General features: G+C 37.9%; 3 protein-coding genes, 1 non-coding gene and 1 pseudogene across 5 annotated transcripts; all 5 read left to right on the forward strand.

Annotated features, from left to right (window-relative positions):
- Positions 1-6,689: 6,689 nt before the first annotated feature.
- On the forward strand, positions 6,690-18,862 carry LOC149839207 (small COPII coat GTPase SAR1A-like). Its single transcript, XM_090002379.1, has 3 exons — positions 6,690-7,040; positions 7,681-7,812; positions 18,256-18,862. Exons 1-3 carry the CDS (start codon positions 6,912-6,914, stop codon positions 18,574-18,576), a joined length of 582 nt encoding a protein of 193 aa, XP_089858505.1. The 5' UTR covers positions 6,690-6,911; the 3' UTR covers positions 18,577-18,862.
- A 4,408-nt stretch (positions 18,863-23,270) lies between these two features.
- Positions 23,271-27,601, forward strand: LOC149839208 (pentatricopeptide repeat-containing protein At4g02820, mitochondrial pseudogene; annotated as a pseudogene).
- Positions 27,602-37,566: 9,965 nt separating this feature from the next.
- LOC149839209 (peroxisomal adenine nucleotide carrier 1-like) lies at positions 37,567-43,712 on the forward strand. 2 transcript variants are annotated; one of them, XM_090004032.1, is made up of 6 exons: positions 37,567-37,817; positions 39,857-40,088; positions 40,276-40,422; positions 42,245-42,414; positions 42,500-42,736; positions 42,792-43,051. In XM_090004032.1, exons 1-6 carry the CDS (start codon positions 37,672-37,674, stop codon positions 42,832-42,834), a joined length of 975 nt encoding a protein of 324 aa, XP_089860158.1. In that variant the 5' UTR covers positions 37,567-37,671; the 3' UTR covers positions 42,835-43,051. The 2 variants fall into 2 exon arrangements, with proteins under 2 accessions (XP_089860158.1, XP_089860159.1); XM_090004033.1 differs by having other exon boundaries at positions 42,500-43,712.
- An 8,646-nt stretch (positions 43,713-52,358) lies between these two features.
- LOC149839210 (uncharacterized) lies at positions 52,359-55,519 on the forward strand. Its single transcript, XM_090004034.1, has 6 exons — positions 52,359-52,476; positions 52,644-52,683; positions 52,803-52,889; positions 53,140-53,359; positions 54,780-55,047; positions 55,128-55,519. The coding sequence occupies exons 1-6, from the start codon at positions 52,417-52,419 to the stop codon at positions 55,341-55,343; spliced, it is 891 nt and encodes a 296-aa protein (XP_089860160.1). The 5' UTR covers positions 52,359-52,416; the 3' UTR covers positions 55,344-55,519.
- A 14,986-nt stretch (positions 55,520-70,505) lies between these two features.
- Positions 70,506-70,702, forward strand: LOC149839211 (U2 spliceosomal RNA). The gene has a single exon (XR_016431697.1). It is a non-coding gene; the product is annotated as a U2 spliceosomal RNA (small nuclear RNA).
- The last annotated feature ends 1,387 nt before the right edge of the window (positions 70,703-72,089 follow it).

A 72,089-nucleotide genomic window follows, 5' to 3' on the forward strand; every position in this document is an offset into this window, starting at 1 on the left:
TCTTCTAGGATGGGACCCCCCCCCCCCCTTTGAGAGGGCTTTCATTAGTTTGGAAACTTTTAACTTAGTTCTCATCTTTTAGTTTTTGGAAAGTTTTAAATTTATTTGTTTTTAAAGTTTTAACAAGTTTCAATTTAACTTGAAGTGCCACATAGGATGGGCCCACATAAGGGAACACCCCACCTATGGATCTCTACTATTTTATAGAATTTGATTAAATTAAAATTTTTATTCTAGAATAATTTATTTACTAATTAACTTTATTTGGTATTTTGGATTTTAAAATACCTAAAACTAAAATTCACTTTTAGGTGGAATAACACTACAATAATGCCAAATTGTTTCAAATTAGTGTGAAATTATTTTAAATATTAATTTATTATAATTATCTAAATTCTCATCTAAAAAATGTTATTTCTACTTAAATTAGTTTTGAGTGCGATGTTCACTAGGATCGGCAGGACAACTCGGTCTTTTAAATTTTTTTATGAAATCTAATTTATTTATTTTATACCTCTTATTTTTTATTGTCAATTTTTTTGTGAAAATATTCATGAAAAATCATAGGTATTACATCCAAATTCAATTTAAATCTCATATTCAATTTCAACAAAGATTTAAATTTATTGTATAATTCAAACTTGAATTGACATTCAATTAAATTTTAATTTAAATTTGAATCAAACCCAAATTCAATTATAGTATTGGGGACATATTTATTAAATCTGAATTAAATCGAAATCTGATTTGAATTTAAATTAAATCTGATTAAAAACTAAAAACCCCGATTTAGAATAAATTTTCAACTTGAAATTTATTCTGAATCCAAATTAAAGCTCGAATTATTATTTAAATCTCATCTTAATTTTAAATAATATTTTAAAATTTACCTTTATTTCTTGTAAAAATATCAAAAAATCATGGGTTTTACGCCATAGATTGAAGAAGTGCCCAAATGCACCTTGCATGAGGCCCCACACTACGAATAAATCTAGTCTCCTTCACTTAAATGGAGTTGAGGCCAAGATGGGATTGGAAATGCCAAATGGTGAAATACTTTTGGAAATGGTGGACTTGAAGGTGTTAGTTAATCATAAGTTCCCTGAAGTCTTTGTTTTTAATTCAAAATGAGCTTATTCCTCACTTTTGTTATCTTTGGGTCTCATGGCTACCCAATTCAAGAGAGATGTCATTATCTATCAAACTTTTGCCTCAAAAAAGTCATATGATTATAGCTTGTCACTTCACCATAGGTTCATATATATGTATTGACTTTCTCCTAACACACACTTTTCTATTTCAACCTCTACCCTTAAGGTTGTCTTATTACCAGAGTTCACCACCACATCATAGACTTAGAGTAAGTGCTAGCTTAAGGAAATTGCCCATTTTGTATAATTTTTTCACTTTTTATTTTTTTTGCTCATTTTTTCAATGTTTTTCTATCGCGATTAGCATCAAAGGTATTCAATACTTAACTCTTTTCTTGGATAGTTGGTTACCTGGGTGGGTTTTCAAATGATCTATATTTATACATCAAGGATAATTTCGTGGCCCTATAATTCATCCTATTAGAATCAAGAGCTATAACTATTGGATTAAAGTACCTTGGCCTCATCGTATCATTACCTTATTTTTTCTTAAGAATTAGTTGTCCTATGTGATAGATTTTGTGTGCAGGGATATACTTAAGGGAAGAAAAAATTCGAAATGAGTTTCTTTTTAAGACTAGATCAAGGATAATATTTTTTTAAAAGTGATGCATTGACTGAATCTGATAGATCAACTCCATTGGCATTGATGAATCAATATGAGTTTTTTGAAAGAACCTTCTTGACCACATACGGAACGTCCCAGTTCGGGTAGCATTTCTCTAAAGGATGACTACCAGTACGTGGTGGATCCGTTTGTAGACAAGATCTTCGACCTTAAATAATTGTTAAATCGCATGCTTTACATAATCACATATTATCCTCATTGTATAACTGTTTGCATTCTCGACTGCGAGATGCATTCTCTCATCTAATGAGGAAGGTTTTTCCTACTTTTAAATTCATATAGCTCTGTGATATCTTCTCTCTTGGTTTCTATAACGCCTTGAGATTTTTAACCTTTGAAAAATATGTAAAAATTTAAAAAAAAATTTATTGAATAATCATCACTGAAAACCTTTTTAAACTTGAGTTCAAAACCTCAGGCAAGTTATATTTCATGAAAAAATGATTATACTGAATTCAAATGTTGATAACATGACTCATTTAAAGTATTTCAATTCCAAAAGGATAGGGTATTTCAAAAGCCAAAACAATAGTAACAAATATCTGAATTCAGTGCCCAGAAAAAAAAATGATTGGCTCATCGATGCCATCGCATCATTCGCTCCGTAGCTAAACCTATAATTACATGTATGCCCATAAAACAGATCAAACTCGTGAAGGTCTGATAAGTCTACACTAGAACACATGACGATTGCACAAAACCAATACTTATCACAACAATGATAACATAATTCATTTAAATCAGATATCCATGATACATATCAATCATGATACAAATATACGATATATTTCAATCAGATAAACTACAAGACATGATATGTTATTCACCTAATAAGTCAACATATTTGTTTGTAGGCGTGATGTGTCTTTCACTAATATATCAATGTATCTATCTCGGTCAGATATCCATGGTATGAATCAGATAAGTAATTATGCAATCATTTATAAGGTGTCTATGTAGGAGTGGTGTGTCATTCACCTAGTTCGTTATCACATTCATTCTAATCATAACTTCATATCATGATCTATAATCAATGAGGGTATGATTCTTATATTCGACTTCAGTATCAAATCATGCTACAATAATGGCAACAAAGCTAAATCCATAGTTTTCAAATTGGATATCAATCATAACCATTCCATGTAACTATTTCATATAACCTATCATTTTTACAAAGATTTATCGTATTGAAACAAGTCTCCCATCGAATGACATAGTATTAGAGATGTACCTCCTCACAAGGATTATTGCCTTCATGGGTTTCCTGATATTAGACCAGTACATTTGCACAAAATCATCCTAGTCAGACTACTGGTATTGAGCTTGTACATACTCACAAGCTCGTTCTGGCTAGACTATCCGATCTTGGATATGTAAAACCTCATAGAATCCTCCTCTTGAAAATAGTTCTTCAAAAGTTACTTAATTTTATCAAGTGACTTCTAGTGTTATAAATGCACAAACTTAATTCCCCACTCATTGGGTCAATGGCCACCAATTTGGGCAAAAACATGTATAAATTCAATTGACAAGTCACAAGATTATCTGCCACCACTTTGGGGCGCAAACACACTTAGGTTCAGACTCCTTTGACTCATCCCCACATGATTATGATAAAAAAAACATCATTTGATAGGTTAGAGAAAACAAAAATATGGGGTAGGTTCAGACTCCTTTGACTCATCTCCATATGTTTATGATAAAAAATATATCATTTGGTAGGTTAGAGAAGACAAAAAGATAGGGTTTGACAAAAGCTTACTTAGTCTTATCGATAGAAATAATATGCTCTTGCAACGAAAATGATAACTTGAAACCTAGGAGAGAAAAGTCTTTTGAATTTTTTTTTTAAAATCGTAAAATATTTTTACAACGAAAATGAAATTATTAACTCCGCCTGTGTATAACTGTTTAGTTATGCACTGCTGGTCCCAAGCCTGGATAAAGGAGGAGGGTTGCGGTAGGCCTGTGACAGCTAGCATAAAAACTTAGTCATACCCTATGAATATGAACCAATATGAGAATTTCGTTGGGGCATTCCCTACTGAGCGACGCGCTGTACTCTATAGGCCCAAAGGCAGTGATAAATGGGCAAAGGTTGCTAGGTCATCGCCCGGAAGTGACGCGTCACACCGGCGCCCGGGTGTGGTGTCAAATAGGCAAGGGTTCCCTCACTTTGTTGGATGGGTGGGGGTAAAGAAGTTAGTCCAAGACCATAAAATTAGGTTAGCCACTTGGAACATAGAGTCTTTAACTGGTAAGTTGGTAGAGTTAGTAGATGTTATGTGTATGAGAAAGATTGATATTTTATGTCTACAAGAGACCAAATGGGTAGGTGAGAAAGCAAAAGTGATAGAACCTTGGGGATATAAGATTTGGTATACAGGAATAAATAGGAATAGGAATGGAGTAGGGATTGTTATGAGTCGTGAGTTTATAGATAATGTAGTTGAGGTTCGTAGGAAGGGTGATATGATTTTACTTATTAAATTAGTATTAGGTACAAATATTATTAATATTATTAGTGTTTATGCACCTCAAGTAGGTTTAGATGATTCCATTAAGCGTCAATTTTGGGAAGATTTAGATAGAGTAGTACAAGGGATATCTTATGGAGAAAGGCTTTTCATCGGCGGTGACCTTAATGGGCATATAGGCATTAGTAGGGATGGATTTGAGAGTATCAATGGAGGCTATGGCATAGGAGAAAGAAACGAAAGTGGAGAAAGAATTTTAGATTTTGGTTTGTCCTATGATATGATCTTAGCAAACTCTTGGTTTAGAAAAATGGAGTCTCACCTAGTAACATTTAAAAGTGGGGTTAATGTGAGTCAGATAGATTTTTTCTTACTTAGAAAAAGAGATAGGGGTTGTTGCATCGATTGTAAGGTTATACCAGGAGAAAGTGTAGCTACACAACATAGAGTCTTAATTTTAGATCTTAGAATTAGATAATGCCGCAAAATGAATAGACATAGGATAGATCCTAGAAAGTATTGTGCTTTTATTTAGATATTATCATATTCTTCATACAATGCTTTTTATTTTTATTCTTCTTAATGTTTTTCATTATATAGATATTTTTATGTATTCTTAATATTTGACTACACTGATATTTTTTTAGAAAAAAATTTATTAATTTATTGTGAAGTTTTCCTTTGCTGAGAATTTCTGGATAGCAAAGTTTGTGACTGAGTAAATGACGAGTTTCAGCACTTTATAAGCATGCATTGGTAGGGCTGGTAAACAAGCCAAATGAGCCGAGCTTGAGCTGTTTGGGTTCCGCTCATTAAGGATAATACACCCATGCTCGGGTTTGGCTCGTGAACATGTCACGAGCCAATTATTTTTCTATTTTTTTTTTAAAACTTGATAATACAAACCATATATATATATAATATATAATGCACGTATAAAACATATATAATATGCATGTTCTATATAAAATATATAAATATGCATATAATATATACTACATGCAAATAGCCTATACCAGCCGAGCTGAGCCGAGCTTGTCTTGTGAACAAGCTGCTGCAGGTGTTTCCACTTTTCAGCCCTTGGTTAAAACTATTATGTTTTGGATTGGATCCAGCAGAGAGGTTTCTTTAGGGATGGCAATGGATTGTGGGGGCTCGTTCTGTTTGGACCAGGGATGGAGGACATGGAACGGAAAATGAACAAAGAACGGAGGTTAAAACCCATTCGGGGATGGACTTACTCTTCCTCCCGCCCTGCCCGGTTCCCGATCCCTGTTAAGAAAATTACTATTATACCTTTATATATATTATAAAATCATATATATATATATATATATATATATTAACCATAATATAAAACCCTTTCTCAAATCTGTTCTCTCTCCTTTCACAAGCGGTGTATGAGCTCCCATTTCTCTCCTCTCCTTGCTCTAACAACAAAAGGCAGTGCGGGTGAAAGGACAGAAAAGATGGGACCCTCACCCAGCCTTGCCCCGTTTGAACCAAGGATGGAGGACATAAAATGAGAAATGAACCAAGGGATGAAGGTTAAAATCAAAACCCATGCAAGAATGAAAGCGGGATAGAGGAAAAAATTTTGAGAAAGGAAGAGGGGTTGAAGACCTTGTCCCCATCCCATGCCCGGTCCACTTCCATCCCTAGGTATGTTTGACTCACCCCATATAGGTGAGGTTCATAATTAAGGGTGGCCATCGAGTCCATTGGGTGGTCGACAAGCTGCCGGGTACCTTGCCCCTATCAGGTTGGGCTCAAGCTGCACTTTGCAGCCCAGACCCGAATGAAGTTGTGCCCAGCCCAGCCCGATTAGGTCCATGTGCAAAATGCAGAGGGCCCGTCCAGCCCCATTCATTAACTGGATTTGAATCCGTTTAACCCACACCCGATCCGAATCCAATCCCCTTACATCCCCTGATTAGAGGTGTGCCAACACTGGGGAGAGTATGGTCATTTTCTTTTTATAAAACATGGGGACGCTGATTCAATAAGTGTCCCCTTTCTTAAATTGAAAACCATATGATTACATCCCAAACCACAATCCCACGTGGGCCAGCTGTAACCCAACATCTGCCGTTCATTTTTTCCATTTCTTCATTTCTGACCGTCCGATGATGCCCCTCCCCCGTCACCCACGCCTCCCTATTTGGATGGTTCCTGTGACTTTGTGAGTTCCCTCTCCGTTACCTTCTCTGTAAATAACCAATTTTGGAATGGTTTTATGTAAATATTTATATGCTATCTTTTGAATTAACAGAAAAAAAATCACTATTTTGTAAATAACTCTTATAGAAACAGCAACCAAATGTAATCATCTTCACCTGATGCTGCTTTTTGTAAATAATTGTTAAGTTAGGTAGTTTTTTGTATTTGTTGCTGTTTAGTAACATTATTTTTTTTTAAATTTTATAATTTTTTTCGATTGTCTCTGTATTTTCCGGTTCTGCGAGTGAAAAAATTAGGTCATCGTCTCTCTCTTTCTCTCTCATTCCGGTGACTCCGTTCCTCGACCGATCTCGCCGTCCGTTTGTCGGATCCGTTTTTTCCGGCCGAATTTGGGTGGTTCTTTCTCGGAGACCCGTGGATCTCGTGGATCTCCGGGGGGATTGAAGGGGATCGTCGCTAAATAAGGGATCGAAAATGTTTATCGTCGATTGGTTCTACGGTGTTCTTGCCTCGCTAGGGTTGTGGCATAAGGAGGCGAAGATTCTTTTCTTAGGGTTGGACAACGCCGGAAAGACGACGCTTCTCCATATGCTGAAGGATGAGGTTAGGGTTTCGATTCCTCTTCGTTTCTTGTTCAAATTTTATTTTTATTGTTGCTTTTTTTGTTGTGGTTTCGGTTTTGCTTTTCTGATCGTCTCTATGAGTGGAGTCGATCTGTGCTCTGTCGTTCCTCTTTTCCGTTTTGAATTGTATTGTTGTTTCCATGATTGAATTGATCACGAAATTTCTAAATTAGGGTTTTAGATCTTTGCTTTTCGGTAGTTTTAGCTATTGTATTATGCTTTAGATCTTTTGCTCTTTTCCCATTTGTTTAGTTTTTGGTTGGAGAGATGGTTTTTCCTAATCAGATATTGTTTATAAATTCTTCTTCTTACTTTTATTATTTTGTCTCTTTTCTGATTTTTACTGAACAAACATATTCAAGCAAAACCTTTGAAAAAAGAGTAGAAGTTCAGATATAATTTATTTTCGAATCTTCCAAGAATACATGTATTTTCTTTTTAATGTTTGGAAAATTCAATATAGATTTTTCAAAGGGCTTTCATGATCACCTTGTTTTGATTACTACATCATGGTGAAAGGATGAAAAGTATGATTCTCCGGTCTGTTGTTGTCTTTTCCCCATGTATTTCTATTTCTATTTTTTTTTTTGAGCTTATTTTTGGGGTTTCTGGTTTTGTAGAGGTTAGTACAACATCAACCTACACAGTATCCAACGTCAGAGGAGCTGAGCATTGGCAAGATCAATTTCAAGGCTTTTGACCTGGGAGGTCATCAAATTGCTCGCAGGGTCTGGAAAGATTATTATGCAAAGGTGAATTTTTTCATTTTTGTTGGCATATCGTATCATGTATTTGTTTTATCTAATTGTTTGAAGTGGGTAAAATTCATGTTTTTGGATAAAACTATATTTTGAAATGAATCATAGTAGTGTTCTATCTTTTGAAATGTAGTGACCAGTGGGTTGTCTGTCACATTTTTTGCTGGCTCTTATTATTGAATCATGAGCTCATGATTCTGAATTTGTCTTCATGTGGAGTATATAATGGTTCACTTCATGCAATTTCTAGAAATGTTTAATGATATCTTTTTAACCGCAGTTTCTGCAAGGTTTTGTGCATTCTACATTCTTGTTTGGAGAGAGGAAATATTTAATCTCTTGAGATTAACTATCTTGAAGGAGTCTACTTGTGCAGAGTATGCTACTTCAATACCCAAAAAATAAGTTAGAAATCTCAAATCAGACATTTCAAACCTGTGCTTCAAAATTGATTTTATGCTTTTAACCCCTTTAGAATCACTTTTGGTTATAAGCATATCATCTACATATAAGAGCAGAATGACAATGACAATCCCTGCATTGGTTTTTTTAACAAATAAGGCAGTGTCAGTGAAACAAGAAGAAAACCATTTTCTAACATTACGGAGTTAAATCTATCGTACCAAGCTTTGGGGGCTTGTTTTAAATCATAAAGTGCTTTTCGAAGGCGGAGCACTTTCCCTTTAGGAGTCTTCATTCCTGGTGGAGCATCCATATATACCTCTTCATTCAGATCACCATTTAAGGAGACATTTTTAACATCCATTTGATAGATGTTTCATTTGTTGATTGAGGCAATGATAACGAGACATCAGACAGTAACCATTCGGGCCACAGGGGCAAAAGTTTCTTCATAGTCAATCCCATATTCTTGACTATATCCCTTTGCAACTAATCGAGCCTTATATCTCTCAAGAGATCCATCGTTCTTAGTTTTTACCTTTAATACCCATCTACACCCTATTGTTTTCTTACCCTTAGGAAGATCTTGGAACTCCCAAGTCTTTGCCCTGTTGAGAGCAAAAAGCTCACATTCCATTGCTTTCAGCCATTCATCATTTTTTTTGGCTTCTTCGAAGTTTCTGGGTTCTATATAGGAATGAATGGCGCTAAGGCATGCTCTATGTTTAGGAGTAAATGAATCATATGAAATAAACCTACAAGGCATCTTTCTACTTCTCTCAGATCTTCGTAGGTTTTCATCATTTGTTGAATTGGACCCACTAGGTTCACTGAATTTTTCAATTGCACTCCTAAAACTGTTTCTATCTCTATGGGTATATGTTATAGGATCTCTCGATGCTCCTTCATTTCTATGTTGGGAGATAGGTGGATGAGAAGAGCCATTTTCTTTGTCATTGACGTCATTATGAATGAAATCGTCATCACTATGATCACTATCATCATCATGTTCTAACATTTCAAATAAAAAAATACATGTTTTCTTCAAAGGGTTCACTCCTTTCAAAACCATTAACATTTTCCAGAAAAATCACATTTCTGGAAACATATAGCTTGCCATTCTTAATATCATAACAACGAAACCCTTTTTGGGTTTCGGAATATCCAAGAAAAACGCAGGCAATGGCTTTTGGTGAAAGCTTGTCGTTCTTGTCAGTAAGAACGAAGCATTTACAATCGAAAATTCTCAACCGACTGTAGTCGGGTTCTTTTGTATACAATTTTTCAAAAGGCGAGATATTGTTCAAGTTTTTAGAAGGTAGCCGATTTATAAGATAGACAGATGCTAAAGCCGCTTCAGCCCAAAAACCTTTTGGGATGTTTTGAGAAACAACTAATGTTCGAGTTGTCTCTATTATATGTCTATGCTTCCTTTCGGCTAAGCCATTTTGTTGAGGGGTTTTCAGACAAGATCTTTGGTGAAGAATACCATGACTTCCAAGATAATTTTTGAATTCACTTGAAAGGTATTCTCCACCAGAGTCAGTTCTAAAAATTTTTAGATTCTCATTAAATTGATTTTTAATCATCATATGATAGGTTTTAAAATTTGAGAAAATTTCATATTTGTTTTTAAGAAAATAAATCCAACAATATCTCGTGTAGTCAATAAAAATGACATAATATGCAAAGCCTCCTTTTGATAAGGCGGGTGCCGGTCTCCATACATTTGAATGGATAATTTCAAAAGGTCTTGTTGTAAACATAGATTTTTGACAAAAAGACAATTTTTTCATTTTCTCAAGAATACAGTCGTTACAAGTGAAATCACTTTTACATAGACTTTTAACAAAAGGTAAATGAGAAATTTTTGCAATATTTGGATGTCCAAGTCTCTTGTGCCACACATTAATATCATTTTGTTGGACAACATTACAAAACAGGTTCTTTAAAATTTGAAGAGAATCAATATAGTATAGATCGCCCTTCCTAGAGCCTTCCCCAATCAATCTCTCGGACCGGCGATTCTGTATCCAACATTTGTTAGATGAAAACTTTATATCACACCCATGATCCGAGAGTTGAGAAACAGAAAGCTAATTTAAGTTTAATTTGGGTATAAATCTAATTTTTGGAATAAAGAACCCTTGTTTTTCAAAATTTCATATTCCTTTTACTTCAAGAGATGTTCCATCCACGGTTGAAACAAAAGATGGAAAGTGATTTTTTGAGTATTCGGAAAAAGAACTAAAACTTGGGATCATGTTAAAAGAAGCACCTGAATCTAAAAGCCAAGAAGTCTTATTGGGAGGGGAAGACGTTGACATGACGGCTCCGGAAATAGCGCCTTTTAGAAGAGGTTGAAGTGCATCCACGATTTGTTGCAATGAGAGAGCTCCATTTGAAGATGACGAGTACTCTTCCTTTTGAGGTTGGGATGTAGTAGCCATGACAAGTAACTTTTTCCACTTTGGGCAAATAGGCTTGATATGCCCCGGTTCCTTACAAAAATGGCATAAAAACTTGCTATAATCCTTCTTCCCTCCTTGACCACTTGAGTTTTGATTCTTGAAGTGAGGAGGCTTGTAAGTCCTTAAGTTGCTCTCCGGTCTTGAGACGACATTAACTCTTTCATTTTCTTCATTATTGGAAGGTATAGCTAGAACACTTGGTTGTTCTTGCTTATACCCATACGAGTCTCTTTCCCACTTAGTTTAGTAATTACATCTTCAAGAGAGGGGGAAGTGAAGGTGGATAAAAGAGAAGATCGGATTTGTTCGAATTCAGGCCTAAGCCCATTCAAAAAATTAAAAAATCTATCTTCTTTCAATTGTTTATGACGAAGCTCTATGGCTTCTCCACTCCACTTGGGTTCGAGCATAGAAAGCTCATCCCAAATAGAAGAGTGTTCGGCAAAATACTCTCTTATAGTCATTTCTCCTTGATGAAGAGTTAGCGCCCTCTTTTGGAGGTAATATTTATGGGACAAGTCCCTAGAGGTGTACTACATCTTCTCAAGGTACTCCCACGCTTGAGAAGCCTTCTTAAACTTGATAATATTGGCGTTAATTCTTGTTTCTACAGATGAGAAAATCCACGAGAGGATTTTAAAATTTCTCATCTCCCATTCTTCATGCTTTTTTGTGTAGTCTTCAAGAGCCTTGGCTCTTTCTTCGCCTTTAAGGATTTTTATTTCTCCTTTCTCCGTCAAGGTTATCTTTGGCTCCGGTTCGGGAATCGAGCCTTGGACATAGCCCCAAAGCCCTTTTCCTTTAATATGAGCATCCATGTTTCCGGCCCAAACGTGATAGTCAGACCCATTGGGTTTGAAGCCGAGAGAAAAATGAACAAGAGGATCCACTCCAATCACCAAAAAATTGAGGGCACGCTTTTCGAGGCACCCGAAAAATTGAGAATCCACACGATCTTTCTTTCTCCAACCTTGCTTTGATACCATGTGAAGAATCCTTGCAAACAATCAAGTTTTCAAATAACTTGATAATTCAAATACTTAGGACACAAAATAAATGCACGGTGTTTATAAGCTTTACACCACAAAAGAAGTGCAATAAATGCACAGTGTTTATAAGCTTAAGGAGACAATTCCTTACTGAAATTCACACTTTACAATGGGCTTACAGCCCTTATTTATAAGCTTTAGCAACTCATAAGAGCTGTTGGGCTGATTCCCAACCGCTCTAATTAGAGCCGTTGGGAGTCAGCCCAACTTCTCTTATTCTTACCTGTGACTGTTGTACACTGTACAGTCAGCCAGCTACTGTGACTGTGTACAGAAATAGTACATAAAAAAAGGATAAAATAAAAAGAAAAAGTTATAAAAATAAGAAAAATTAAAAGGAAGAATTACAATCATATTCAACGACATGAATATGCATAAAATGACTAAAATACCCCTACAGCTAATACAAGAAAGAAATATATATTATATATATAAGTAGATGGATACATGTACATATATATGAAATATATATGTATATGTATCTTCTTTTATACATATAAAATATATATTATAAAATACATTGTCTTATGGATTACAATTTAACAATGTGTACACCAACCTATAGAAGACAAAGAAAGTGTCACACGCCGACCACCACTCATCGTTAGTCATATTGTAATATTGAGTGTTATAAACTGATCATTCTCTGTATATCCTCAATCTGAGAATCACATCTGTATATCCTCACTGATCATGTTTTTATTCAAGATTTTGAAGCTGGAGATTCCCACCTTCTCCTCAGAGGAGGCACCTTTGGTGGAGAAGGTGGACATGGTGGAGGAGGATGGTGAAACAATAGAGGAATCAAACTGGTCATTATTGAGACGCAACTTGCCTGTGTCAACTGAGTAAAGGGTGCAACTTGTTTAGCATAAACTGAATTTTACTGTGTTTCCAATTTGGTAGTCACAGGTTGATTCACGGAGTTTTCCAGCAATGTTTGAGCACATGGTCCTCCACTCTTACCATGTATTTGCTTGCTAGCGTGCATGTTTCTTCTTTTAATCTTCCACTAACATGCATGCTTTCTCGTGAAATCTTCTGCTAACATACTTGTCAGTCTTTTCTGCCATATTTTTTGCACCAATGGAGTTTCACTTTGCTGTTGAAAACTTGAAATTTGATTATTCTTCATGGATAAGCTTTTGTTTGGGAACCTCCTTTGGATTCCATTTTTATCATTAGTGATGCATATATTTCATTTACGACTTTAAAAAAAGAAATTATGGGAACAATGTAGTGAGGGAGTAGCAGAATAGAGTTTCTGTGAAGTGCTTGGTGTGGCTTTATAAATGGGTCAGATGCCGACATTTATATATAAAGTTTGATTTTGTAAGGATTTCTACCACAAGAATTGCACTATGAAGATCTAGAATTTGGATTAATTGGGAACCTGTAATGGATTATTGGGGTTGCTCAGGAGTAGAATCACAAGTGTATTGATCGAAGGAATTTTACCATGGCTGCAAGTTGGTCAAATTTGACCTTGTTGACAGGGATAAATAATTTTAGTAGATTTGGGTAATTCTGAATGTGAGAGCAATTTATTATTGAATAAGAATCATTTTAAATCTACTTACTTTTTACTTGGAAATGGATGAAAAAATGGATAGTTTTGCTGATAAAGTCAATGCAAGTGTTTGAATTATTTTCATCTATAAGATTAATGATGATTTTTCATGAACTACATTATGGTTGCAATGCCCTCCAGATGCAAGAAAGTAATAGTGTAGTGCCTCATTGAAGAGAAGAAACAAAGATTTGATTTGATTTGGCAATTCCAAAGAGGGTTCTCCCATTCATTCATCACAGAATATATCTAGATCCCAATACATCCAATGCCAGATAGTTTGCCAAGAAGCACACGCTGGTTTAAGTTTTGTTTGTGATGCCTCTTCCTTTTCAACTGAAAGAGGCTAATCATAAGATAAAGCCAAGAAATAATTATTCTTACTGTTAAGATCATTAACAGCGGATTAGAAGTTCTTCGCGATCCAATTTATACTGTTGATTGTGTCCTTTGGCCAGGAGCCAGCTTTGAAACTCTCTATGCTGCCATCTGACTTGTATTTTATTTTTTCTTGTTAAAATGCATGGCTTCAATTTCTTATTCATAGCATCGATCCTGGTCTGCATTTTGTTAAGGTGTCTTGGCTTAGATCTAGATCTAGAATAAGTCTAGTTTGGTTCAAAATCAGAATAGATCTGAATTTCAGTCTCTCCGTATTTTGTGGACTTTGTGGTTTTAGTGGATCTGGCAACTACTCTGGATCCTAGTGATTCTAGGTCTCTGTATGTATCTTGGTGGTTTGGTTTTACATCCAAATTTGGACATGTAGCTTTTGGTCTCTGGTGGGATCATAGTGGTTTTGTATGAGGATCCTGATGGGTTTGTCTGCAGACTCAAGGCTTAGTGGGTTTGTGTCTGCTTTGTTCCTAAACTTCAGTTCCAGGAGGAACGGAGAATGCTCCTGTTTTTCTCTATTAACATGTACTTGAAATGTGGAAAGGGAACACATTCTTAACATTTTTGCAAGAAGCCTTCTTTTCCTCATTTCTATGGAACAGGAATGCATTTTCCGTGCATGTGTGCATTGTTGAACGGTGGAAAATGCCCAACAAAGGAATGTTGCTTTATACTTTTCTCTAATTACAGTTCTATGAAGCAATACACTGCTGGTTGTATTATAGAAAGATGTCAGCATGAACTAAATAACCCTTCAAATTTTTTCCCGCATTTAATGTTGTTTCAAATCTTGTGCTTTTCAAATATTCTTCACCATGCAATTTACTGCCTATTGCTGTGTATAATAAGAATGTCAAACAATAACTGCTTAAATCTTGGCATAGTAAGAAATCTACACACTTTCAAGTGTTCATATTATTGATCATTTGGAGCAATTTTGACATTTTTGACGATTCAGAGTTTCTTTTTGGCTCCTTTTGGATGCAACAGTAATAGCTGCTAGAAGTACAGGATGATGTATGATTTTCTTTTTTATTAACATGCATTCTTCAAATTATTCTGTTGCCATCTTGAAGATTCTTTTACCACCCACTTCATTGCTGATTCTTTTTGAGATAATATACAACCGTCATTTAGGGAGTTGACATGTTCCGCTGCTTATATAAAGGGTATTCATAATCCATGTTTCAAAGTATCTGACTGCTAATCTAGAAGCTGACCTCATTAATTATGAAAATGTGAATATATTCCAGTATGGTGGACTTTGATGTATGCCCCTTATTTCGGAAAGTGGACCACTTTTCTGCTTATCTATGCTACTGGATTCAAAATAAGATAAGTTTTGTCACTTCCATACAGCATCCATTTGAAAAATGTGGCGTAAGGACATTAGTGTTGTTCGTCTAAAATGTTGAAATTGAAAATAATATAGTTTCCTTTTTGTTTCAGCAAGCACAAAATCGTTGATCAAAATAATAAGTTGGACCTACATGAATCTGAAATTATAATGATTGACATGATCAGCAAACATGAAAAATGGCTTTAACTATTTTTGTTGATTATGTGAATCATTAATTGTTTTTGCATAAGGTAGTTCTAAGTTTTATTATGAACAGTTGCATAAGTACTACCCTTGGCAATTGGCATGTATGGTTCTTGATGGTTGTTTGGATGCTCTCGTATGGGTAGCAACTAGGGGTTTGCTTACAATGACCAGCGGTCATATATGATTTATTTGTTAAGACCAACTGCAAGTCTTAAGTTTCTTAACATGAACGATGGCCAGATCAAGGTTGTTAAATGCGATGAGGCGAAGCGAGGCGTAAGCCTCGAGGCGTTGAAGCGTAAGCTTCATGATCAAAATAATAAAATATATAATAATATAGTCTAAGCCCCTTGCACTAGAAGCCAAACACCATTGGCTTGGAATCAGTAATGGAAAAATATTGAAATGCTCCACTATCGTGTCTTCATGTGTATCTTTAGGAGAGCAGTTTGACAGAGCTAGGAACACGTCTCACACTATTATGCTTTTTTTTTTCATAGTTAAAGCAGGATATATAGAATCTCTTATGGATCTAAATCAGTGGGAGCATGGATTTGTGTATGACAGAGACCAAGAGAATTGACGCTCCAGAATTAATGTTGCTGCTAAGTTGCTCATTCCCTGGTAATCAGTTCAAGTCAACACAGTGGATAAAGACAGATATGATAACAACTCAAATTGAGTGAATCCACTTCATTAGGTTATAAAAGCACCTCATGTTTCTTCATTACAAGTGATTGTCTAACCTTTTAATGCTGATCCTCTTGGGCTAAACAACAATTTTTGTTTTTGTATTCATCCAAAAACAGATACGTGAACTTCAAAGAATTCAGTGACTTGAAAGACAAATATATTTGACACTTGTTTAGTAGCTAGTTTTTTTGTAGTGTCAAGAACTTTGATGGGAGCATGTAAGACACTCTATCGCTCAGGTACATTCACAATGCAGAATGGAATCTTCATAAAATCCTCAGGTGGTCTGCTCAACTCAATCATAAAACCTCTTCTTGCAAGAATACATCTTGTTAGGAAATTTTAATAAAGGTCAATCTCTAGAAGGTTCTAATCAACCAACCAGTCATTTATTAACCAAACAACATAAAACCAATGCCCATGCAGAAGTTTAAAACAGTAGCATGTTAATTCAGTAGCACAATTCAACACAACAAACAAATGTCAGTAATCTATCCAATCTACTCAACTCTAATACTAGTAATACCATGAAGAAAAGAAAGTAATAAAAAAAATATAGTGATTATAATCATATACATTGGTATCGACAAAATAAAATACTTCCAACGATATTAATGTGATGCTAAATTAGAATCTAACCCAATTGAAGCAAAATGGGAAGGCAGACAACCTTTAGTAACAAATCTAAATCACCAGTTCTAGTTTTCTTTTCATATCCTGGTGGTGGGAATGGAAAGCAGCGAGACATTGCACACGATCCTTGGATCAACAATGGACTCTCCTTCCACCGAGCAAACAAATGCAATTTACTCCAGATAATGCTGTTTCCAAATGAGGAACGAACCTGCACTTGTGATCTTGTTCATCCACCATGTCCCCGGTTTCATTTCCAGCTTCAGAGAAGCTCCATTTTCATCTCTTTTTGATACCCACCTCAGAGCTCAAACCTGATCCTCATCAAATGCCAACACTTCCAACCCAATTGCCCACACCGAATTGCAGCAACACCGTCTTCAATTGGAGAAACTAATTTAGAAACAACTTATACGAACCACCAAAATCAATCAAACACAAACACATGAGAACTACTACAATCAATCTACACTCTGTCGGAGATGATTTGTTTATGTAAACCCAAAAGGAATCCTGAAAACAGCAGCCCTCGAAAATCTGATCGTTTAACCATCAACCATTTATTTCTGACTAAGCCCACCTTCAGCAATCTCAGGTTAAGCATTTCCCAACACCAACACCACAAAGAAGATGATACCAAGCTCCAACCGCAGTATGAACCCCCAATAGGTTTTACTTTCTCTTAGAAAACAGCCGCTTTAGAATCCAATAAGCTCAAAGAATCGAATCACCATATTTCATCAGCAAAAACCAAAGCTTTCGGCAACGATCCTAATGTACAACCTTCTTCCATATCCCAATTCTGAATTTGTCGTTCCACTGCAAGGATTCACAGAACCGGGTCATCGAGCGATGGCATACAAAACCCTAATCCCAAAATTTCCCCCTCCACGGTGCCGGCTTCCACCAAGATCCCAAGCGAAGTTCACCATTGGAACAACCTCGATCTTCAAAAATCTCGAAACCTGAAACTATATGCAGAAACTAATAACCACAGACTGCAATCTGATACTTCTTCCCTGTCATCGCCGCAAGATTTCAATCCCAACCTCAACCTTTCAATGCCGTCTTCTTCCTCTTCCACCAATTCAAATCCCCAATTATCAGAAAGCCTAGAAACCTCCCAAATCAAGAAGTGGGCATAAGCTGAGTGCAGAAAAACAAAGAAGGCGACGATTGGATTATGGGGCGCTGGAGTAGCAGCAGCAAGAAAGGCCAAATGGGGAGGCAGATTTTGGGGAAGATGAATTAAAGACGAATCCCCAACAAGAAGAAACAGATGATCACTGGAATCAGAAGGTGAGAGAAACCGAAATATGTATCTAAAGCGTACGCCTTAGAAGCGAAGCGCGCCTCGACGCGAGGCGTACGCTTCGAGCCTGCAAACGCCTCACTTCAGCACCTCGGTTCCTTGAGCTTGCGCTTCGCCTCTGAGGCGTATGCTTCAGGTATTGAGGCGTTCGCCTCTCACAACACTGGGCCAGATATGAGGCCTTACTGGAAGGACCTCTGCCATAAATCTTCATGGAAAAGCTTCATCTGAAATAAAAAAAGGTCTTTTAACGTATGCATTATCTGTAAGGACTAAATAGCATGATCATCTTTTATATTGGCTATATTTTTATTTTTTTTGTTCTCTTTTTCCCCTGGTCTAAAATATCTAAATGTAACATTCAGGTGGATGCTGTCGTATACCTAGTAGATGCAGCAGATAAAGAGCGGTTTGCAGAGTCAAAGAAGGAGCTGGATGCACTTCTCTCAGATGACTCGTTGGCATCCGTTCCATTCCTTGTGCTGGGTAACAAGATTGACATCCCATACGCGGCATCAGAAGAGGAGCTTCGCTACCACCTTGGCCTGAGCAACTTCACCACGGGGAAGGGGAAAGTGAACCTGACTGACTCGAATGTTAGGCCCTTGGAGGTCTTCATGTGCAGCATAGTCCGTAAGATGGGCTACGGTGATGGATTCAAATGGATGTCACAATATATCAAGTAGTAGGTCACTGGTTGAAGAAGGAAAGTCTCTCTCTCTCTCTCTCTCCACACATTTACATCTTCAGACTTCCTTGAAGACAATCTTTTTTTTCTTTTCCCTTGATATCTTTATTCTCTTTTCTTAATTTCTAGGTTAGGTTGTGTGGCATTATGAATGAAGCAATTACAGTATTTAGTCCCATTGTTATGGGAAAGTGTATTTTTAATCTGGTTGCCATTTTGTTCCAGTTGCTGGATGTTTTTTTGCTGCTTTTTAATCATTGATCATTTCCATCTTTTCTATGCCATGCTGTTATTTCTCTCCTTAATGCTATTGCCACTCCATTTCTGATTTCGAGTTTGTTTCTTGTAGTATAGTTGAATCATTCTGGGTGTGCAAGTAATGACTAGTAATGAATTACTGTTTGGGATACTGCTATTTGTTTGGAGTTTACTTTTTCTCATATACTGATTTTGTCGACGTGTCTCTGAGAGAAGGAAAGTCTGTGTGTGTTTAATCTTGATTGCGCCTCTCTTGATCTTGTTTGTGTTCCCTTGCGCGTTCCTGTTGAAGAATGAAATGCAATTTTTTGCTCCAAGCGATTGCTGTGCGGCATAGTGGGGCACATCCTTCTAAGCTAAATTTTTGAGCTCTAGGGAGTTGAAACTCTTTCCTGATTCCAAGCGTAAGTTACAACTAGATAGCCCCAAGGGGTTTGGCATAGTAGGAGGGGGCTTTGGCTACTAGAAAGGGGGGGTGGGGGGTTTCAGGGTTTCAATCCTAGGGGCGTCTGCCCCTGCATAAAAAAAAGGGCAAGAGCATTATGCTCCTTGCTCGTCAAGGGGTGCGCCATGGGTTTACACTGTGGGGAGAGCAATCGGCATGTATAACTAGCATGACTAGGTATCCGTCCATTGGGGGTGGTTTCAACCTTGTGGAAAAGAGAAAAAAAGAAAGAAGCTTACACTATGTTATGTGTACACTAGAAGATGACGTACGGCAAAAATGATGTGTTTTTTTTTTAAATTCTATAATTTGTCAAAATTTGTTTGATGATCAATTTCGCAGGTTTTTTATTTTTTTAAAACCTTTTTACCTTTAACACAAGTGAAACTCTTGATTTTCATGTGTTACTTTGCAATGCTCTTTTGATCTTGCTAAATTTCACTAAAAGTGAAATTTGCACGAAACATATGCTAGTGTTTTCACAACCACCAACATGATATATATACTCATAAATTTGCATGTTAAAACGGAATTTTGCATCGTTATAAGGTGACAACGTGCAAAAGTTTGTGAATTTCAAACTTTTTATGAATTTTGCATTGAAAGATGTGAAACTTTTGAAGAAATTCGCAGTATTGCGATATTCGTACTATTCATGTGAAATTCATGATTTCTACAGAAATAGTGCAGATTTTGTTTTTAGTGAGATTTGGCGAGAAGAGTGTTATTAAATGCTCAAAAATCGAGACATTCACAAGGGTAAAAATGTCTTAAAAAGTTGAGAACTATGAAATTGGACGTAAGCCCAATTTCAAAATTTGTGGGGGCATTTGAGAAAACACATCAAATTTGTGGTATAGTACTGTCATTAAATGTCGAGTGTCGAGGTTGGTTTGGAACTCCAATCAAAAAAAAGGTTTTCTCGATTTTGACCAGGTAGAAGTAATAGAAGAAATTCATTCCCCCTCACTCGATCCGTTCCATCGTCAGGTTGGTCATTTGGTCGATTGCTATCCCTCTCCAATATCCGTCTAGGTTATCCTTATTAGTTAGGTGAGTGACTACACACTCCCCCAATTGTCGGATTTGGAACAAAAGATGGGTGGATTTGCATCTGACCCTTTTTAGCTTGAACATAGACAGATTTTACTGGATTCAATACCGGGGGGATCATACCTCAATCAGATCAAGAGCTTTATTGTGAGATTCAATCATATCCAGATCTGATTCTTGCCCACGTTGAAAATTAACAGATTCACCCATTTTCAGCGGATCCAGCACCACAGAGATTCATATCTGCGCCATATTAAGAACTTAATTATGAGATCCAACGAAATGAGTTTAGGAAATCCGTCCCGCTTACAAAAAGGATCCAGTGTCAAGTCAATCATCACCTCACTATATCCGACCCGTTTGCAACCTTATGATTTCTGGTGGTGTGGAGACTAGAAAAAAACTCCTGGGGCATGTTTTCTTAATTGATATATATATATATATATATATATATATATATATATATATATATATATATATATATATATATATATATATATATAGAGAGAGAGAGAGAGAGAGAGAGAGAGAGAGAGAGAGAGAGTTATGTGCTCTTTCTGCCCAGTTAGGCCCTTTCAAAAATAGTAATTTTTGGTATTTTTTTTCACATCTAACACCATATATGTGATCTATAGGTTTTTTCTAGTGGAAACTGGTTTTTGGGTCACGGGAATCTGACCTGTATACCGATTTTTCTGGTGATAAAAAATCAATGGGTATGAATGCATCAAATTTTCCCGGCTCATAAAAGTACATTTTTATAAAAAAACATGATTCAAGGGCCGTTTTTCACTAAATCAAGTATGCTAAACATATCTAACGGTTCAGATATATCATAAAACACTTAAAAACTATGGGGCCTAATGGGGCAGAACGAGAAAAGAGGGCCTAATATTCATATCTGATTTGAATTTTCATGTTATTTGACAATGCTATTAAGGTTCTGTTTGGGAGCCCACATCAGAAGCGGCAACCGGAATTTCCGAGAACTCCACTTCGTCTCTGCTGGTTGTTTTGAATAGTTTGGAGGGGAGACCGGAGCAGAGTTGAGATGCTCTGCTCGTTAATTTTGGCATAGTTCAACAGCATCCTTCTGAGCATGTTGTTGTAAACTCCGCTTCCATCTCTGTCTCCATCCCCAACCTTGCCTCCCTCTTCAGCTCCTGCTCCTAAACATAGCCTAAAATCAATCTGAATCAGCTGATTCAGATCAAATCGGCCCAACAGCAAATCTACAAGGCTGATCCAATTTGGCATTTTAATATTCTTAAAGGGGTTAATTTTTAAATATATTTTAAATATTTTTATTTTCAAATGACATGTCATTTGATGGTGAAAGTTGAACGGATTTGATCCGATTGTTTTCATTTATCTTAGGAAGCGGATTCATCGGGTCCGGATCCACTCACCCCCTAAGTCTTCCCTCATCTTGGTAACCCTCATTCAGATTTCATTGATGCAAGTTGTTTCAAACAAATCAGACTTTCTAGACGTGATCTGCATCATATATTTAGTGAAGATCAATACTTGAGTTGCCAAAATCCCACTTGTATGCGAGTTTTTTTGGCAATTCAACAATCAACGACTGAGAAAACACACAATTTTGTAATAAAAAAACATATTTTTTCATCAAAAAAGTTCGATCCAGGGGTTGATTATTATTAAATCCACGATGCCTAATACATCTATGAAGTCAAATTTAATCAAAACAACTTGTATCAATAAGATAAGGTATGAAGATGGGGGATGACATAGGGGATGAGTGGAACCAAATTTGAGTCACCTAGTGAACCGATCTTAACATTGGCATTTGGGTTGTTTTCATATCAATATTCATGCCGGTATGGGTTTGCTCTTCTTTGGGCCTTGTTTTATACCTTTTCTTAAATTGGATTGTGTGCTATCTTCTAACCTTCAAAGCATAGAAACAAGTTCTGACCCAAAATCGGATCCAGACTTTGTGCACCCCTGTCTTGTGCCATGAGAAAGGGCAGAGTAGGGTTGCAAAGGGGTCGGATCCACAGGTAGAGGAATTTGTAAAATTTGGCTGTCCCTAAATTGAACCGGTCCAACTCCCCAATGCATTTTGAGATCAGAAACCCAACCCGTTTGCATCCCTTTCTCTGGGTAATAGGGATGTCAACAGGTCGGATGTTGATGTAACCCAACATCCGACCTGAAACAGAGTCCGATTAGTGGGGTTTGGTAGTTAGATTTGGATCTGACTAATAATTGGATTTGGGTTCAATTTTGTGTTTTGCATTCAAACTCGAACCCGAATCTGCTATAACCCAACTCGAAGTATCAGGTTTTAAGCTAGTCGGATCCAGATTCAGTTTTATCTAATTGCATCCAAATTCCAATCCGAAACAGAACCCTAGGGTGGCAAAACCTGACCCGACACGCCTCTTAGGCGGGTTCGGGTTTGGAAAAAATGAACCTGTTTAATAAACGGGTCGACCCGCCTAACCCGTTTATTAAATGGGTCGGGTTCGTGTTAGAGGTATGCCAACCCGCCAACCCGGCTGACCCGTTTAATAAACGGGTTAGGCGGGTGGGTCGACCCGCCAACCCGTCTGCCAACCCATCAACCCGCCAACCTGACCCGTGAACCTGAGAACCCATTTACCCGACCCAACCCATCTATTAAATGGGTTTGCGGGTCGTATCGGGTTACCCGTTTATTAAACGGTCCGGGTTCGTGTTTGCCACAGCCGACCCGTTTAATAAACGGTTCGGGTTCGGGTTGAGGTATGCTGACCCGCCAACCCGACACGACCGTAACTGATTAAGTCGGACTCGGTAATGCCTAGATCTGACCCGAGTCCGATCAGTTTACATCCCTCCAGTGTTACTGGGGCAGAGTACCAAAGGTTTTATAGCCGTGGCAGCAAAGGCGTGAAAACGAAGAGGAGGTGATCGGTCGGTTGGGGAAGATGTCGACAGCGGCCAGTCTGTGGGCGCGTCTCTCCGCGGTCCGGCGGACACTATTGGGTTTGGGTGCGGTTCAGCGTCTGCCTCTCTCGACCTCATCGTCTCCCTGGCCTGCAGGGAAGCAGCACGACACGCTCGGCCGGAGGCTGCTGGGCCTGGTGCACCCGAAGCGCAGCGCCGTGGTCGCCCTCAGCCGGTGGGCGGAGGAAGGGAGGAGCGTGCACAAGTACGAGCTCAATCGCATCGTCCGTGAACTCAGGAAGCACAAACGATTCAAGCACGCCCTCGAGGTCGGAGAAAACGCCCCCCTTCCCCTTTCCCCCTCAATTCGAATATCTCCTCTTTATTCTTCCCCTTCCTTCTTTTCGGTTTTTTCGTCCGTTGCTTTGGCTTGGTTTGTTGCCGCGCGTTAGGGCAATGGGTGTTCCCACGGTTTCTCTCGTGGGTATCCCACGGTTGATTCTCTGTGCGCTCTGTGTTGAAGCGTTGGGAGTGTATTCCTGGCGGGGTGAGGGCGCGATTCTATAGGTTTTACTCATAGTTACCAGGAAACGAAGGGGAAGCGACCGTGAAAAAAGTAATATGAGGCGAGAAGACGGGATATGGTTGTGAAGTGATTATGCCCGCCCATACATGAAAAGCAATAGGGATCGAAACGAGGAGGAAGCGCCCGGGCTTCCCACTAAAGGGAATGAAGTTTCTCATATTTCAGATAAGCTGGTTTCCCAAAACTTTCCTTCCGTTCGAGGAGGCGAGCTTTCCCATGTAGCAAGGAGCTTTCGGTAACTATAACTATGGTTTTATTGTCCAAGTAAGGGGCTCGCCTACATGGATTTCGAACCCATCTGGAACGGTCTGACACTCTGAATAGTGTATTTCCCTGTCAAGTGGTTTTGTGCCATCATGTATCCATGAGGATCATAGGTTTTGAGCTATAGGGTAAACTGAGTCTCGTACTGAATATTTATCTGATGATGGTTTTGTGGGCAAAAGATGATGGACATTCATGGCTTCTGCCTTTTGGTAAAAATGGAAGAGGAAGAGCATATTTTGCCTCTCCCATATGATTTGCAACAGTTGGTGATTGTGTGAACTGTGCAGACGTTGAGGAGTCGATGGCTTTTGCTGGCGTGGCTCTGATACCATAAAGCAGCAGTTCAAAAGATTGGGAAGAATCGCTAGTGTATGTTGTAGTCCGTGTAGCGTGTTCTGACTATTCGTTCCAAAACTTCGGACATGGGAGGAAGTGACTCGACGGCTGGACAAATCTATCTCAATCCTTTCTTTCGTCGCTACTTTGATTCAAGAGGTAACCAGAGCCTGTCTTTATTAGTCTCGGTCTTCCTGCTTGGTCAATCCGTCAGTCTAGGGATAAGCTGCCAAGCTGAATTTGGCACCCAGTACCCAGAAAAACTTTGAAAGCTGGCTGGATAAGATACACGCACCTGGTTCCAAGCTAAGAGAATAGAGACCTATGGGGCTTGGCTTCCAAACAATTTCATCGTGGTCTTGGAACAGGGCACTGCTCCCTCTATCTCACCACCTGAAGTTAGGTTTTCCTTTTTTCATAATCTAAGGTGAAGCTACTGTAGTTCAAGTTGTCGATCAACTATCTCACTCGAATGAAGAAAGAAAGTGAACCATATTCTTTAATTTTCGATCTTGTGGGGCTTCCGCAGGACCCACTTGTAGTATCCCATACGTCTAACAATTGACTCCTTCGTCATTCCATCATGCGTCCAACGGTTGACTGTCGTCCATCCATTTAGTCTCTCCTGCTATCCCTGCTTCTGTTCTTGTGGAACCAGATCTCTTGCATGAGAAAATGATTTTGGCTCGCAGCAAAGCATTGTCCTGATCGGGCAACTAGTAGTCCTATCTATCTACCCTGCCACCTATAGGTGGCCGTCCATCCTACAGCGGCCCGAAAAGGAACTGCAGTGATCTTGAATGGAGATCCTACAGCTGGTGTTTGGATCAAATTTCTTTCCATTATCCCTTTTAGAAGACTCACGGAATCCGTTCTAAGTACAAACAATATCTTAAACTACTTCAACAAGTCTACGCGTGAAGTATCCAGACGTTAGTACAGCAGTATCCACAACTCCTTTGCGGGTTCCGTAGCAGGAAATGGGTTATTCCGTTAGTTAATGACCTTCCCGTTGCTTTTTATGGGTAAATCAATCATTTGGGATCTGACATTAATCCTCTCAACCCTTATAAGAGGTGGACCTTAGAAGGTTATATTATAAATAATAATAATACACATGTTAACGTTCGTTTGGACATATACTGTATTTATCCATTGGAGTCAGAGAAACTGCTAGGATCCGACATATTTATTCCTGTCAATACAGATTCTGAGAGCTTCCTGAGATTATAAAAAACAATACAACAAAAAGGTAAAGTATTAGTTAGGATGGTTATCTTTCTTGATGTTAGTTACCATATTTTTCATTTGGATTATCCTTGTGGAACCAACACTGTTCCATTTGAACCTGGTCACCTTTATTTCTAACACATCTATCCTAGTAGCCACAGCCCAACCAATTGCACTCTTAGTTTCTTCTAATTTCTTCACTAGCCATCCGAGCACTCTACAGCATGAGACTTCTTTCAACTGTCTAAACAGAGTGGCGTGATTTGTCATCATCATCAAGCCTTATCCCAACTACATGGTGCAGTGGTAGGGAGCAGCAGCACAATATTTTATGAAAGCCTTCCTTAATGTCACTGCGGTATATGAATTCATAAGGGGCTGACCAATACCATTCAATTGGCGGAGCATCGTGAGACCCAACTCCCCTATCAAGATGATGAATACATGCCAGTCATTCTCATCTTGGTTTTAAAAAGGTTGAAATGGATCCAATCTTATGTCTCTTGGTGAAGTAACTGCATTTTTTTTTGTAAGTCCATTTGTTTTGCTGTTTGATCAGTTTTCTTGCAAAGTGGAATTGAGCCTAAAAGGCTCTTAATTGCAGATCTGTGAGTGGATGACACTTCAACCAGATATGAAACTGTTGCCCGGTGATTATGCTGTCTGTCTGGATTTGATTGTAAAAGTTCGTGGCTTAGCAAGCGCTGAGAAGTTCTTTGAGGATCTCCCTATACAGATGAAGGAACAATCAACCTACACATCTCTCCTCCACGTGTACGTACAAGAGAAATTAACAATGAAGGCTGAAGCTCTGATGGACAAAATGCTGGCTCTTGGAATGGTAGGAAATCCTCTGGCTTACAACTCTATACTAAAATTGTACATTGCTAATGGGGAATTGGATAAGGTGCCTCTGGTGATTCAACAGCTCAAGAAAAACACTTTACCTGATCTGTTCACATACAATCTCATGATAAGGGCATGTGCCATCAGTGGAGATGTGATAGAAGCTGAGACACTTCTCGTTGAGCTAAATGAGAGGATAGGAAATGCGGATTGGGTGACATACAGCACATTAGCCAGCATATATATCAATGCAGGGCTTTTGCAGAAAGCCAGAAATGCTCTAAAAGAAATGGAGTTGAGGATATCTCACAAGCACCGTTCTGCTTACTGCTCCCTCATGACTCTGCACACCAATGCATGTAGTAAAGATGATGTATACAGAATATGGAGGAACATGAAGCTGACTTATCGTAAAATGAGTGATTTTGATTGGAGGAAAAGGATTCATGTGGAAGACCCAAAATGATTTTCTTTTTTGGTTCATATCGCTGACCCCAATTGTTTTGGGATGAAGGCGTAGTTGTTGTTTGTTTGTTATCATCTCTTGTCAAGCTAGATGATATTGAAGGAGCTGAGAGCCTCTATACTGAATGGGAATGTGTATCCCCCACATATGATTCTAGATTGCCAAACATACTTCTTGGAGCATATGTGAGAAAGGATATGTTGGAGAAGGCAGAGTCGTTTCATGAGCATACAATAAAAAATGGAATAAAACCAAGTTACACTACATGGGAACTTCTTGCAACCGCTTGGCTGAAGAAGATGGATATGGATAAGGTCCTTGATGCATTACAGAATGCCATATCGAGTGTCACAAAGTGGACACCTAACCAGGAAATTATGCAACAGGTGTTTAAAAATCTCGAGGTTCTTGGTGACATTAAGGGTGTGGAAAGATTCCTAGTTATTCTAAGGGGTGCAGGCTATGTGACAACTTATGCTTACAACTCTTTGCTTCGTACATATGCCAAAGCGGGTAAGATGCCTCTTATAGTAATTGAACGCATGAAGAAGGACAATGTTCTATTAAACGAAGAGACCAGAAAGCTTCTTAAAGTTACAAGCAAGTTACCTGTCGGTGAAGTTTCCAGCATGATTTCATAAAGTGATTTTATCTTAAATTCATTGACATCCTTACTGGAAATTAGAAAGCTCCTCAGAGGGACATGTACAAGACTAACAATAAGAAAATCACACTTTACATGAGAAATGCTACTGTACGAGGTTAAGGTTAAGTTTATACAAACTGGATCCACTCAAAGGCTGGGAATTCATGTTTCAGATGGATTCTGGTGATGGAAAAATTGTTGAACTTTATGGTGAGCACCTGGAATTGCATATTGAGCGAAGCTACTTTCTTCAGTGTTCTGGATGAACAAGGTGGTGGCATCCATCCTTCACATGCTCGCGAGCAACAGGTATTCTATTCTCATAACATGTTACTCCTATTTCAATGAAAAAATTCTCATTCTTGCTTGGCTTGGTGGATTTCAGATGGACATGCTTGATTTGTATGGTTTTGCTAGTTCATGAGCATGGAATATTTTCATCGTGTCATTCCATTTGGATGACATTGAATACCATCTAGGTTAACCCAGTTACCGAAGGCTGCTTAGATAGGCGGGAAGCTCGCTTCAGAAGCTTGATACTTCTCTTTTTTGAAACTTGATGAGAACCTCAATTCCCCCACACTTCTCCTATGCTTTCTACACCCTTTATCTATTCTTCTTATATGTTCTCGTACTCAACTTTTCTTGTTTTTTGTGTTTTTTCTCTCACTGACTTTCATGTGCTTTCTCTAAATTGTTAGTCATTATTTTTAGATTTTGTTAAAATTTTAATTCTTATACTAAAAAAACATGAAATTTAATATTTATCACTTTTATTTTAATTTTTATGTGTTTCATATTGATTCTCATTCAATTCTTATATTTCTTTTTTTATTCCTCGCTTTCCGCTTCCTATACATTTTAAAATGCATCCCGCTTTCCCTTCCCGTACCGTTTCTCGCTTCTACATCCTAGTCTCAGTTAAACTGTAGAAGTGACTGCATATTGTTGAATTCTTCACTTTTCAGTATTGAGATGTATGGTGGCTTACGGAACTTTTCAGTGGATTGATCAAATCTTCTAAATGCTGCCATGATATTATCATTTCAAAGAGGAAAGGGGAGGGGTGTTTGTGCATGTGCATGTGTGTGTGTGCATGGTCACGCACGCTTGTTTGCGTGCATGTGAAATGTTTAGTTGGAAATTAAAGGTTTCAGTGAGAAATGATGAAATGTAGCAGTTGAAGCCTTGAGCCTGAGGCATATCGCTTCCTAAGGAGAAATACAAGTGGGATCTCGTCTAATGTACCAACAGGTTTAGAAGGAGATGATACAATTCCAGCATAGTCACTGCATGTGAAGCCCTAAATTTGCAAGAAGAGGCACTAATCTAACCAGCGTTGTGAGAGGCGTACGCCTCAGTACTTGAAGCGTACGCCTCACAGGCGAGGCGCACACTCAAGGTACTGAGGTGCACCGTCAGTACCTGAAGCGTTCTGGAATTGCTTTGAATACATAATTATCTAAAATAATTTCAAATATAACACTGTTTGGATTGCCCTCACTATGATTTCAGGTAAATGTTTGATGCCAGTTTCAATAGCATTAATAGCTCCCGATTAATTGCGTGGTGGTAAACCACTAAAAATCTTTCATTAGTATAACTAACTTAAATTTACATATACCTGTATATAAGAAAGAGATCGTGCGCAAAAGTGCATTGCTGAAAAACTATAGTTTCATGATAGTTCTATTGCATGTATGCATTTAATATGTCCAAGAAAAAAATATTTATATGCATCACTAAGATTTTTTTTTTGTTTAGGCCGTTTTTGATGGAAACAAATTCAAGGTTATAATTTAAAAAAATTGGAAGCTATTTATTTTTCAAGTCCTTCAAAAACCTTATATTTACTAAATCAACCATCAAACAAACTCATATATGTATATAACAAACTCATATATGTATATTTATATTAAAAAACCATTTACCAGTGCTATTTTATTAATATTATATATTTTATTATTTTGATCATGAAGCTTACGCTTCAACGCCTCGAGGCTTACGCCTCGCTTCATAACATGCTCTACGCCTCGCTTCGCCTCATCCAATTTAACAACCTTGAATCTAACTATAAATATCTTTAATATTTTCAGAACCATGAAAAAGGATAAAGGTCGGTCTATCGACCCTTAACTCATTTTAGTTGCGAGTTTTTTCCTTAACTTCAAAATCTTTTGGAATCTATTTGTATGCATTCTGTACCATGTGTTGATGGCAGATCAGATGCAATCACATTGCACACTTTAGTGTGCTGCTGTACTCGATCAACCCTCCATCTTCTGTTGGGCCCCACAGCTGACAGGCTGTATCCCAGAGATGGAGGGTGGTCAGGTGGAGCCAAACCACCCAGCCAAATTACGACTGCACATTGGCTGGCCTCCGGTTAGTAAAACCCTTGGAGTCCCCTTGCCCACAGAGGAGGGCACCCAGCTTCAACCTTGCGACTAGGGATGTCACCTGTGTTTGGACATAATTTCATTTAGTGTTTACTTTGAATATGATATGCTTTAGTTGAACTCTGAAAAAGGAAAAAAGGTCAAGCTTGGTTATAACTCGTGTGCAATTCGAACCGGTTCATGATCTTTTTATTTGATCAACAAAGAGTTTATGTGATCTTTCTATTTGAAAATGGTGTTGAGGCTTCTTTGAATTCTTTTTTAGCTAAAAGGAATTTTAACAAAAATAACTGGATTTTCTATTCACAATGGAAAAAAAAGTAGTAAATGTGTAATTCAGTCTGTTTGGGTCTGGTTGTTCAGGCCAGTTTTTGAATCTAAAAATTAAACATCAACCTGACCCAAGTTGATTTGTATTTGGGTATGACTGAAATTGTGGACCTGGATGGGTCAATGGGTTTGTGTATAAAGTCAGGTATGATAGGTTGGGTTTTAAACAGGCCTTTTTTTTTATTGGGTCTAACTTGAATCTGATATAAACACTTCCAGAGTCAATACGATTTGAGCTTGGGTTCACGTCCGGTTATGACTAAGTTGTAGACTAATGATAAATTTGAAAAGCTTATGAGAATCATTTTTCTAAAGTATGCTAAAATTTATAAATAACTCCGCCTGTGTAGTTATACACTGCCGGTCCCAAGCCCGGATAAAGGAGGAGGGTTGCGGTAGGCTTGTGACAGCCAGCATAAAAACTTTGTCATATCCTATGAAAATGAACCAATATGAGAATTTCGTTGGGGCGTTCCCTACTGAGCGACGCGCTGTACTCTCTAGGCTCGGAGGCAGTGATAAATGTGCAAGGGTTGCTAGGTCGTCGCCCAGAAGCGACGCGTCACACCGGCGCCCGGGTGTGGTGTCAAATAGGCAAGGGTTCCCTCACTTTGTTGGACGGGTGGGGGTAAAGAAGTTAGTCCAAGACCATAAAATTAGGTTAGCCACTTGGAACATAGGGTCTTTAACTGGTAAGTTGGTAGAGTTAGTAGATGTTATGTGTAGGAGAAAGATTGATATTTTATGTCTTCAAGAGACCAAATGGGTAGGTGAGAAAGCTAAAGTGATAGAACCTTGGGGATATAAGATTTGGTATACAGGAATAAATAGGAATAGGAATGGAGTAGGGATTGTTATGAGTCGTCAGTTTATAGATAATGTAGTTGAGGTCCGTAGGAAGGGTGATAGAATTTTACTTATTAAATTAGTATTAGGTACGGATATTATTAATATTATTAGTGTTTATGCACCTCAAGTAGGTTTAGATGATTCCATTAAGCATCAATTTTGGGAAGATTTAGATAGAGTAGTACAAGAGACATCTTATGGAGAAAAGCTTTTCATCGGCGGTGACCTTAATGGACATGTAGGCATTAGTAGGGATGGATTTGAGAATATCCATGGAGGCTATGGTATAGGAGAAAGAAATGAAAGTGGAGAAAGGATTTTAGATTTTTGTTTGTCCTATGATATGATCTTAGCAAACACCTGGTTTAGGAAGAGGGAGTCTCACCTAGTAACATTTAAAAGTGGGGTTAATACGAGTCAGATAGATTTTTTCCTACTTAGAAAGAGAGATAGGGGTTGTTGCATCGATTGTAAGGTTATACCAGGAGAAAGTGTAGCTACACAACATAGAGTCTTAATTTTAGATCTTAGAATTAAACAATGCCGCAAAAGGGATAGACATAGGATAGATCCTAGAATTAAGTGGTGGGCACTGAAAGGAGCTAAACAAGGAATGTTTGTAGAGCAGGTAGTTAAGGAAGTTGATTGGTGTCTCGAGGAGGATTCAGAATCAATGTGGAATAAGATAGCGGGTGGTATGAGAAAGGTAGCTAAGGAGGTATTGGGTGAGTCTAAAGGCGGTGCACCACTAGGTAAGGATACATCATGGTGGAATGAGGATGTCAAATTAGCTATTAAGGTTAAAAGAGAGTGTTATAGAAATCTAAGTAAGAGTCGTGATAATGAGAATTTGGAGAAGTATATGATAGCAAAGAAGGAAGCTAAAAAAGTTGTTCGAAACGCGAGGGCTAAGGTATATAAGGAGGTTTATGACAAGTTGGATACCAAAGAAGGCGAGAAGGATATTTATAGGCTTGCAAAGATGAGAGATAGGAAATCAAAGGATTTGGGTATGGTTAGATGTATCAAAGATGAAACGCAAAGGGTTTTAGTCAAAGATGAGGAGATTAAGGAGAGATGGAAAGATTATTTTGATAAGCTATTTAATGATAGTCATGCTCAAGATCTTGGAGACTTCTCCATTCCTTTTTATGAGATAAATCGTGACTTCATGCGCAAGATTCAAAAGAAAGAAATTGCAGAGGCTTTGAAGAAAATGAAATCAAGAAGGGCAGTTGGCCCAGATGGTATACCTATCGAGGCTTGGAAATGCTTGGGAGAGAAAGGTTTAGAATGGTTGACAAATCTTTTTAACTTGATTTGGCGAACAAATAAGATGCCTAATGAGTGGAGGAAGAGTACTTTGGTGCCTTTATATAAGAATAAGGGTGATATACAAGATTGCACAAACTATCGTGGTATAAAACTCATGAGTCATACTATGAAACTTTGGGAGAGGGTGATTGAGTCTAGGTTGAGGAAGGTTGTCATGATATCGGAGAATCAATTTGGTTTTATGCCTGGAAGATCAACTATGGAAGCTATACATCTTCTTAGACAACTTATTGAAAGATATAGAGAGAGGAACAAAGATTTGCATATGGTTTTTATTGATTTAGAGAAGGCATACGATAGAGTACCTAGGGACGTTCTCTGGTGGACAATGATGAAGAAAGGTGTTTCTCTCAAGTACATTAGTATAATTAAAGATATGTATGAAGGAGTAGTAACCAATGTCCGCACTTGTGGAGGGGTGTCAACCAATTTTCCGATAACGGTTGGGTTACATCAAGGATCTGCTTTAAGCCCTTTCCTATTTGCGATAGTGATGGATGAGCTTACGAGATCTATTCAAGAAAATGTACCGTGGTGTATGTTGTTTGCTGATGATATTGTTTTGATTGATGAGTCTAGAGCTGGGGTTAATGCTAAGTTAGAATTATGGAGACAGACATTGGAAGCTAGAGGTTTTAAGTTGAATAAGAGTAAGACTGAATATATGGAATGTCGGTTTAGTAAGCAACGAAGTAGTGATGGGAGTGTAGTGAAGCTTGGTGAGCAAGATATACCGGTGAATGATTATTTCAAATATTTGGGATCCATCATTCAAAAGTATGGAGAAATTGATGGAGATGTAAATCATAGGATAAAGGTTGGGTGGATGAAATGGAAAAGTGCTACTGGAGTGCTGTGCGATCGTAGAATGCCATTGCGGTTGAAGGGAAAGTTTTATAGGACGACTATTAGACCCGCTTTACTATATGGTACGGAATGTTGGGCTGCCAAGAGACATCATATTCAACAAATGAGTGTAGCTGAGATGCGGATGCTTAGATGGATGTGTGGAAATACAATAAAAGATAAGATTCAGAACGAAGAGATACGTAAGAAGGTAGGTGTTGCACCCATTGAAAATAAGATGCGAGAGAATCGTTTACGGTGGTTTGGACATATTCGGCGAAGGCCTAATGATGCTCCAGTTAGAAGGTTGGAGAAATGGGAAAATATATTAGTTAAAAGAGGTCGGGGTAGGCCTAGGAAGACTTGGATGGAGATGATAGGAAAGGATATGAATGCTTTGAACCTCACCGAGGACATGGCGTTGGATAGAAATGATTGGAGGAAAAGGATTCATGTGGAAGACCCAAAATGAATTTCTTTTTTGGTTCATATCGCTGACCCCAATTGTTTTGGGATGAAGGCGTAGTTGTTGTTGTTGTTGTATGCTAAAATTTATAAATAAAAGAACATTACTTGAAAACCAATCTATTTTATATGATAACATCAGTGATATGATATTCAAAATGAATCAAAATCAATAAGTTCTTGGGTTAGGAAAGCATAAATGTAATTTATTGAATTAGTGCTAATGTTGTTTATATGCAAGGATAGATGACAAATCAGGTATGAAACAGTTTGGGTTTGAGACCGATTCGGGTGATGGATAGGTTTAGGATCAGGTTAAGTGCAAAACAAGTTTGGGTAAAAATCAGATTCATGTCTGGGTCAATCCTGGGCCAGGTATAAAAAAGGACTGGGTATGAAAGAGGTTTGATTACAAACGAGGTTCGGGTTTGGGCCAGTTCAAGTATAAATTACACGGAGCCATTTGGGTTAGTTACAAATGGGTTCAGGTCCATACTTTTCTTACCAAAAAACCGACCCATTTTGAAACAGGTTTAGATTTCAGACCTAACTCCAATCCATGGGTTTATCAAGAGCGGGTAATGTCGAATCCGATCTGTTCGGGTTGGGTATACCCGATCCAGTTATAACCCTAGGCACAATTTTCTCATGTGATTCAGATTTTCACTTCCCAAACATGCCCCTACCACTTTAACTCAATGAAAACATTAACGGCCATAGTACAGGTACACTAGGATTCATTGTAATCAGAGGTGTTCTTGACAAATTGAGATAAGGTGCAATGTGATTGCACGACTTTAACTGTGCTGCTGCACCTGATCACCTACCATCTGCTGTTGGGCCCCACAGATGACAGGCTGTACTCCAAAGATGGTCGGTGATCAGGTCCAGCAGCACACTAAAAGATTGCAATCTCATTGCACCCGATCATCCCATCGTTCTTGACAGCATCATGCACATGAGATTATGTCCATCATGCACGAAAAAGATTTAGCTGGACATTGGGAAAATGTATTGCCAATTGTCTCTTGATGAATGGTGCACAAGTCATTCAATAAACGGAGGAAGGGAAACAATCTATATATATGGGGAATCCTGGAGATATTTGTGCAAATAGGTGTAATCCATGTAACCCTATAAACCAAGGTTGTAAGTATCGTATCGTTACCCATATCAATCGGGCCCAAAGTAACATTGCATCGTATTGTATCATCCTAAATGTATTGTAATTTTTTAATAATTAAAAAAGAAATCTAAATAAATTAAGAAAATTAAAAAAATTTGGCAAATGTTATAAAAAAATTATAGCACATGAAACATTGATGAATTATACAAAATACAATCATAAAATTACATACTAAGCATTTATGTCTAACCATAAAATCGCATATAAAGTATTTATGTCTAGCTGCATAAGACATCATTAAGCATCAACTAATATAAAAACATAGGTAATATTGCATACATAACTCACAAGAATAATAAAAAATATTAAATATCTAGCAATTAAGAATATGCCACAAGACTCGTACTTTCATACTATATAAACAAAAATATTATATTAATAGTTGCACTCTATTTTCAATCGATTTCCATTCATTACAATTATCTCTGAAAAGAAAAATGTATAGTAAATTTGAAAATTTGTTTATAAGAAAGGTAACTTTTCTTTTTATATTTACACGAAGAAACCTTCTCCAGTATGGCTTTGCTTGCCATACTTACGATCACTGTCATGACAGTGTAAAACTCCTTGGGATTACCCTTAACAAATTAAAAGTATATACAATCATTTTCATGGTATTAATATTGTTCAAAATATCATGGTATGAAAATATTTCAAATTTTTGGACTATATTGGCTTTTAAAATATTTTGAAGATATCCTGATTTTCAGGGTCATAGTGGCTTTTTAAATATTTTGACAATATTGCGGTAGTTTCAAAAAATCGCTAATAGCTATGTCGTAAGGGTTGATCCCTATCATCTTGACTTGATTATGCTTCCTTTTTCTTTTTGTATTTTCAACGTAAAGAAACCCACTTTCAGGAAAAGTGAAACGAAAACTCTCATGTAGAAAGTACCGTGGAGCCTAACCATTTAAACATGCAGAAGCATAAAATGCCATCAAGGTTGCATCGCACCGAGCCCAAGGGCTTTACCAACTGGAGGCACAGTTAGGAAACAAACCTAGCTGCTCATGGCCCGGCTCATGTTTGGCTTGTGAAGAGCTCATTCAAACTCGTAAAATAGGCTTGGCAAGATGAACATAAATAATTTCTTAACTGGCATGAGCTTGTTAAGTAATAAGAAATATATTCCTTTCAAAAAATAAAAAATATAGTTGAGAAATATTTTATTTATATTATATAGTACATGCAGAAAACATGATTTAACTATTTGGTTTACAAAAAAATAGGTCTAGTGGTAAAATTTTATTACTTTTACCTCCTAAACAATGCACTTTGTTGTAATTCTATTTCTTTCAACTTAAAACAATGATTTTTTTTCTATAAACAAGTCAGCTTGAACTCGGCCTGTTTAAGTCAAGCTCATTATGATGTAGAACTCGACTTGACTTGCCACAAAAATAGGCACACTTCAAACTCAGCTCGTTTACTGGCCTTAACTGAAGACATACTAGGGTGATCGGTGATAGGGTTTTCCTCTTGTCCTAATCAAAAAATTAAAAGGGCTCAATTAACTAGGTCTAATCAAGGGAGTCAAACTTTTATAATGTTTACAAGGAGAAACTGCCCAAGAACAAACCTAGTGGCGCTGGCTCTGCCTGCAGTATTTACCGGTCACTGTCCTGATTAGGGGTGGCAATCGTGTCGGGTTGGTGGGTCGACCCGACAGGTTGGCGGGTCAGCATACCTCAACCCAAACCCGACCCATTTATTAAACGGGTCGGCTGTGGCAAACACGAACCCGGCCCGTTTAATAAACGGGTAACCCGACATGACCCGCCAACCTATTTAATAAATGGGTTGGGTCGGGTAAACGGGATCTCAGGTTCACGGGTCTGGTTGGTGGGTTGGCGGGTCGGGTTGGCGGGTTGGCAGACGGGTTGGCGGGTTGACCCACCCGCGTAACCCGTTTATTAAACGGGTCAGGCGGGTTGGCGGGTTGGCATACCCCTAACATGAACCCGACCCGTTTAATAAACGGGTTAGGCGGGTCGACCCGTTTATTAAGCGGGTTCATTTTTTTCAAAACCCGAACCCGCCTAAGAGGTGGGTTGGCGGGTCGGGTTGGCGGGTCGTGTCAGGTTTTGCCACCCCTAGTCCTGATAATGTAAAACTCCTTTCCTTGCCCTTAGGGAATAGCCATGCTTTCGCTTGTGCAAGGGGTGACAACCCATGAGATTTGAACCAAGGCCCCCAGACTAGCGGCCTAGGCCCCCATCCCACTACGCCAAACCCTTTTGTGGCCAAGGAAGTGACACTTCAACCACCTGGTTGACCGGTCCAGTAAAGTGTGGTGTGGGGTTGACCGGTCCAGTAAAATGGTGTCTGCTGTGAGGTGTGGACTAGGTGAAATGAATAGCAGGACCGTAAATAACAGGGAAGGGAAGGGCATTTAGTCTTTCGTAGTTAAACACACGGAAGCTCCGTTGCGTCTGCCAGAGCTCCAAGTTTACAGAGGACTCTCTCTCTCTCTCTCTGTGAAAGGAAGGAGGGCAACTCTCTCCATTTCCCCTTCTTCCTTCTTTTCTTTGGCTTTGATGGTTTTGTTTTTCCTTCGTGGGATTATCTTTTCAGAGAGTTGATCCTATTCTTTTGGTGAGAATTGGATATTCTTTTAGCTTTTCTTTACAGTTTTTTTTCTTTTCGTTTCTCATGGAGATCGATTTCGAATCTCTCGTGGAGGCGACGTCTGGTGCGGTGGGGTCCATAGTGAGCACGACCATCCTCTACCCTCTGGACACCTGCAAGACCAAGTACCAGGCCGAGGTCCGAGCGGCCGCCGGCACCCAGAGATACAAGTCTCTCTCTCTCTCTCTAAGTTTTGATTGTGAATCTTGCGTGGTTTTTTGAGTTGAGAAGTAGAATGGGATTTTTGGGTTGGTTGATCAGTGACCACTTGTACTTGTATTCGTTTTAATTATGGTTTTATGTCTTCAATTGCATCAAACTTGCAATTTCTTTTTTCTTTTTTGCTTGATGAGATCATGATTGCTCATAACCAGAATTGTGGATTTCCTTTTATGTTTTTGTTCTTTTTTATTTGTTTAGGAAAAGGAGATTATGGGTGTGAAGATATCGCATGATGGTAGTGTAATCTTTGATTTGTTGTAGAAGGAGATGTTGGTGATTAGTTCATCTGGTATGGATAATGAAAACTGAAGTTATTTAGGAAACAGTTTGAGGATTTGATTCGTTAACACTGGAATTAGTGTTTTATTGGTTGTCTTCAACGTAGCAGGCATTAGTAGTCTTCCCTTTTTTTATCATCTAAAGGACATATATTTCTTTCATTTAAGTTGAAGATTGCAAGATCTTCATCTTAATGGCCTTATTTTGGGTGGATCAAACCATGTTGCACACAAGCAGGTTGAAAATTGAAATAAACCTTTTAGATACAGCAAAAACATACTCTAGTGTCTGCAAAGAAGTGAGGGAATTGTACCAACAAGTGATTTCTCTGGAAAATATCAGATCCATACATACTTAGAACCATAGTTGCCGGAAGCGCTTAATGCAAGTAGGAATTGCAATTCCTAAGAAGCTGGAAGTGGAAGCATTCAGAAATCAAAATTCCCATGACATGGAAATCCCAATTCTTATGACCGGGGATCCCGATTCTTTTAGAAATCTTGATTCCTTGGCATAGGTCCATAAGAATGCTGATTCTCTTACATGAGAATCTCTATTCGCATGAACAGGAATCTCAATTTCCTCAGGGATCATTCAAACGATTTCATGTATTGCTTCTCAAATGATTTGCCTTTCCATTTACTACCTGCTTCCTGCTTCCCTAATACTCTAAAAATTTGAAAAAACCACTTCTTGAGTCCGTTCTTGCTGTGGAAAACATGTTTAGAACCATGTCTTGTAATTCAGAGGTGGCGTGTAGGAAAGGGGTCCCATTACTGGTTGGAGGTTTGTTCCTCTTTACTTTACAAGCAGAAGAATTACCATGACTTAAGATGCAAACTTGAGGTACACGTTGATTTTGCTGCACACACACACACACACACACACACACACACACACACACACACACACACCTGCACGCTCACAAAGTATCATTCTTGGAGATGTTCGACAATATTTCTTGCTTAATCTTCATATTCCCACAAACTGCACTTGTTTCAACTAGGCATATTCTCACTCTTGATGGATGGATTTAGAGACGCTCTATTATTCCATGGTTGCCTGCCTCTTCAATTAAGGTCCGAGATGCTTTAAAATGGCTACTTTAATCAGCAGAATCCCCTGGTATGAGTTTCAAGCATGTCCTTATCTACATGGTTTTGCTCTATGGCTTTTATTTGTCCCTTTATTTCCTTCCAAGGATAAAGTTTTGAGTTAGTCTGGATACCTATATTCATTCACGTTACTTCTCATTTCCACTTCCAAATATTCATTCTTCTATGTCTCCTAGTTTCTTCAATCTATATTTCCATGCAACTGTCAGTTCTCCATAGGGATGTACGTACACGTGTGAAACACGCCAGTTGTCTCTGTTATGAAGACATGATGGTTTCACATCTGTTATTATATGCAGCACATGGGTCATGTAATTTTCATTACTTCACTGCATTGGTAATTGAGCAAAACCTTGGTATTATCATGTTCCAAATTCTTGAGTCTAGTGTATGACTGACATACAAGAAAGTTGGAGCAATATTGTTTTCATTTAAGAATGTGTGCTGTGCTTTTATCTTAACTGATTTGACCGCTTAAGAATATCCTGTTGTTATGTTTTCTGCCTTATGTTGTTACCTTTAGTTTATTTAGATAATATATGTACAATTTTTTTGTTGACTCTTTTCTCCCTTTTGGCACTAAATAAGTGCAGGAATCTTTCAGATGTCCTGTGGGAAGCTGTTTCAAATCGCCAGATTCTCTCATTGTACCAGGGGCTTAGTACAAAGAACTTGCAATCATTTATAGCACAATTTATTTATTTTTATAGTTACAGCTATTTTAAGAGGCTATATTTGAGCAAGAGCCAGACAAAATCAATTGGCACAAAAACAAACCTGATTGTTGCTGCCGCTGCAGGTGCATGCACTTCGATAATTACACAGGTATTGTATGCCAAAAATTTTAGTCATTACTTGTAAGGACAAAAACTTCTAGTCATCAGTTATTTTGCTTCTTTTCTTTCTGGTTATACTTGAATTTGTTTCATAGAAGGAGCATCTTGTTTGTCACAATGGTCTCTATTTGGCAGATTCTTGACTTGGCATTTTCTTTTTGTCCCCCAAATATTAGCCATTAGATATGGCATCTTCTCGGATGCAAACTAGTGCATTTGGGGAATCAAAGGGACTTTGGGAAACTCTTTCGCATGGATCCTGGAGTGAGGCATTTGATGGCCTTGGCATATCACTTCTACTTACTTCAAATCCTGCTATTCAGGTAGTTAATTATCTTTTAATGGTAAGCCTGTATTTATTATTATTAGTTTTGTCCTGGAATCGGCTGGGTATGCAATGTCTGTGAGTTCATGTAGATTAGAGGGGTGGAGGTTCCTAGCTTGTATATATTCGTGCTTGCATAAGTGTGGTACCCTGGTACTGTACTCTCTAGTAGAAAGTTATGGTTGCAGGTGTTATGTAGTAAATCAGATCTTGTAGATGTTTGTTTAGTAAGAAACGACTTTGAATCTAATTGTTTTGATGAGAAAATTGTCTTCTTATTTTAATTATAAAGTATCGGTACCTTGCAGGCTGTTGATTTTTAGTTTCCATGAAAGCCTGTATGCGCATCGAAAGCTCCTAAATCTAAAGCATAATCCTTAGTTGTATGGTATCTTAAGTGGATGCTATCAGGTAGTGTCGGTCCTGAATCACTATTGCCCATGATTTGGCCTGAGCCTATTCTGATGAGGTCTGGTACCTTCATCTGACATTGGTGAAGGCATTGGACATGGTGCCACATGGTTAGATCAGTGATCTGTTGAAAGCATGTATCTACTTGGATTGGACATAGACTGATGAGTTGTTTTCAACCCTGAGATCATATAGAAAATTATTCGTTGTGATAGCTTAGCCCTGATAAGCTTGTGATGTGGTGTGATTGGAATAAAGAAAAAATGGGTAAGCTGTTTGTGTTTTATCATGGTAGCTTATGTAGATAAAGAAGTAACAAGAAATTTGAATTGGAGATCAATGGACCCTCTTGCATGGGTTACAATAAGATCCAGAAAGGTTAAATGGCAAAAGAATCATCATGAGTGGGAGTGACTGTTCTTCATTGATTTGATTACTCTTATGACTTTCACTTATGGATCATTAGGATGGATTCACTTATGGATCATTAAGATGGATTCCTTGTCATCTCATCTGTTTTTCTATACTGTTTCTATATTCTTTTTACGAATAATTAATGGAAAAAAATAATGGCAACGATTAGCCTCAAGCAGTCTTACATTTTTCTTTTGGCTCTTCTTGCAAGGTGGCATACATTTTTACAAGTAACCCTCCTTTTTACAAGTAACCCTCCTCTATTTAAGGCGTGAATCTATCGAGAGTCACACATAAATACTGACATAAATATCCATTTGATTAAATATAGGTTTTCTTTGCTGATCATGTTCTGTTATTAAGCAGTGCTTTTCCTGCTATTTATTCCGTGCAGTTTGCTTCTGATTGTTATGTTTAGGCATGATTTTCTGCTGTCTACCAGAAATTATTTACAATAACTGTACATATGAGAGCTGATGTGCCATTGAAATCCTAATTGCAGCTGTACTTACGATGCATGTCTTTGAAGATTATTGATATGTACTTTCACAGATATTGACATATATTATTGACTTGCTCTGCCTCCTTCAAAGAACATTTTGTATGACAAAAGCTTGGGTGATAGGTTTAGATATCCAAGTTCTCTGCCCAGAAACTGCAATTAAGTTCTTTTATCAAGCGGGGCATTTGTATGAACAGGATAGCTACACACGTATGGGGAATCCAATAAGCAGGGAGTTGGTAGCAGTAGGACCCATACAGTCATGCTCCTTGTGCATCATGTACTATGTACTATAAACTTGAAAGTTAACATATAAAAGAATCTTCTACTAGGTCAAAATGGACCCATCTATCTTAAGAACAAAAGACGAATGTTCTATTTATTTACTTTTGCTAGGTTAACTGAGTCCACAGCTCTGTTACTAACTGATTGATAAAAAGTAACAGTTTTTCATTCTGTTGTATAAACTTGTGCTACTGATCTTTGAATGCAGTACACAGTATTTGATCAATTTAAGCAAAGAATGTTGATGCGGCAAAGAATTAATAAGACCAACCTGATGACAGAAGCTCCCTCTCCTCGAGCTTTGTCTGCATTTTTGGCTTTTGTACTTGGTGCACTTTCAAAGAGTATCGCTACATTCTTCACATATCCATTAATAAGGTACTAGCAGTCAATATTTTCCTTCCACTGTGCTACTTAGTGTTACAATGCTACACCGATAACCATGTGGGTTTTTTCTCGGCAGGTGTAAGGTTATGATCCAATCTTCTGAGAAAAAAGAAAAAACAAACAAAGGTGCTAAGGTAAAGTCCAAAACCATAACAGAAGTGTTGTATACCATTTGGAAAGGGGAGGGACCACTAGGTTTCTACAAAGGGCTGCAAGCTCAGATCTTGAAGACTGTCCTAGGTTCAGCCTTGCTGCTAATGATAAAAGAGAAGATTTCTAAGACCACATGGGTTTTGATGCTTGCGTTGCGCAGGTACCTTTTTATTGTTAGGAAGAGAGTGAAGAATATTTAATAGATCGATCTTTAGGGTTCTTGGGTTCAAACCCCATGGGGGCTATCCCCCAGCTTGATTTATCAAAGGAAAAGCTCATAAGCACAAGAATTATCCCTTACTGGTGGTACATTTGCATTAATGGGTATTTCTGGCTTTATCACCAACCGGTGGGAGTGAAACAAACATGAATGAATAACCCCTCCAATTGTAAGCATGATTCTTGATTCATGAGAAAGTTTAATATGCAGTGATAGAAGTGTTTTTTCTGTCATAAATAATGGAACATCCACATTTTCCCTTTTAGTTCCAACTGTTTCCTCTCTCTCTCTCTTTCTCCCTCTCTCTCTCTTCTATGATCCTGTTCTTGTGAAAGTACTGTGCTTGTTGTCATGGATTGAAAGCACAAGGAAGTAGAATCCATGAAGTCCTGGTGTTTTTTGTAGGTTTAAATATGTGACTTGAACTGATTTTCTGTATCAAACAGTGTTTTTTATTTATAAATCCTTGAACGGGAAGAAGAAAAGCTTATATATATAATGTGCGGCACTCAGGAGGTGTTTGATTCTGCATCCAAGATTGGACGGAATGGCATAACATAACAGACAGAACATATAACATCTGTACTATGTCCAACATTTTTTTTTACTGGACAAGAAGCTGTGTTCCTTGTGCAGACAGCTTGGACATATATGGATAATGGGTCGGATAACTTCATTGTGGATCGGACGACTCAAATGCCCAACCATATGAGTGTTTTAACATGTTTATTATGAATTTTAGCTTCACATATGGATCTCGGATTATATCTAAAAACTAAAAAATGTTTAAAAATTGAGTAATTTGAGAAAAATAAGAATTGATATTTTTTGGATATATAAATGCTTTAATCATTATCATATCTAATTATGAAAGTATCAAAAAATTATGGATTTTAGCCCTAAATATGGATCTCAATCTGGATTCAAGTACGAAAAATGTTTAGATTTTGGGTAATTTGAGAAAAAATAAAAATTCATGTTTTTTTATATATAAATGCAAAAACCATAAATAAATCATAAAACCTTAAAGTGCAAGAAAATAAAAAACCCTAAACTTACAAGAAAAAAACCCATATAATCAAAGAACAAAAAATGATGGTGCTGTGCAGAAAATATTACTTGTTTTCAAAAAATGCCCTTCAATTTTTCCTATTTTCTTGATGCCCAAAATTGCGAATATATGCTATTGTGACCTTTTTAACCCTCGCATGTATGAAATTGGCGAGGTTCACACGGTATATTGCTTCGCTCCTTGGGTGACGCAAACAACCACTTAAATGCACTTTCGCACATTTTTTTCTTGCGAAGATCAGATAAAATTATATGCAAACCTCCTTTTAGTTTTGAACTTTAAAACATCGCAAAAACTTTGAAGTTTGCACATATTTCAGGAAGATCACAAGTAATTTTTGTGCAAACTTCCTTTTAATTTTGAACTTCATAACATGGCAAAAACTTCAAGATCGCAGACTTTGTTGCAGACTTCCTGTTTTCTCACATACTTTATTATGGACTTCCTGTTTTCGCACATATTTTGTTACATATTATTTGTTTTCACACATACTTTGTTGCAGGCTTCCTGTTTTCACACATACTTTGTTGTGGACTTCATTTTTAGAATGTATAAAACATTCAACATTTACAAAACATCAACATTTATAGATTTACAGACTGTTCCAACATTGAATTCATATAAATTACAGTTCTTCATTGTCAATTCAAAATAATGATGATGCAAGTGTCCACACTTCAGCTTCTCCATCCTCGCCAGTCAGTACATAATTGTTTGTATCATCTTCTTTATGTTGTGATACCTCAGTTTTCTTCTTTAGGTGTCGATAGAATCTTATCATAAGCCGATGAGACTATCACAGTTTTATGAAAAAAAAGGTTATTAGCAAACAATTAAGTATAGATTTCATCTTAAAGAAGTGAAGAAAATATAACATATAAATATGTACCCATGTGAAGTTGAGTGACTAGTTTTTGGATATATACTTCATGTACATGAGGACGAATATACATGACCTTAGTTGTCTAATCAGTGTAATAGTTGATGCCAAATTGTGAAGCAAAATGTGTAACTTGTGAAAATGTGAAAAACATACAAGCGAGTTAACAAACTTATACAACATAGAGCAAAAACAATTATAACATACAACAAAAACATACCAGTTGTATGACGTTAATATTTGCTTCGTCTGTGGACCTCATGAAATTATACAGCTTGAACACCTTCTCATGCATGTTCATTTCTCATAGAACCTAGTGGTAGTTGCTTCAATTGACAATAATTAAAACCTGTAACATAATCTTAGTGTATTATTGCTACAATAGTATAATCATAGTCTAAGGTCGTTGTGTATAATCATAGTTACCCTAGTTGATTATTACGACAACAGTATATTTTAACTTTTTCAGAGGTCATTGTTGCATGCTTATAACAACCACACAACATATATCATTTATCTTTAGAAACTAACATGTAAGAAAATAACACGCACATATACATATATATATATATATATATATGTTTGTGTGTGTGTGCATATAAAGAACCATAAATATAGTAAACCTTAAATGATAAACACAAGAAAACACAAAAAAAAAGATTAACAACAATCAAACACAAATAAATATATACATATAAACATCCATAACATGTCATCGTTAAATCGGATTTCAAAAAAATTGTGTTTAAAAAAAAATTGGTTCAATATTTAAATGTGCGCTTACCGAAAAAACGTTGTCGAAGATTCTGGAATACTTGAGAATGAAGTCCCATTGGAATATTTGCCAAAAATGTTGTAAAAAAAGTCACCACTGGGAAGTAGGATGGGGACCACTGGTTGGAGACCACAAATAATCCTAAAACTTTTGGATTGTGAAGTTTTTGTTTTTATACTCATGAAGTTCGCACATAAATTATTTGTGTTCTTCGTAAAATATGTGCAAACTTCATAGTGTTTTGCAATGTTCCAAAGTTTGAGCGAAGTTCGCATAAAAATTACTTGCGATCTTCATAAAATATGTGTGAACTTTGAAGTTTTTGTGATGGTTTGAAGTTCAAAATTAAAAGGAGGTTCACATATAATTTTATGTGATCTTCATGATGTCTGCAAGAAAAAACATGCAAAAGTGCATTTAAGTGGTTGTTTATGTCACCCAAGGAGCGGAGCAATATACCGTTTTAACCTTGCCAGTTTCACACATGCAAAGGGGTTAAGAAGATCCCAACGGCTTTGGATATTTGCAATTTTGGATATTAGGAGAATAGAAAACATTGAAAGGCATTTTTGGAAATAGGTCATATTTTTTGTAAAGTACAATCATTTTCTGATAAAAAAAACTATAAGTAAATAATAAAATTAAATATAAAAATCCCTAATTCAAACCCTAAACAAAGAAGATAAAAGAAAAACAACACTAATCAAATAAAAAAATGCCCTAATCAAATCAAGTATATGAATCCCTAATTAAAAAATGAGAGGGTCGGGATTAAACCCCCTTTGTCCAATTTTTTTGTTTTAAATCATGCCCCCTGTTCTCAATGTAATAGGAGGGAATGGTGTTTCATTCCGCACTACACTCAATCAAACATCCTCTCATTGTGCATCAATGCCAAAAACATTTTTCACACTCAATCAAACCCTATGGATGTGATCTACATGATTTGTTTAGTAAAAAGCAAGTTTTTAATTATATCATTGCAATACATAAGGATTTTCAATTAAAAAATAATCGCTCACAATTTTTAGAATTTAAAAACATAAAAAAACCATGATTTTATTTCTGAAAAAGCATGATCCAAAGTTTGACTCTTCACAAACAAACTATGCGTTAACACCTCCACAGGGATGGATCAAGTGTGAGAGATGTTTTTGAACATGGTGCAGAACGAGTACTCACATTATCTAGATCACCTACCAACCTCTCTCTCTCTCTCTCTCTTTATTCACATTATGTGCGTACACACACACACACACATATATATATATATATAGGGAAGGGAGACCGTCCAACCAAAGGTCCCAAATTTAGAATCGACATTCCTTCTCTAACGATCAAGCTTTTCATTTATTGGACTTTATATATTATATTTTTATCATTCATTTAGTGAGCGACATGTTTTAGATTATGAATTTGTGATGTTTAGATGCGTTTTTTAAAGCACTAACAACCAATGGTCTACAATACTTTGTATTGTAAAGTTTTAAATGCATTGGAAGTCATCTTCATAGCATGTTTCCTACTAAATAAATTATAAAGAACAAATATATGAGGTCTGATTGATTTGATGCTCAATCATTAGATAAAGAAAGCCATGTTGTTGGTTGTAGATTTTGGACCTTCCTTTGGTTCGATGGTCTGCATTGTTTGTTTATGAAAAAATAGATTTTGAATTATATATATATATATATAGAGAGAGAGAGAGAGAGATGGAGAGAGAGAGAGAGAGGTTTACTTGCTTGTGTTATATTTATTTGTTTGCATTTTCGCAAGAGGATTCCAAGGAATATATCGAACCTGCAATTATCTGACTTGCTTTGTCAATGAGCAAAAAGCAGAAGCTCTGTTTTGGGTTAGGTTGCCTAATTTCTTGAATGGGTTAAACGAGCAAAAATTGATTTAACAATTCACGTACGAACGTTCAAATAATTAAAAGGTTTGAAAGCCGAATGTCCAAATAATTAAAAGGTTTACCAACACATATAATTTTGGTCTAAAATAATTAAAATGGTACAGAAGTCTGCTAACGTATGCCTGATCAAAACTAGACAATTCTGCAACAAACCCACGAAATAAGCAATGAATAACATAAGCAGACAAAAGTTTTCTTTTATAGAAAAAAAGGGTTATGAGGTCATTTTATATGCAGTACCGATGGCCATCCATCTCTACATTTCTTGAGATGGTGCCGGAGTGGTGCTGACCCTTCATCCCAGGTTCGACTCCTATCTCGGTCTTTTCCTCTTCAACACTTGGAACGCGCGTTCAGTTTTCTTAATCCATATCTCAGCTAGCTCTAGATCAGCCTTTCCTGTGAAGGTCAGGGGATTTAATTTTAAGAATTTCTCATAAGTAATCACGCTTTGTTGGTGATGGTTCGACCCCTTAGATGCAGGTTCTGTACTTGATACCATACATTTGTGACCAAGCTAAGAAGACAAATCAATGCTGATCTGTCCACTCATTATGTGATTCATCATTATGGGTTACAAAAACCCAGCAGTATTGGTTGATCTTGCAAAAGGAAAATTTGTATATCAAAAGTTCACAGATTCCAAAACCAAAACAAAAACCCTTTCATCGTATACTTCTCCTAAGAATAGTTCCAGCACTATTTAACATAATTTCTTGTATTACATGTGCGTCTTGGTTTACGTGGACTAAAGGGGGGCAAGGCTCGAGTGTAAGTAGGTGAATCCAACGTGTAGAGGGGCAAAACTGATGTATAGGCAGGTGAGTGACATATAGAAGGGTGGAGCCGGGATATAGACTGGTGAGTCCGGTGTATAGTTGGACGATTTGTTACCTCGCACACCCAATGAGTCCAATGAGATATCAATCAGTCTGAGCATGTCGAGAGGGCCACTAGTGTAGGAGGCCTCGTCCTCAAGGCCTTGCGCGGCCAATTATCTCCTATCGTGGCTTTGCTTAAAATGACATTCATAAACAAAATGATTCATCTCACCACAAAAGATACAACCAACTAGGGTTTACCTTGTTGAGGGGCGAGCTCGTTAAGCAGTTCGGTTCTCATTGAGGGCTCCTCGTCATAAAAGAAACATTTATTGAGATGGACACCACACTCATCTCCACAAATGCCAAGATGAGTGGCTGCATATAACCTTATTACAAAGGTCATATATTAAATACCAAGGGTGTTTATGAAACTTTGTATATCCAAATCTCAAATTCGGATTTGAGATCTAAGAATTAGAGATATATTAATTTTTGGTATCACCCTCACTCCCCTGCATGAATCTCCATTAAAATATGAATCTTAGATCTTCATTTTAGGGCATCTTAGACCAGGTGTTTGTTTACCTTCAATCTTTGCGTGAGTTCCACGTTAGATTAATACACGGATTTAAGATCCTTGGCATTCAAACCCACACTAAAACAGTTTTAATAATGTTAATTTTTTACTAGTTAACGGTTAATAACTGCCCTATTTATTAAAACTTAAAAGAATTGCATCGAGCAATCTATACTCTTCTTTTTATTTTGTGATGATCAAGCTGGGGAATTAAGGCACCCCTCTTTCCATACTGTTAAAATATATTATTTTTTAAAAAGCTGCCCTCCCATGCCAGATCATTGGGATTCGAACTTGCAATGTTTCAACACAAGGTGACGTGTACTAACTGTGATTGCCAGATAAAGGAGGGCGTTGGTTTGTTAAAATGTATTATTTATAAGGCCAAAAGTGCCATTTGTAAACTATGTAGGACTTGGAAAATGACTATACAAAGCCACGAGACAAACTGGTTAGGCTGCAGTACAGGCTTGTCTGGGTCACAACATGTGTGATTAGGGGTCTCAACTGGTCGGGTTTGGTTCAGACTCAGGTGGTACCTGACTTGGACCTGATTTTTCGGGTATGGTATCAGGTTCAGACTCGGGTCTAATCAGGTCTACTATAAGAAAAACCATACCCGGACCCAATAAGAACTACATGAACCAGACCCGGACCATAGCTGATAAAACCATAATTTTTATCATTTTACATTGAAAATTTGAGGGCCTTAATTGAAACTTGGGTCGGGTCCGGGTCTGGTATAAAATTTTGCAAACTATACCCAGGTCCATGTATTAATCGGGACATTCGTATCTGAACTCGGGTTTTATTATTTATCACCGTACCTGTACCTTATAGGATTTGGTTCGGGTCAGGTAATCCAGGCCGGTTGACACCCCTACATGTGATGCAAGGAAGCAGACATTCGAGTGCTTCACATAATTCTAGGCAAAAGGTGACTGATCAAGAATTCTATTTTAGAAATAAGGGATAATATTTGTTATATGGGTAAAGAAACTCTTGTAAAAATTTCAAAAATTTTGGAATTTATTTTACACATTTGACCCTGTAAAAGTGATCTACACATTCTATTTATTTGAAACCAACAATTAGATTATGTTTACGCATGCATATCAGATTTTTTGAGAATTGAAAAAATCAACGATTTATAATGTACCAAATTTTCAAATATAAAAAACAACACATCTTTAAATTGAAAAAAATATGATCCAAGGACCCATATTCAATTCCTATTGTTTTTTTATCAAACCCAACATATTTATAGGGTTACGTTTGGTTCAAAATAACTACACTATATGAGTTCCATCTAGGGATTCGTTACTGAGGAGGTTAACAAATATTATCCCTTAAAATAAAGCCTCAATCAGAATGTTGCATGTTTTTTAAAGTAGTGGTATTCTGAGAATTAACGAGAAGATTTTGAAAAAGGGATATTAAGTATGTTTGATTGCATTCAAATGTGATTGGAACCTCATGCAAATAAGAGATATGTGACTTGGAATCTTATGCAAATAAGAGAATGAATCCCATTTGCACAGATAACCGAACATGTGAATTGAAATCTCATGAAAATAAGAAACAAAATGTGAACATGTGAATTGAAATCTCATGAAAATAAGAAACAAAATGTGATTTGAAATCGCATTTTAAGTGACTTTCATGTGATTCCCAATGGGACTGTGAAATATGTGATTTGAAATCATGACTTCAAAAATTACATTTGATTCCATCTCAGGTGAGCAGACAATTGTCAATTAAGTGACTCAGATAAATAGTGTTTTTTTTAAAGGCAAGCTGGGGTTAGGGGAGCCCGGATCAGGTGCAATCACATGGCACAAATTTTGTGCATTAAGTACCTGATCGCCCTCCATTAGGCTTTCGGCCTCACAACTGACAGGCCTATATATCCCCAAGATGGAGGGTGATCAGGTGCTTAATGCACAAATATTTGTGCAATCATATTACACCCAATCTTTTCACGGGTAGACCCCTACTAGTTATACAACTATACCATTGGGTTTTGAACCTGCAATGCCCCAACACAAGGTGACGCTGCTCCTACCAGATGAGCAAAGACCCATTATTTTTTTTTTACCAGAGAAAAACTATCATTTTAGTTCGGTCTTGGTACAGGTCAAAAGGTGCTATGTTGACCATGACCCTGTTTTACTGTTTGCAGTGTAAAACTCTACGGGTACTCTCTTCTTCCCAACGGGTATAGATTTTTGCTGGCTTTGGCCTGCGGCAAGAAACAAGCACCCTGGGTCACAGACTCACAATGACATGCCAATTTGGTAAGTGTCCCGGGTGCCACGAGCGGACATGTGGACACACTGACATGTACATACAATATTTTAATATTATTCATTATTTTTAATATTTTGAAGTTTTATTTTAATAAAAAAACATTTTTAACATTAAAATAGCAAAAAATTAGTTTCTTATTAATTAAAAAATCCTGTGTCTGTCATAGTTTTCAAAAAAAAATCAAACTTGCGTGTCAAACCTATGTCAACTAGCTCTAAGTTGACCCACCTAGCTAGGTGTGCGAAGCTTTTTTGGTCAAATACGGCATAATGGTACCAAACTAAGTTTCTTATATTTTCTAGTGGTTGAAAACTTGAAATCAAATTGTTGAACAGAGGCTTTGCTAAGATCTTAAGCAAATTCATATCATGGTTGACTTTGGTCTTGGGTAGCATAAAAGACCTTACTCAAGCATGTGTTGGGCCTACTTGAGTTGACCCCATTTCTTTAGTTGGCCATAACTTTGATTTATATATATATATATATATATATATATATATATATATATATATATGATCAGGATAGATCAAACCCAAATCCAAATGCTGTGCAGATAATTCGGATCTGAATTAAGATCTGAACTAATCTTAGGTAATAGAGTTGAATGTAAACATGAATTTTGAGTGGTAATACTGAATCTGATAAAGGGGCTGATAACAAGAGTTTTCACATGTAAAAAGAAAAAATGGATTGGATTTGATACCAAAAGTACCTAAATTAGTTCAAATGGAAATTCGATCCCAACGCATGTTTGAACCTTATTTTGGTATTCACATGGGGGAGAAGGTGCTGACCCCTTCCTCCCAGGTTCGACTCTCATCGGGTGTATGGGTGCCTTTAACTGGTGGGCTCTGTGAAGGCTTGGGTGTCTGTGACCCCACCTGGGGTTTACCTTGCTGGAGCAGGCCCATTAAGGAACCCGATTCTCAGCCAGGGTTCCTTGTCATCAGAAAAAAACAAACAAAATCAAATCTACGAATAAAAGTCGAATTTAGACCGGAGGCCCAAACCAGCCTGATACAGTTTGCACCTGTTAGAATTCGATTCATGTCCAAATGGGACCCATATCTACCAGATCCAACCCTCAAATCTAACGTACCCAGGATGGCGAGTTCGGACTTGGGTCAGGATCCGATCCACGGAGAGTCCTTTTAGTATATTTTTCTTACAAAATAGAGAGAGAGAGAGAGAGAGAGAGAGTCTGCTCGATTTTTTTTTAATGAAATTTTTGAGGGGTGTTCTGTAAGTAAAGGATCAAGCTTCGAAGATGATGTCCGGTGGTGGGTATTCGGCTCTTGACAATCAGAAGGTCTCTGGATCGGTCCCGGTAAGATCCCATTTCCCTCGCCCTTTCCGAGATCGTTCGATCTATCAAAATTTGCTTTTCTTCTTCTTGATCGTAGCCTCTTTTTTTTTGTTTGTTTTCTGTTTTTCTTTCTTAATTCCTCTAGTTTGCGTTTCTTAGAGATCTCATTGTTTCTGATTGAGCTGCAGGCTGTTTCAGGGCCCGACCATGTGACCTTGAAATTCTCAGGTATTTGTTTTTTTTTCATGGAGAGATTTGTTTATTGAATTTGTGATTTAGTGATTTTTTGGTTTTCTTGCTGGAATTATTGGTTAGATTTTGTTAATCTTCTTGATCTGTATGTGTAGAGTCCAATCTTCAGACGGGAAGATTTCCCCCAACTGAGGCCCACGGGAAGATTTCCGGGTCGTATCGGCCACCGCCCGATGCCGATGGTATGAACACTCTCGATCTGGTTTTATGCTTCTTGGTGATTAATTTCTGATCGCAAATTGCATTCTTGCTATTAAAATTTGGGGTAGATCTGTTCTATCTTTATCTCATTTTCGTGTTACTTCATAATGCATGATTGAGATTTGGGTGTTTAGGGTGTTTTCAGGTGTGGTTCTCAAAGGATAGTAATGTTGGGGTTGTGAATTTCATGTAGAAATTGAGTAATTGGGAATGTATTTTGGTGTTTCTTAGATACATTTTCGAAACCAGCTCCGGGAAGTGGAGGTGGTGGCGGCGGCAGCAGCAGCAGCGGCGATGAGAGTCAGCCAACCGGCTGGTTCCGATTGTTCACTGTTGCAGCTTACAAGCCATATTTCGATGTCGATACATCGGATGTCTTGGAAAGAATTAGGGATTCCCTTATTCCATTCAAGGGAGATTTTTCTGAGAAGACCATGAACAATCCCGACTTGTAAGTTTGATTGTTATTGTTAAATACATTTCATCTTGGCTTTCTTGTAGCACATATAATATGCTTGCTTTCTACAAAAATGGTATGCTACCCTTTGTAGTACTTGGGTTATGCATATTCATGTGATATTGCAGCTACTGGTTGCTTGAATGTAAAATTGAACAGTTTGGATTCATTGAAATAATTGATTTGCTAATTTTAATGTTAATGTGAACTATAATGAGCTAGATAGTATCTCACTCTGATCAGCATTGCAACTCTTGTTTATGCTTTTGCTGCTTAATGCGATCTTTGAGTTCCTTGAACTCATTATTTATGCTGGCCAATCTCATTAATCCAGTATGATCTTAATTTTATCTTGATGCATTCAAGCTTGTTTGGTTGCATATAAACTTGTTAGGAATACGTATTTAAATATATACTATAGATAAAACTGGACTCGGTTAGGTTAACTAAGTCCAGTTTTGGACAGAAATCAACTACGGTGAGATTGGCCGCACCTCACACTGTGCAAGCTGTATCCAAGTGGTGCACCCACACAGATGCGACACCGGGTGTGTGGGCCTTTTAGAATGGTCCGTGTTACATAGGATTTGAACTGCAGACTTACGCTAGGATTTTATTGCTCCACCAGTCCTGGTATGTTATCTGATGCAAGTATTTTTTTGGCTTGGATTGGGATATCTGTTTCTAGTTGGTCTGTTTTCTCTGTGGGTTGTTAGTGCCATCGATCAAGAAGGGGAGCAGTAAGCTCCAGTGATTTTGCTTGCTTAGGTAAACAGTGAAACGGGAAAGCAGAATAATGCCTCAAATTTGGGTTTGGGAATTTGTGGTCATCATAGAACATCTTAGACAAAAATAGAAAATGTAAACGAGCTTTCCACCATACATAGTGACAACCGATTTTGGTTGATGGGATTGTTTTAGGAAACTACTCATGACAGGCATAGGATGAAGGTTTTTTTCATTTCATGAAGACCCGGATAGAGTTTTAATTATTTGAAACTCTGTTTTTGAAAGATTCTGGCAACTTTTGCATCTGACCAGGGTTTCCGAATGCTTTCTGCGGGCTTCTGTACTTGTAGGTATATGCCAGAGAGATGTTATTTCACTCTTGATATACAAGAAGTTTGTACCTTTCCCATGTGGAGCTATATGTAGCGCTTTGATTTGCCAAGCTCACATCACTGGCTGAACTGTTTCATATATATTAAAATAATTTTATCTGTACTCAAGCTTGACATGCACACATGGTACAAGGACCTGGTCATGTGAATAAGTACTTAGGTGCAAATTAGTCTGGTTCATGAGGTTGTTCTGCCTGTTATCTGAGCTGAGCTGCCTGAGTTATGTACTTGATTGTGATAATTTCTGAAGAGAAAATGATTGAAATAATGGTTTCTAATTTTGTTGCTCTCAGGTATGGCCCTTTCTGGATCTGCACCACCCTGATATTTGTGGCTGCCACTATAGGGACATTCGTTACGTATATAGCACACAAGCTGCAAAAAAAGGAGTGGAATTATGATATAAACCTTGTAACATGGTCAGCAGGATTGTTCTATGGCTATGTCATCATGGTTCCTCTGGGCTTATACCTTATTCTCAAGTACTTCTCGGTTCCCTCTGGCCTTGTTCAGCTCTGGTGCTTATATGGATACTCACTCTTTGTTTTCATTCCTGCCTCTGTAAGTTGCCTGCTCCTCAAAAGTTTCTGAGTGGGTCTAAAAGTGATGGCATATCAACTTACTGTATTTTCATCTTGCAGTGTCTATCTATCGTCCCCATAGAATTTTTAAGGTGGGTGATAGCCGGTATTGCGGGGTTCATGTCAGCATGTTTTGTGGCCCTTAATCTTCGAACACACATCAAATCTTCTGGCGAGAGCTGGCATCTCATTGTTGCTGGCATCTTCTTGTTGCAGTTGGCTCTTGCTGTTGTGCTGAAACTCTACCTTTTCACTATCACTGTTGGGGCAGAGTAAGAACTTGCCTTTTGGGAGTTTGAGCGTATAACATCAGAAATAGAGGAAAAGAAAATGAAGGTTTGCCTTTGATGTTTCTGGGGTTCCAGGATTCCTTGGACTCAGGAATTCAAGTTACTGTATTAAAACTTGAGTTGCTATTATTCTTTCATTTTTTAATTTCATTCATCTCTCTATCCTGTAGTGTTATATGTTTTTCTCCACCTTTTATGATTGCAATTGTTCAATCGTTCTTTTCTGTGCTGTTCTTGTCAACTAATTTTGTCTTTTTTGTTACAATTATTTAACTTAGGGTGCGTTTGAATCCCTCAGACATGAGATCAAGGTATCTTGGCCAGACATTAGGGACAATAGGTTCAGATCCAGAATAAATCACTACATGGAGATTTAGTTGGGAATTGGATCTGGAACAGTAAAAATTTGCAAAACTCCCATCCTGGATCCAGCCCATTTGCATCTCTACAGACATCCTCACATCTCTGATTCGAGGAACTCTAGTCTGATCTCCCTGTCAGACTTTAAATCCATGGATTTGGAAGGGTTTTGGCCTGTAGTGAGGATCTGATATCAAGGGATCTTGACGGGACATTAGGGATGCAAATGGTTCGGCTCTGGAACAAATAAATACATGGAGATTCAGATCGGAATCGGATCTGGAACAGTCACAAATTGCAAAACCTCCATCCTGGATTTGACCCATTGGCATCCCTGCCAAACATCCTTAGATCTCTGATTTCAGGAACTCTAGTCCGACCTCCCTCCCTCCATTGGATTTTACCTTGTTTGTTTCATGCAACTTATATGGGAAAGTGCTGAGGTGGCAATCCTGATGTAATCCTTTCCCACCATGAATGAAACAAACATGGCACAATTAGGCTCCATTTTTTCCCACCACCTACTGCTTTTTATGTATAAATCCTTTCAAACCTCCCCTTTTGACATAGGAAAGCTGAGTTGGCTGAATTTTTAGAAATCCATGCCCATTTCCATGTAAAGGCTTTGAAACAAATGAGGTCTAAATCCATGGATTTGGAAGGGTTTTGGCCTGTACTGAGGATCTCAGATCCGAAGATCTAAGACGCTCCGTTTGAAGAGGGTTGGATCAAGGCGTGAGTGGGGCCCATGCTTAGATCCGCATGTCCTTGGATGTCCAGAGATCCACGACAATCAAACACACCCTTATTTCGAAAGCAAAATCCGATCTTGCCATCTTAGGAAGGGTAATTTATCCGTAGGCTCCTAATGTATGGCAAATTTATATTTTAGCCAACTCAGTATTTTGGATAACTAAGATAACTGTATGTTTTGAAAAAAATTGGTCAGATGACCATGTTTTACATTGCCTAACTCTAGTTAACTCTTTAAAATGACACTTTTAACCTTTTTCTTTCTTTAAGGGTGCGTTTGGATAATGGAAAAGTGAATTCTCAATCCAGAGAATTTTCGATCTCTAGATTTCTAGCGTTTGGATAACTTGAACGCACTCATTCCTTTTTCTTTGGGAATTCATATTATTTTTTATTTTATCATGAAATTGATGTGTGAGTTCTTATTCTTTTGGATTAAGGCAGCCGAAAAAAAGGTATACTAGCAGGAATGTAGACTGATCATAATCAGTTAATTTGGATATATATATTAATAAATTTAACTTGATCCAATCTAATTAGATTTGAATTTAAAGTCAAAAGAATATATATAATAGCAAATTTAGATGATATATATATATATATATGTATATATATACACACACACACACACACACACGCATTGGCAGGGGTGAAAATGGATTGGGTCTAGTCTGATGTTCGATCTGAGTTAGATATTCTGTGAATGGATCCTAAGCACAAGATTCAAATGTGCATTCTAGATATCCTGTGAATGGATCCTAAGCACAAGATTCAAATGTGCATTCTGGATCAAATTCAGATCGCTTAATTCATATTGGATCCAAATCTTATTTTTATTGGATCTATGTTTGGTTTCAAATCAAATCTGATCCATTTGCAGTTTTATATGTAAAAAGCTTATTTTTTATCATTTTTATGGATTCATGTTTATATTTTTTATTTCAGATCCATCTTCAATCCATCTCATTGGATACCATTCAGATCCATGTTTGGATCTAGCTTTATAGCATACATTTTGGAGTTGGGTTTGGATATAACATGATAGCCCCATATCCTAGCCATTTTTACCTCTCACGAGTAAGTCTGTCAATGGGTCAGATCAGCCCAGAACCCACTGGGTCCAAACTGGGTATAGCTTTATGGTTTCAGTACCAGATCTTTGTCCCACTAGACCTAATATAAACCAGAACTGGTTCGGATTCCAGTATGCACATATATTTCAATCCCAATAAAATAATATATTTTTTATTAAAAAAAATTGGATCTTAAATGGAAATAAACTCATACCCGTGTCCACATATGCTGGTTAACAATTGAACCTATCCCATTCGGTTTGAACCCAAGCTCACCTGAATCAGAACCGGGTCATGATCAAGATAGACCCGGCCTGTTGACAGGCCTACTCAAGAGAGAGAGAGAGAGAGAGAGAGAGAGAGAGAGAGAGAGAGAGAGAGAGAGAATTGGCATCAATCAGGAACTCCCGATAGATTGTGAATTAGAGTTCCCACACCTAAAAAGATGGGAACTCTAAACGGAGAATTCTAAAATTTTAAAAAGGTTTATGCATCCCAACAAGAGAATCCTATTTTTTAAGAACTGTGAATTCTCGTTCCTAAGAATTCACGTGAATCAAAACACACCCTAAATTATTGATTATCACTTTATACCTTTTTTCCAGTTTACAGCTACAGTGAAGGAAAAATATGCAGGTTCATAGGGTTAGCAGGTCAACTGAGCTATTTGTTAAAAAGGTAGCATTTATCTTAAATATTTTAAAAAACTGAGGTGGTTAAATGTAAATATGCCGTAGGTTAGGTCCCTATACATAAATTACACTTTTAGAGATATCATCTAACAAATCGAAGCATGTTATATGTTAACCCCCCTCCGAACAGAGCATCTCATGATCGGGGGTCCCAAAAAACACCACTTATATAAGCATGTGTGTATCGTATCCCCATGTTTGTCAGCATCACTTAGTGTTGGAGTTTGATGCGATTGCAAAGACTTAAGTACCCTTTCCTCCACTGGTGCCAAAAAAATGACAATTCTAGAAAAGGAGTGGTTGCAAAGACTTAAATACCCTGAAGATGGTTATTTATGACCCAGTCCCTACACTGTATGATCATCCGAGAAAGGAATCCCGCTTGGAAAAGGCCATGAACATCAACCATCTCTCTCTCCCTTCTTTTTCTGCTTCTATGCACATCCAGCAGGCGATCCTACACTGCTCCATCAAGCACCGACTGACCTGCACACTGATTGTAGCATCGTTCAACTTGATGAGTTGTGGAGCTTGATTCAGAGTTTTTGCCCTTACAGGAGGGGGGTTTGGGGACTCCTCCCATCGTGGGTAGCATAGTTTTTGCCCTTACAGGAGGGGGGGTTGGAGGTTCTTCCCAGCGTGGGTAGCATCATTCAACTTGATGAGTTGTGAAGCCTGATTCAGAGTTTTCGCCCTTACAGGAGGGGGGTTTGGGGACTCTTCTCAGCGTGGGTAGCATAGTTTTTGCACTTACAGGAGGGGGTTTGAGGGCTCTTCATAGCGTGGGTAGCATAGTTTTTGCCCTTACAGGAGAGGGGTTTGGGGGATCTTTTCAGCGTGGGTAGCATCATTCAACTTGATAAGTTGTGGAGCCTAATTCAGAGTTTTTGCCCTTACAAGAGAGGGGTTTGAGGGCTCCTTCAAGCATGGGTAGCATAGTTTTTGCCCTTACAAGAGGGGGGTTTGGAAGCTCTTCCCAGCGTGGGTAGCATCATTCAACTTGATGAGTTGTGTAGCCTGATTCAGAGTTTTTGCCCTTACAGGAGGGGGGTTTGGGGGCTCTTCCCAGCGTGGGTAGTATCATTCAACTTGAAGAGTTGTGAAGCCTGATTCAAAGTTTTTGCCCTTACAAGAGGGGGGTTCGGGGGCTCCCTCCAGTGCGGGTTCTGCTACGCAGTCAGTGGGCGAGGGGCAGTGCCCCGCAGACAAAATTTTTTTGGGGCTTTTATATGATCTCCTTTATAAATCGCTACTCTCTTATCTGATTTTCACTATAAATCGTTATAGTGAGACTCATCAACACTATAAATCGTTGTAGGGATTGTTGAAGACCCGAAAACACTACAAATCGTTGTAGAGAGACCCGACAACACCACAAATCATTGTTGAAAGATCGAACAACACTATAAATCGCTGTGGGGCTCGTGGAAAACCCGAAAACACTACAAATCATAAATCGCTACTCTTTGATCTGATTTCTATTATAAATCGCTACTCTATGGTCTGGTTTCTACTGCAAATTGCTACTCTCTGATCTGATTTCTACTGTAAATCGCTACTCTCTGGTCTGATTTTTATTATAAATCGCTACTCTCTTATCTGATTTTTACTGTAAATCGCCACACTCTAATCTAATTTCTACTATAAATCGCTATTCTCTGGTTTAATTTCTACTCTCTAATCAGATTTCTATTGTAAATCGCTAATCTATGGTCTGATTTCTACTGTAAATTGATACTCTCTAATCTAATTTCTACTGTAAATCGCTACTCTATGATCTGATTTCTACTATAAATCGCTACTCTATGATCTGATTTCTACTATAAATCGCTACTCTTTTATCTGATTTCTATTGTAAATCGCTAATCTATGGTCTGATTTCTACTGTAAATTGATACTCTCTAATCTGATTTCTACTGTAAATCGCTACTCTATGATCTGATTTCTACTATAAATCGTTACTCTATGATCTGATTTCTACTGTAAATCGCTACTCTCTTATCTGATTTCTACTGTAAATTGCTACTATCTGAGCTGGTTAGCGATTTATGATTTATAGTATTTTTGGGTTTTTCACGAGCCCCACAACGATTTATAGTGTTGTTCGGTCATTCAACAACGATTTGTGGTGTTGTTGGGTCTCCTTACAACAATTTATAGTATTTATAGGTCTTTAACGAGCCCCACAATGATTTATAGTATTCGGTTTTTCAACAATGATTTGTAGTATTTTCAGGTCTCCAACGAGCCCCACAATGATTTATAGTGTTGTTCGGTCTTCCAACAATGATTTATGGGGTTGTCGGGTCTCCCTACAATAATTTTTAGTATTTTCAGGTCTCCAACGAGCCCCACAGCGATTTATAGTGTTGACGAGTCTCACTATAGCGATTTATAGTGAAAATCAGATAAGAGAGTAGTGATTTATAAAAGAGATCATATAAAGGACCCGCGCGTGGAGGAGCCCCAGGACCCCCTCCTGTAAGGGCAAAAACTCTGAATCAGGCTCCACAACTCATCAAGTTGAATGATGCTACCCACGCTGGGAAGAGCCCCCAAATCCACCTCCTGTAAGGGAAAAAACTATGCTACCCACACTGAGAGTAGCCCCCAAACCCCCCTCTTGTAAGGGAAAAAACTATGAATCAGGCTCCACAACTCATCAAGTTGAACGATGCTACAGTTAGTGTGCAGGTCAGTTAGTGTTTGATGGAGCAATGTAGGATCGTCTGCTAGATGTGCATAGAAGCAGAAAGAAAAGGGAGAGTGAGTGAGAGGGTTTTACAGTGTTTTACGGAGAAGGAAGAAGAAGAAGATGACGATGAAAAGTTCAAACAAACATTTTTGATGGCTCAGGTTCGTTAAGCCAAATCACCATCGGATCGCCGACTCACCATTGGTGAAACGATTAAGGTTCATTTCGCTGTGTAGAATTTGAAGAGTCAACATCATCCTCGACTTTCTGGATGGAGGACATGTTTGTCCTTTTTTGAACAATTTGTTTTTCTTTTTTGAATGAAGGGCATTTTTATCATTTTCTCAAACCATCATTTTATGACAAGAATAGCAAGAAAGGGTACTTAAGTCTTTGCAACCATACTAGACTCCAATGCTAAGTGATGTCAACATACACGGGAATACGAGCCCCATGTGCTTATATACGTGGTGCTCATTCAGACCCCCGAACACAGACGTGGGATTCAGTGAATCATCGGGGGAGAACATACACCACCTTCTCCTAACAAATGTGTTGAAGTTGGTAAACTTGCCATTAGGGCTGCACGACGACGAGCTCGACTCATTTAAACCCGACTCAGACTCGTCCCATTAGGCATTCAAGCTTGATTAAGCTCGTCTAATTATTTCATATTGGCAACTAATTTTAGGATATGTATTATTTTTATTGACTTGTTTTAGGATATGCACTAAGTGGGTAATGTGTATACCGTGTATGCGTGAGGTCTTGGGTTCAAATTTTGCCTTCTATGCAATTGATTGTTTTTTTTAAAATGTAAGTTAATTGGCTCGAGCTAAGCTGAGCCAGGCTCAAGCTGAGTTTGTGAATAACTTTTCGAGCTTGGCTCAAGCTCGGCTCGTGTGTACCCCTACTTCTCGGTGGGCAAAGAAAACCACAAGGGTTTTATCAACCCGTGGTCTGCAATATGTGGTCGGTAATGGGTGGGGTGGTGGTTGTTGCTTAGGAATGTGGACGGCAAAGAAAACCTCATGTGACCGGATGTCAGTGATGCAAGGGAGGGGTGGCAATTGTTGCTTAGGAATGTGGACGCCTAGACTTACCCTCTATCTGTTGTTGGGCCCCATAACTGACAGGCACATTTCTTTTGAATCCTTCATATATATATATATATATATATATATATATATATATATATATATATATATATATATATATATATATATATATATATATATAAGGGTGTCAATGGGTCAGGTTTACCCGGACCTGCAGAGTCCGGGTATAATGAAAAATAATAAGACTAGGGTCTGAACCCAAAGGTCCGATTAATACATGGATCCAGGTGTAGTTTGTGAGATTTTATGTCAAACGAGGGCCCAACCTGAGTTTTGATTAAGTATTGTTTTACCGGTTATGGCTCGTGTTTGGGTCATGTAGTTCTTATCGGGTTAGAGTATGATTTCTCTTATGGTGGGATCCGATTAGACCCAGGTTTAGACCCAATAATTCTTGTGGATCTTCAAACGGATCATTTTTCAGGCTCATATTGAACCTGATCATCCTGTTCGTGCTCTTCTGCATTGTCCATAATAGGTTCACTTTGGATTTATGCATCAACAACCGGGTGATCAACCACATCATCATTAAGAATAATAATGTGGTATCTTTTGGTATTTTCCTTAATAGGTGATGGGACTGGATCTTGTATTTCTTCAAAACCAAGGTTTTAAGGTACACTTAGTTCAACTAAACCATCTTCAAGAAATTTTGCTTTATTCGTTTCAACAATCTATGGTGAATGAGATGAGCAGTAAAACTTGTATCCTTTTGATCTCTTTAGATAATCAATGAAATATCCACTGGTTGTTCTTGGATCAAAGACTTTAATGTGGGGGTTATACAACTTAGCCTCTGCTAGACATCTTCATATGTGCATATAAGACAGTGATGGTTTTCTACCTGTCCACAACTCGTAGGGAGTTTTAGGCACAAATTTTGTAAAAACCTTATTCAAAATATACACAACAGTCCTTAAGGCTTCACCTCACAACTTCATGGGAAGTGTTGAATAATTCAACATGAACCTAAACATTTCTTTAAGCGTATAATTTCTCTTTTCAGCTACACCATTCTGGTAGGCACTATTAGGCATGGTATATTGAGACACAATCCTTCCTCTTTGAGAAATCGCACTAATGGTCATTCTCTTTGCCCCATCTCAGTAAACCTACAATAATATTTGCCACCTCTATCAGACCTGACTATTTCAATAACTTTATCAGTTTGTTTCTCTACTTCTTTCTTAAATTTTTTGAATGTCTGAAAAACATCAAACTTTTTAAAGATTAACTAGAGATACATATACCGAGAATAGTCATCAATAAAGGTGACAAAATATTTTTTGTCTATGTAATAGGGAGTAAAAGGTCCACATATATTCGCATGAACTATCTCCAATATCTCACTACTACGTTTAACACCTTCTTTATATGTGTTTGTATGCTTAACCTTTATGCAATTAACACACAGGTCATTTTTGGTAAAATCTAAAGATTTCAAGATCTATTTATTTATAAGCCTCTTTATTCTCTTTTCAGAGATATGACCCAACTTTCGATACCAAAGCATGTAGGATTTATCATTAATCATGCTACATTTATTCTCAATCAATGCATATTCAGAAGTCAAAGACTCCTGAGTTTGGATCTTCACGTTCAATTTATACAAACCATCGTAAATTGTTGTAGAACCAATTTCAATAGAATTTCTATAAATGAATAATTTGGAATTTTCAAACTTAAAATAATATCCAAATTTATCCAATTTTGAAATCGAAGCTAAATTTTTAGTATATGGTGAAATATAAAAGACATCATAAAGATCAAAATCTACGTCTGTATCTAAAGTAATCCTATAGGTCTCAACACCCTTTACAAGTGAACATATCTTGTTTTCCGAATAGATGTTCTTCTCATGCATTGTTGGTTCACTTCTGCTCAGAAACAACTGCAGACAGTTAAAAATATGAACAGTAATGCCAGAATCAATCCACCAACTATTTTCATAAATTTGTAATAAATCATATTCATGAGAAATAAATGACAAATTACCTTTCTTTTCTAACCATTTCTTATACTTTATGCAATATGCCTTCCTGTGTCCCTTCTTTTTGTAAAAGAAGCACTTTATGTGAACAGAGTCAGATTGCTTGCCTTGGGATACCTTATCCCATGTTGGCTTTTTTCTAGCATTTCTCTTGAATGTATTCTTCTTCGATTCTATCTTGGGTGCATGAGAAGCCATATGCGCACAATGCATCTTTTCTTCTTTCAATCTCTCTTCTTCTTCAACATACTTGGACATAAGTCCATTAAATGTTCATTCATCATTATGTGTGTTGTAATAGATTTTGAAAGGTCTGTACTCCAAGGGTAAGGACGCTAGAACTAAATGCACTACGAAAGAATCAGAAATTGTCAATTTCATGTCATTCAGCTGAGACGCTATGTTCCTCATCTCTAAAATATGCTGGCAAATGTTTTTCCCTCCAATATATTTCAAAGATATGATTTTTGACATCAGGGTACTATCTCTGACCTTGTTTGAACTCACAAATTATGCTTTAATAGCTCTTAAGAATTCTCTCACTGTTCTGCATTGCAGGATGACACTTTGAATATTCTTAGCTACCTTAGATTACAAAAGCAACAGGCTAAGCCTATTAAAATGCTCTTACTTCTCAAAAGTACTCTTTTGATCAATAGTGCTTTGATCAGTCAAGGCAACGAGTTTATCTATTATTAGGGCCATATCTAAATCCATATACCCTAATGTAAAGAGAATAATTTCTTTTCAATAACTAAAGTTTGATCCATCTAGAAAGGAAATACAACTAAAGTCATCTAAAATCACAGGACTAGAAATTGCACAACAAAAGACATGCATCAAAAGGCATTCGTACGAGACAAGACTTAATGAAAAAAGCAAATGAATAAAGACCCTTACTATGCTTATTTCTAAGCGAGTGTAGGGGGTCATTGAAGCCTTACTTTGGTAAGAGCTCCAACATGCGAAACCACTTCTCCTACTGACCATATTTGATAAAACTAAGGTTCTTATGAAGTTAGACTATCAACACAAGGTACCTTTGGATACACATATATAATGTATCTCGACACATTTACCTTATTTTACCCTATTTAAATTCTAAACACGATAAAACTTCTTTTGGGTCATTTATCGTTTCACGAATATAAGTACAATATTTATATTGGCTAAAACTGTATGATAGTACTAGAAAGTTTTTAACAACATACGTGTATTCTGTCACTTTGGTGACGTGAATACACTAAATCATCTAACTATCCTTAATGGCAATATTGAATATTCATAAAATAATGAAATAACAATTTAAACATGCTATAACTTAATGCTTATGCCCATAGACCAAAGAAAAAATCAATATCCATATCAAAAATTGATAAACCGATGAAATGAAAGCTTGAACTGGTCATCAATTTAATGAATCAATTCTCAACCATTATGAGCCGACTATAAAACCTCTGAACCGATGACATAATCCATTTAACCGAACTCAAAACGCAAAGAATCGATCAAAAGGACCCCCAAACCGGTCTTAAAAATAAATGAACTAGTCAAAAAATTCATGAACCAGTGCCAAAATTGGATGAACCAGTCAAATGACCCTCGAACCGGTTCTAAAACTTCACGAACCGGTGATAAAACCCCCAAACCAGTCCTAAAACTGTATGAACCGATTATTAAACCTTTGAATCGGTTAAAAAACACACGGTATCGAGTTTGCAACAATCTGAATTGATCCCTGTAGCACTGAACAGATCTCAGATGACTGAGAATCGGTTCTAGAGAGACCCGAATCAGTTCAGGATTAATCTAAACTGGCTGAAACGGTTCAGGCACTGTTACAGTGCAATGGATCTGGTTTTGTCATGCTGTCAGATCCAGAACCATATAATCCACTTTTAACCAGATTCTAGATCTATCATAGATAGAAGTGGATCCAGATTACCCAAATCCCGTCCATATACTCAGAGGTATTCGAATTCGGGTTCTGAGACTCATAGCTCCATATCTGGATCCAACCTAGATCGATATCATGGGTCAGTATGGGTCAACAGATCCAGTCTGAATCGTAACCCAATCCAAAAAAACTTAGTGGATCGAGTAGGATTACAGAAATTCGAAACAAATTTCACAGACCCGACCCGAATCCAAAAACATAATGGGTCGGGGTCATATGGATTTTGGATCCATTACTCGAGAACCGGATCCGATCCAAAGAGGCATTTATGGACCAGATCAGGTAATATGGATCAGATCCAGTTATGGACCTGATCCGGACCCAAATCTCTACAGCTCATGGATCCTAACAGAACTGGGTCTCCACCCAAATTCGATACAGACAACCTTATGGATCAGTTCGGGTGGGGAGGTCTGAATCCAAACTTGGACCCGACCCGAAAATAGTTTAAAATAAAACCTAAAATGCGAAATAGGGTTTTTGAAACCCTATTTCGCCTCTTCCCTTCTCTCTCCCCTGATGCAGATCGCCGCCGCCAGCTCCGGCAATCAAACGATTGTTAGTGACCCCGGCGGCAAGGAGGTGGCAGCCACCACTGCCAGTGGCCCAATGGTCACTTGCTTTTGACGATGGGGCGACAGAGCAACCGCGACAAAAAAGCATAGGTTTGACGACTCAACAGTCGCCGATGATGGTTCTGGCGGCTCTGCAGTGCCCTGAAAGAGAAAAAGGAAGAAGATAAGGAGCCAACGACGTCTTTCCCGGCTGAACGCCCATAAAAATGGCAGTAAATCAATTTTCTTTGTTTTGGGGAAGAGAACGACGTCACAACCTCATCATCAGAAAGAAGGGCGATGGATCGTTTGCTGGATCCGCTAGATGGAAAAAGCCCTTTCAGCCATTAAAAGAAAAGGGTCAACCCCGTGAAGGTCGACAATAAGGGAAGAAAGGAAGGTTTGTCAGGTAAACATCAGCCGACAATCCGGCCAAAAAAACTCCGGTCTCACGGGCATAGGCATAGCGGTGCAAGTGTGGGCCCATAACCCATTGTTGGGTTGATCGAGTAGCCTGCGCACAGAAACCAGGTAAATTGTACAAAAATTGCAGGGTAGTAGCATACCTGAAGCTGCCATCGCTGAACCAGATGGATGGCAGACAATGGCTGGAGCAAGGGAAGCTGTTGGTGGTCGCTGGAGCAGAGGAAAGCTTCTCTTGAGCCAGACTATTGCCCTCCACGAGCGCAGGCTGCTAAATGTAGTCAGTGAGCAAGACCCGTTCCCTCATTGGATGGAAAAATACCGAATGAAGGTAACACTCTGATGTTTTATTTTCTTCTATTTTTTAATATGTTTTTCTATGTATGTCATATTTGGGAGTCGCTACCCCTTTTATAGGCACAGAGTGGGAACAATTTGCATAACCGTTCTCCCTGATTCTGTGCAAGTTTATCGGAAGGAGCATCTTCCATGGGGATGTTATCCACATCGTGGGTAACCACCACCACTTGCGGTGGTTTATCCCAACACAAAGCACACATTTCCGGCCAGCCATACCTACGACATTGTGACGGCAGCCTAAAACTCTGAGGCTAGGACTCTTGCCCTTGGGGCCTATGCTACGTGTTGGCTTGCGCAGAGGAGTGACACCCTTGGGAATAAAACCTTGATTGCCCATCTAACAGTCAAAGGCCCTACCTACTAAGCCAACTCCGCTTTAGGCTCAATTGAGGGACATGCAAGCACAATTTTATTGATTTGCAACTTATCATGCTTCACAGTGCAATGATGGGGTAGACTTTCAAAGATTTGGTTAGGGTTAGGGAGCTGTTACATGTGCACAGAGGAAGCTTTTCAATATCTTTGAAAAATGAGAGCGGGGACTCATGCAGATTTGCATGAAATCTCTCCCACTCTAGCAACTGAATGGATGCTCAATTTCTAATATGGCTACTTCTCGAAGGCAACTACCAGACCCATATGACCATTCAATCTCCACCATGCAGATCAGTAATAACGTGTCAGAGAAATACAATGTATCTTATAAAAGGAGCTCTAGTTTTAATTTCGTGGGCCGACCCAGAATGCATTGGAGATGTGGATTTGGTTACCCTGACCCAACCAGCTGAAACCCAAGTTATGGACAATGATGCCCACATTCATATGCCGGATCCTGATCCTCAGGAGAAACCTGATCCATTTGCAGAGAAAACACTAAGAGAGATTTTGAAGACAATCAAACAGAAATTGGTTGCATCATCCGAGGCTAAGATTGTGGTGGAAATGAAATTACAACATTTACTGTAGCACAAGGAATGTTGATCCAAACGATATCAATAGAGTCATTAGTTCAAAATTTTCTTTTGAAAATCCATTTGCATCCCAAGGGTTTAAAACTAGATGGTAAATCAACCAAAATTTGGGTTTTATCTGAATTAATCATGAATACCTCACTAAGTACAGTCACCAGGTCGTCATCGAGTTTACTAGATTTATTGCTTTAAAATTCTTTTTGGGGTCAGCATTTTCTTGCATAGTGACCCGATTTTTCATAAGTATAGCAGAAAATATTTTTCTCTTTTTAGCATTGAGTTTGAACTTATTGTTCTGATCTCTAAGTCTGAGTTTAAACTTTAGTTTGCATTCAATCATGTTCATCTTAACATAGACCGCTTTTACTTTATTTTTTTTATATCAAGATCGAGCTTCCTCATCCATTATAGAATGTCGAAGAAGTTGTTCAAAGGTAAACTCTTCATTCTTATATTTTAATTCATTTCGATAATCTTTCCAATATGAGGGCAATCTACAAATAATTGCATCCACCTTAAATGATTCATCAAGGTTCATACCCTCATACTTGATTTGATTAGCCAAGATCTCTGCATCTCATGGACTTAAGGTAGCAGTGGCTTATCATCAAAGAATTTAAAATCTATATACTTGTTAATTAAAAACTTATAATTTTTTGCATCATCTAATTTGTACTTGCTTTCAAGTGCTTTCCATGACCTCTTTGCAGTGTTGACTTCTCATTAGAGGTCGAATAGGGTGTTGGAGAGTGTATAAAGTCATCTTGCTTTTACTTTCGTCTCTTGCAGTTTTCAACAATTGTTTCGTCATCCCTTTCTTTAGGACAATCCTCCATGAGTACATACACTATATTTGCAATGATGAGAAACATGAGCACCTTGTGCTGCCATTATTTAAAATTGGTGCCACTAAATTGAGACAACTTGGGAAGCTCTTGATTTCCAACCTTTGCAACCGCTATTTTGCATAACTATCGCTGACAATTACGGAAACTTTTACCTGATTTAGTGGGTATGGCAACTAAGATTAAACTAGTGAGCTCGGAGGCATGTGTAAATGCGGTCTTTCAAGCGATAATTGCCCTACTAAGGATCAAGTCCTCGATGCAATGGGTACTCGTGCGACTATGCTCTCAGGATACAACCGACCTTTCATTCCATGTTCTCTAGTGAAATATCACTTCAAATAAAGTAAACCAAAAAATAAATTGCATATTTTATAAAAAAAAATGTAAACTGCAGTCTTTTCCCATTAATTTGCGGTAAATATCACAACAAAATCATGATTTTTTGCTATGTGATAATATCATGATATTTTGAAAGTATTGTGTGATATTTTGACCATTTAAAATGTCCACCAAAATATGGCTACTTTCTCTGCTACATTTTTTAAATACTAGGAATATTTGTCACTATGGGAAAACCTGATTTTATATGGTGATACCGGATCTTGTATTGAAAAACTGATGGAAACAAGCAATTACGTAAAAACCTATAACATGGATAATATTCAATCTAAGAGTTGAATGGAGGTCAAATAAAAGGTTCAACCCAGTGGTACCACTTAAATCTTACCCAAACTGACTCAAAATTCAGTTTTTTTTTTTACTCAGAAAAACCACCCCAGGCGCATAGACCTAGCTGTGCTGGGTCAGCCAGCCATGCTTTCGGTCGCTGTCCTGCCAGTGTAAAACTAAGGGCTTACCCCTCGGCTCACAGAGTCGCCAAGCTTCGGCTTCCACAGGGGGTGACACCCATGGGGATTTGAACCTAGGATGCCCGTCAAACGCGACATTGAGTTTTTATTTGAAGATATGTTTTAGAAAACTACATTAGATTTGGATCGGATGTCCGACCGAATGCAATCCATCCGCACCTCTAACCCCATGAAAATGATGCAACACCTAAAATGAGCCCAAAAGAAAAAAAAACATATCAAATGCAGTTGGATCTGGCAAGCTAAATGGATCTACAATATGACTATCATCTGATCTTTGCGTTTAACTTGAATTGCATACATCATGGTTCCGGCCAAGGGTCACCCATACGGGCTCGTCTATACAATACATACCTATCATCATCATGGGTGTTTGTGATCGGTGGTAGAATATGAGACTCCGATTTTAGTCCCATATCGATGAAGAGAGCGGAGTGAGAGGGGTGAAGGGTGTATAAAGAGAGGTTGAGATGAATGTTCAACTCATACCTTTCTCGGCCTTTTGGCTAAGATCAAGTGTAGTATCTGTTCTTATCAGTTTAATATCTGATATGTGGTCCATGTGACCACACGATATTAAATTAATTTCTTTTGGGGGAAGGTGCCACTACAGTAGCTTGCTACTGGGCCCTTCGAGCGTCGCCCTTGCGTTGCACTACTGCACGGGCCTGGCGCACCCCTACCAATCTCTAATATTAAAATTTTATTAGTTTATCGATTGTGGGGTAATTATGGGTATCATTTTCAGTAACGGAGGACGTGAAAACCCGTTTGGTTCATGCCTGGGTCGTGGATCAGATCTCCACAATTTATTCGATAAAACTTTTCAAGATGCGTTGGATTGGTATAATGTTACTTTTCGGATTGTGATATATGATCCTGTGATGATTTCAACTCTTAACGACTTCGATGGGAAAATAATTTGAAACTTGGTGGAACAACTTGTTCAACACACTTACTGAAAATATTGAATAAAAGTCTAAAACACACAAAGTCTGATCTGATAAGAATGAAGCTGATCCATAGATTGGATCTTGTTGCATGATCTGTATAAGAAATTCAGGCTGGAGGTCCAACCAAACCTGACCCATTCACTACTTGGACTGAAAGGGCTCCGCGAGATCCGCCTCAGCCCAATAAGTCCTGTGCCCAGCTCAAACCCTACAAGAGTCTGGTTATCTTTTGCGAGGCTGAGGCCTGTCAAGCCATAACAAGGCTTGGTCAAGCTAGGATGGGGTGGCCCGATGTCCACCAATGAATTCCAAGGATCATGTTCAGCAACACTTGAAACATTTATACCAACAGGCTCCGCTTGTCTGGTAGGAGCAACTAGTGCACGTCACCTTGTATTGGGACGTTGAAGGTTCAAAACCCATTGGTATAATTGTATAACTGGTAGTGGTCTGCCTAACCCCAGCTTGCCTTTCAAGAACAAAAATGAAACATTTATGGTAATTTTCATTAAGCCATGTCACATGCATCATTAACGTGTGCATATTAGGTAAAAACACTGTTTACAAAGTTATGGTGAAGGATATAAAACCAAATCTGTTTGCACCTGATCCGTTTTTGATACCTGGTGCAAACAGTTATACGCAATCTATACCCTAACCAACCAAAACCCAAATCCGATATGCACTTTAGCCCATTTTATACACAGACAGAAATTATTTTATACAATCTGTACCTCAACCCAAACCTGTTTCATTTCTGACAACCCAGTACTGGACAAGTAAAATTCTGTTTACAAAGTTATTGTGAAAGGTATGGAAGCAAACATGTTTAGACCTGACCGTGTTATTGCCTGGTGCAAACAGTTCAAAGCAATCTATACCCCAAAAGACTTAAACTTAAACCAGGTATGTACTTGAACCCGTCAAATGATTTTATACAATATGTACTTGAACCCGAATCTGATCCAAATCCAAATCCAGTCCTGGACTTTCTGTAACCCGAACCCAATGCACAACATTTATGATAACTTTAATCATAATAAGGATTCATAGAAATATCATAGCACTAATCCAATTGGCTTCTTTATGATAACTGGATTACTAGCTCTAAAAAGC

This window comes from Nuphar pumila, chromosome 4, assembly GCF_984573655.1.
Source record: "Nuphar pumila chromosome 4, dmNupPumi1.hap1.1, whole genome shotgun sequence".
Taxonomy (NCBI): Eukaryota; Viridiplantae; Streptophyta; class Magnoliopsida; order Nymphaeales; family Nymphaeaceae; genus Nuphar; species Nuphar pumila.

What these genes read in the sequence shown, in the direction of transcription:
- LOC149839207 (XM_090002379.1), top strand. Translation starts at nt 6,912, where the DNA reads ATGTTTATCGTCGATTGGTTCTACGGTGTTCTTGCCTCGCTAGGGTTG. An exon ending in TCCATATGCTGAAGGATGAG is followed by an intron (nt 7,041 to 7,680) that starts GTTAGGGTTTCG and finishes CTGGTTTTGTAG; the next exon opens with AGGTTAGTACAACATCAACC. An exon ending in GGAAAGATTATTATGCAAAG is followed by an intron (nt 7,813 to 18,255) that starts GTGAATTTTTTC and finishes TGTAACATTCAG; the next exon opens with GTGGATGCTGTCGTATACCT.
- LOC149839209 (XM_090004032.1), top strand. Translation starts at nt 37,672, where the DNA reads ATGGAGATCGATTTCGAATCTCTCGTGGAGGCGACGTCTGGTGCGGTG. An exon ending in GCACTTCGATAATTACACAG is followed by an intron (nt 40,089 to 40,275) that starts GTATTGTATGCC and finishes CCCAAATATTAG; the next exon opens with CCATTAGATATGGCATCTTC. An exon ending in TTGATGCTTGCGTTGCGCAG is followed by an intron (nt 42,737 to 42,791) that starts GTACCTTTTTAT and finishes ATCGATCTTTAG; the next exon opens with GGTTCTTGGGTTCAAACCCC.
- LOC149839210 (XM_090004034.1), top strand. Translation starts at nt 52,417, where the DNA reads ATGATGTCCGGTGGTGGGTATTCGGCTCTTGACAATCAGAAGGTCTCT. An exon ending in TGTGACCTTGAAATTCTCAG is followed by an intron (nt 52,684 to 52,802) that starts GTATTTGTTTTT and finishes CTGTATGTGTAG; the next exon opens with AGTCCAATCTTCAGACGGGA. An exon ending in GCCACCGCCCGATGCCGATG is followed by an intron (nt 52,890 to 53,139) that starts GTATGAACACTC and finishes GGTGTTTCTTAG; the next exon opens with ATACATTTTCGAAACCAGCT.